Source organism: Quercus suber, unplaced genomic scaffold (assembly GCF_002906115.3).
Source record: "Quercus suber isolate HL8 unplaced genomic scaffold, Cork oak 2.0 scaffold_22, whole genome shotgun sequence".
NCBI classification, from domain to species: domain Eukaryota; kingdom Viridiplantae; phylum Streptophyta; class Magnoliopsida; order Fagales; family Fagaceae; genus Quercus; species Quercus suber.
Genome location: NW_027069487.1, coordinates 1,000,582 through 1,052,761, shown reverse-complemented (window position 1 = coordinate 1,052,761; position 52,180 = coordinate 1,000,582). Strand labels below are relative to the sequence as shown.

The following is a 52,180-nucleotide window of genomic DNA, read 5'->3' as shown; positions in this document are numbered from 1 at the left end:
TAGATCCGTGTTTGTTACTTCTGTTGTGTGTTTTGTATGAGATACAAAACTAGATTTTCCAACACATGCATCGTATGTTGATATTGTTCATGCATCATATAGAATTGTTATTTTCTATATTTTTGTGCTAACTTGTAGTCTGCCCTTGGTTTTTCTTTTTTCTTCCTTTATCTCTTCTATTTGTCCTTGTGATCCTTAGCATCATGGTTAGGAAGACCAGAGCTCATAGGAACCCCTCCTCTTCCTCTGCTCCTTCCTTGGAGAGTGATAGATTTATGAGTGAGAAACATCAGGAGACCTATAAGAAGTCGAACCTTATTAGGAATATTTGTGCTATGAGAAAGGTAGTTCTAGATGAGCTTGATCCTAGAATTAAAAGAAACTTTGAGTGTAGAGGTTGGTTACCATTGATGGATATATCTCATCCACCTCTAACCCTGATTAGAGAGTTCTACTTAAACCTCTCTATCCACTTCTATGATTCCAACACTCAGGTGAAGAGTTGGATACGGGGTGATGAGTACACCATTACTCCTTCAGTAGTGGCTGATGTTCTTGGGATGCCGCTGGTCCAACATCATGTCTATCCTTACAATGAGTCTCCACCCCTTGATGATATCATGTCATACATCACTGTTACTTTTATCTAGTAGGGTTCTGATCTTCGAATCACTTCTGTTGAGTTGACTGAGATTCATTATCTTTTCTTTCGGATTGCTTGTTATTCTTTGTGGCCTATCTCTTATTTGCACACCATCCCTATCGAGCGTTGTGCGTTTTTGTATGCCCTTGTCTCAGACGCTCCTATGAGTTTTCCTCATCTTTTCATTCGTTCTTTGATTGAGGTTCATAGGAGTAGTTCTACTACTCATGCTCTTTTCTTTCTGATTTTTATTCATCGAATTCTTTTGCATTTAGTATTAGAGCAGTTTCTTGTGTCTGAGCTCGATCATATTATAACTCCCATAGGTGCCACCTTTCTTAGGCAGAGAGAGGGCTGCTCAAATGAGAGCAAGCTCTAAACGTTCTAGGGTTGAGCCTTCTGGTGTCACACCTCCCCCTCCCTCTTTTATAGGTGATACTTTAGCTGAGTCGTCTATAGATCCGACTGCTGCTGCTGCTGTTCCTCCACCCTCTACTTCAGATGATTCAGACATTCGTTGTATGTTAGAGACTGTCATGACCGTTCAGGCCGCTCATGGTCAAATTTTGGTGGACATGCTTGATGAGTTTTGTGCTTTGCGAGCGAATTTGGAGCATTTTAGATGGTCGCCTTCACCACCTCCTTTTGATGATGAGTGAGTGCCCTTTAGCAATTCGTCACAAAAGGGGGGAGTACATATATAGAGGAGATTTTGTTGTTAGGGGGAGTTTTTTTTTGTGTTTTGGAGCTGTGGAGCTTTAAATTGTATCTAGGTGCTTCATCCTGTATTTATCTTTTTGGCTCATGATATATTTTGTTATGATAGGGGAGATACATTGATTGTATATGTTTCTTGTTTCACATTGCTTATTGATTTATATTTATGAGGTTATTCCTGATATATGTCTTTATTTTGTGTTATGTGAAATCAAGAAGTTATTTTGTTTTACTTGTATTTTCCACACATGCGTTTATTTGTTAAGTGTTTCAGGAAATATACAGGTTGATTTAGTCGTGCTGCTGTCTACACTTGCAACTAATAGATAGTACTTAAGTTGAATTTGATATGTTCGGCTATGTTTTTGTAATAGGCTGTTTTTATGTAAACTTTGAGCATTTTGTTAAGTTTGTGTTTTGTCACGGATTACCAAAAGGGAGTTTGTTAGGTTCCAAGGAATTAGAAACTAATGTATTAGAACTTCATTTTGTAATGTTGTCAAACCATGATCAAAACGTTTTAGTCTTGTTTAGACTTTCTCAAAGTATGTTTAAGTGTAAAGTTGGAATCGAGTGTTCTGCAGGATTTACTGTGTAAATCTGTCTGGCTCGATTGATGGAAAATTAGGCTCAATCGATCGAAAGTAGTGCAGATTGTTTTTTTGCAGAATTTTCCAACTCAGCCCAAGCCTGTTTGACGTGGAGGGTTTTATGTTTTGTCTTAAGTATAAAAGGGAAAACCCTAACCACGTTTTGAGGGTGCTCTTTATGCTGTGTGTGTGAATCTCTTGTGAGATCTAGAGGTGTTTGCCTTCACATATACTTAGGGTTTCCAATCTCAAGATTGATGTCAAGAGTTTGGCGATCAATTCAGTTTCAGATTCAAGAGCTTAAAGATATGCAAGAAGGAGTGCTTTTGCTTGCTGTGAATCCAAGAAAGAAGTAGTCTATGGACTCGGAGCTGTCACATGGTCGTGGTAGTAAATTTCCTACTTGAGATAGCAATAGGATGTTAGTGGTCTAAGTCGTTATTGTGTAAACTTCAACTCTTTCATAGTGGATTTGTTTTACCTTGAGGATAGCTAGGTTAAATCCTCCTCAGGTTTTTTACTAGTTTGGTTTTCCTGGGTTATCATATCGTTGTGTTCTTTATTTTCCGCACTTTACAATGATATGATTTATCTGTGTCAACCTAGATTTGTTTAATTTGACTAAGTAATCACTTGGCTAATTAACTAGGTTAACCTGGTTGTGTTTTAAGGGGTCTAAAAACAATCAACCACTTTTTATTTCAGTCCTCTAAATTTGCTTTTTGTCATTTCAATCCTCTAAATTTCAAATTTCCTTAATTCAATTATTCATTAATTCATCGTCCATATATCCTATTAGTTTTGGCCAAAATTTAATATTTAATATTTACTATTTATTTATTTATTAATTTAAAACAACATTTTCTTATTATTATAAAAAAAAAAAACCCAGAAATTAAAATAACCCCAATTTCCCCCAACCCATCTCATCTGAAGAACACGAAATCCCCAGCCTAATCCAATATGTGAGAGTTTGAGAAGGAGAAAGAGAGAAATATTTATAGCCCAGCAGCCTAAGATAATGTGGTTTTTAAAATAAAAATTTTAAAAGAGCAAGAAAGAAGAAAAAAAAAAGTCAAAGAAATGAGAATAAAAAAGGACCTAGAAACCCGTAGCAGTTGTGAGGAACAACAAAGCTTGGAGACACCAACCAATCCATGAGAATACAAACTTCTCCAAACTAAACACAATCCGATCCCAAGACTTCCTAGATACAACAACACAAAGCCTCACTTTTCATCCAAATTTTTGGTAAATACATATAATACAATTAAACAACAACAACAACAACAATACTAGTAGTTAAGATAAAATAAAGAAGACCCAAAAAAGAAAAAACTGTTCTTTGTGGAAAATATAAAAAGAAAGATGATAATTCAAAAAGCTATGATTTTTTTTTTTTTATCACTTTAAGCTCTCTTCTTTTTTTTCTTTTCTTTTTTCTTCCTTTTTTTTTTTTTTTTTTTTTAAATCGACGCTGTTTTGGGTAAGTTAACGACAAATACAGATGTGACTTAACAAAGGACTTAATTGAGGAGATTTGAAACTTAGAGGCCTGAAATGACAAAATGCAAACTTAAAAACTGAAATGAAAAGTTGTGAAACTTATAGGGTAAGTTTTGTATTTTGGCCTAAAATGTTATTGCTTCAAACAAGACTGTTCTTTTATCATTTCGATGCATGACGCATGTCCAATTGGACGACCGAATGGTATTTTGGGAAAATGGAGTGGGCGCGGGAACCCAAGAGTCGTTCTTGTTGTTTCCCGCTCCCTCCTTTCATATATAAAGGGAACCCAGACCAATTTCTGGGCTCCCATTTCTTCTGCTTCTTAACTCTTTCTCTCACATTTCTCCATTTCTTCAAGAGAGCCCGTTCAATCTTGAAAGGTTTGAGCTTCCTAGGGTGACCCACTCCTTTCCTTGTCCATCCTAGTAAGTTTTCCTGATCTTTCTCCCCTTCTCCATTTTGGTTTCATCATTTCATTCTCCTTGGATAGGCAAAAGTGAGTAGATTTAAGTCTATGGTAGATACTTCCAAGAGATTAGATGTTTTTTGGGCCACTTACAGCATACTAGATGACATTGGGGTTAGGCATATCCCAGATGCTGACATTGAGGTGTATTTACTTATTTTCGCAATTTTATTCTAGTAGCTCATTTTGCTTATAGGTTCATTTTTGTTTGTGTTGCTTTCAAAGGACTTTCCATTTCGGCCCAACATGGAACTGATAAACTCTACTATGGATACAACGGAGGAGTCGCCACCTAGTTTTTACAATAATTTAAACTTTTGGTTCTAGAATATCTGTACCCCCCCCCCCCCCCTCTCTCTTTCAAGAAATTGACAAATTGACCTTTGAAACTCCAAAAAAAAAAAAAAAAATTATTATAAGACCATTTGTTTTATTGTCTCTCATCTCATAGATCTCTTTCTCTTCACTCTACGATGTGTTGTGGTGTGTGAGAAAACGGGTAGCTCTTTAACTCCACTCAGGCTATGGTTCTTGCTTTCTATATAGATAAATAAATAATAAAAAAAAATGATAGAATTTATTGATTTGCAATGTTTGTACAACCTCTGAAAGTATAACGCGGAGAACCCAAGTCAAATGTTATCTATTCTCACCTCTTTTTTTCTATCTCACAATAAATTATAATTACTAGCCGTTGCACGCTTCTTTGATATAAACCCAAAATGAAATGCTGATTTTCAAAAAACAAATATTGATTTTTCTTTCTACTTCTTTTCAAATATTTTTTAGTGAATAAAAAATTAGTGTTCTTTTTTTCACCCCTTTCTTCTTTGTGCTTTCAAAATACCAATTGATGGAAGAACCATTTAAAATTTCTTTTGGAAAGTAATGAAAATAATTCATTAAAAAATCTTTGCTTTTATGTTTTAAAAAAATTAAAAGGATTGGTTTATTTGTTTGTGTGGTTTTCCTCTCAATGATATTATCATCTAGCCTACAGAAAGAAAAAAAAAATCGTTTTATTTTTGTGTCTCAATATCTCATATATTTGTATTGGTATTTTAATTTATTAGGTTTTTTTTTTTTTTTTTTTTAGGATGTATTGTGTGGGGACACACTTACCCAATAGGCCAAAAAAAAAATTGTTTTTTTTTGTTTCTAAATTCCATATATTATATATNCCTTCTTTTTTTTTTTTTTTTTTTTTCCTTCTAATCATATATTCTCCCATCTATTGCTTCTTCCTCTTCTTGATTGGCGCTACCAAGTAGACCTTCTGGAGTGGAGCTAAGCCACCAAGAAACCCTGGAGCAGAGCCATCGAAAACACCTCTTTCTTCCTCTCAATCTCTCTTTCGCTATTTCACCCTCTTTTAATCTCTCACATTTAGGTTAGGCTGGGGATTTTTTTGTTCCCGTGGGGTAAATGGGTTATTTTAATTTCATGTTTCTTTTAATTAACATTTTTTAAAATCAAGAATTAAATAATTAAATATTAAATTATAGCCAAATCGACGCTGTTTTGGGTAAGTTAACGACAAATACAGATGTGACTTAACAAAGGACTTAATTGAGGAGATTTGAAACTTAGAGGCCTGAAATGACAAAATGCAAACTTAAAAACTGAAATGAAAAGTTGTGAAACTTATAGGGTAAGTTTTGTATTTTGGCCTAAAATGTTATTGCTTCAAACAAGACTGTTCTTTTATCATTTCGATGCATGACGCATGTCCAATTGGACGACCGAATGGTATTTTGGGAAAATGGAGTGGGCGCGGGAACCCAAGAGTCGTTCTTGTTGTTTCCCGCTCCCTCCTTTCATATATAAAGGGAACCCAGACCAATTTCTGGGCTCCCATTTCTTCTGCTTCTTAACTCTTTCTCTCACATTTCTCCATTTCTTCAAGAGAGCCCGTTCAATCTTGAAAGGTTTGAGCTTCCTAGGGTGACCCACTCCTTTCCTTGTCCATCCTAGTAAGTTTTCCTGATCTTTCTCCCCTTCTCCATTTTGGTTTCATCATTTCATTCTCCTTGGATAGGCAAAAGTGAGTAGATTTAAGTCTATGGTAGATACTTCCAAGAGATTAGATGTTTTTTGGGCCACTTACAGCATACTAGATGACATTGGGGTTAGGCATATCCCAGATGCTGACATTGAGGTGTATTTACTTATTTTCGCAATTTTATTCTAGTAGCTCATTTTTTGTATTGGTATTTTAATTTATTAGGTTTTTTTTTTTTTTTTTTTTCAGGATTGTATGTGTGGAGACACACTTAACCCAATAGGCCAAAAAAAAAATTGTTTTATTTTTGTGTCTCAATATCTCATATATTTGTATTGGTATTTTAATTTATTAGGTCTTTTTTCAGGATTGTATGTGTGGAGACACACTTAACCCAATAAGCCTAGGTCCAATGGATATGAGCTAGATTATGTTATATTAACCACACATCTATACCTAGCACATCCTAATACTTCTATCTAAATGAATATCATACCAATTTAGAACTTTGTGCGTATGCACGGATACAATTAAAAAAATCACAGTTAACACACATACATAGATATATATATATATATATATGTATGTTTATACCTAATAAGTAACGGACCACACATATTCATAGTATTACATAAATGACTTGCAAATTTAAATTATTTTTAGTTACACAAAAAAAAAAAAAAGGCTCATAAAAGTAAAATAATTCAAAATTTCTTATTTTAATTTTATACCTAGAGTTAGATATATTAATAGGTTTTTTATGATTTATTTATATTGGACTTCTTGTTTTCTATACTAAATTAACTAATTTGACACAAAATTTAAAAACTTTATGAGTTGAAATATGACGGGGAATGTTAATGAGACTGTTATGTACGAAGAAGAGTGTGAAATCACAAAGAGCCATGTGTTGAACATAAGAAGAATGGAGAGTATAGGAAGATGTTGGCGTAGCAATTTATTCTTCCACGATAAAATATCCCAAGGTGGTGGGCACGGCGGTGCATATATTGATAGATTTCTTGGGTGACAGAATACCAATGTGGGCTTTGACTATTGATGTGGTCGTTTTCATGCACACGATTATTGAGATGATACGGATTTTGATCATAATGAAATTTGCATATACTTTTTACTAGATTCATGTTGCAATGATTTAGTTCTTTGAATTCTTCTAATCAATTCAAATTTAGCTGCTCTAATCAGCAATTTAAATTGATTTAGGAGACTTTATATGCGTCTTAGTCTGGGAATGCATCTGTTTGTGTTAATGACAACTTTTTTGCATTCAGCGGAATTGTTTTATAGTTCTGACAACTTGTAAAAAATATATCATATATCAGAATATGAGAAAAGATACTACTTACAAGACAGTTATGCACACAAAATCTTAATATCTAAGGTAGTTTTTTTTCAAATCTCTCTGTTTCTTTTTCATGATCGGGAGTTTAATTGCATTTCAATTCGTACAGGCAAGGAGGACTCAAGCTCAAGGTGCTCTGGAGTGTCAAAAGTGCTACTGAATTCCCATCTCGAAGAGCAGTCATTTACATCCGTGGTGTCTTGAGTTGTATCTGATGTGTCTGCCAGAGTTGCGACTCTTCTTGGATTTCTAATATAAAAGTCTCTAACCAGTTTAATTGCCTCCTTCCAAGCAATCTCTTCATCGGGAGTTGCATTTCCTTCGGTAGCATCTTGATGTCGCTGACGATTTATGTTTAAGCGAATTAGGGATAGAAATAGACAAATGGTAGAAGTGGCAAAAGATATTAGATAGAGAACCCCAAAGCTCTGGAGGCCCAAGCTTTCTGGTTCACTGGAAGTTATGTTAGTTGAGCACTCATGTGAGGGAGTCAACCATTCATCCTCAAGTAACTTTGTCTCTCCATTCTCTGATAGCTTTAAAACTGCTTCAGAAAAATCCCTTGCAATTGGTGAGCCTTTTGGGAAGACCTGGATAGGAAGCAGGATAAGATATCTATTAGACTCTTTAGTAGTAGAAACAGGTTAATTTCAAAGAACATTCCTAAAAACCGGAAAAAGTAGAAAGGGTTTAGTTTTAAACCTTAAGGGCTATTTTATTGGCTATACTGGAAACTCAAATAATCGTATATGTATGAATTATGAAACACACTGAACAACATATAAAAAGTTATTAGGGGTGTAAATTTAAGCGTATATATCTATACATGTGTCTGTGCTTTGTAGAAAACTTACGGTACATTTGTTTTAAGATGGTCAAAGCAAAAGTATATTTAAAGACATGAGGTTTGGCATAATGTTGGAGTTAGTACTCACAAAGCCCAATCCTCCAAATCTGTTGGTGCGTATGGTAGCAGTGTAACCCTTGCAATGCTTATTAAGGAAAACTTTCTCGTAGGGAAGTTCAAGAAAGGCAGCAGCTATGTTGTTGCTTTTGAATTCACCAGTGTATCGGTCTTCACTGCTGACGTTCACAATATTTTCTGGCTTGAACTGAAGCACATTCTCTAAATAATTCCTTACAAATGAGTCACCATCGCAACCAATTTTCAAGTTGTTCATCTTTAACCACTCGATATCTGTGACATTTGGTTGTAGTTTTTGCACTGTGAGCAAAGAAGACAAACTAGCAGTATAGCTTGAGGTTAGGATCAATACGATAAACAGCCACACTACAATCACCAAACGTGTTAAGCTGTTACTGATTTTTTCCCCTGCAACACAAAACAATGTGATATGAGTTCATTTTGCTAGTAAGCATAATTTCATTTAGAAGCACTCTAATTAAATTTGACCATATCTCTGTGGTGATAATTAACATGTTGAATCTATTGATGATAAATAAAGCGCAGCCAAGAGAATATTATACATTCAGCCAATTTAAATGCACTTTCCAATACAAATTTTTCAATGGTGGACTCACTACTGCACATATTTAGGCTTCTACAAACGTAATTGCATGTCATGGGCTCTATAGATCAAATTGATACTTACTATGTGCAAAGAACAAAGAGGAGAAGGTAAACCAAAGTGCAGTGCTAAGCTGATTCTTCAATGGGCCACTAAATTCTGGATTGGATTGGCGCTCCAGGAACCAAACAATGAGCATTGTGTATATCATGATGGCAGCAGTCACCAACCACATGTCCCTGGTGAAAGGCTTCGTAAACATCAATCGTGACCCCTCAAGTTTTGTTGGAACTATCATGGCCAAACCTGACTCAGCATATGGAAGGGTAAAATCCACGTATTGCAACCGGTCGGCTAGTATGGTCATGTCACCAATGACAGCATCATATGTCTTTTGTTGTATTTGGACCAACATGATAACAAGGATAAAATCTTAATCAGAAACTTATAATTGTAACCAAATAATAGATATATATATATATAATAAAAAATTAAAAAATAAATTTAAAAAAAAAAAGTCTATAATACTAGTCAGTTTAGCTATAGTCAATTTTAGTTTAAGATTTCTTGCTCTTCCAAGGGGCGTCTCTCTTATAGAATGACCAAGTCAATTTCTATAAGTAATCAGAATGGTATTGCAAAATGAATGCTTTTGAATTACAAGTGACAATGAGAAGTTTCAGGATTCGTGGAAACCAACAACAAAACAATTCCAAATGAATTTCATTTACTTGATTCATCTACTTGCTACAGTTTATGAGACTAATTTGATCTATAGAATCTCTTGGAGCATGATTGATTAGGGGATAGAAAAGTAAGAACATAGAAAATCGAAATAAATAAAAAAGTGGAAAGATAAAAGAGATTTCAATTTTTCCTCATAATGTTTGATTGAGAATAAAAAAATAAAGAGATGAAATATTATTTTGTTTGATTAAGGAAAAAAAAAATGAGAAGGTCGAAAATATAATTATATAAATTTACTATTAAGCTAATATTTGATAAGAAAAAGTGATAATAATAATAATAATAATAATTATTATTATTATTATTATTATTATTATTACGAAGTGAACGCTGGTCGGGGGAAGAGACAAGAAAACAAAGAAGAAAAAAGACAAAAAGCATAAGAACGTTGCATGCTGCATAAGGACATTTTATTATTATTATTATTATTATTACTACGAAGTGAACGCTGGTTGGGGGAAGAGACAAGAAAACAAAGGAGAAAAAGACAAAAAGGATAAGAACGTTGCATGTTGGATAAGGACATTTTTGTCCAAATAATGTGGTCCCATTTTCTCTTTAGTTTTTCCCCTGATTTGGAAAGATTGCATCGTGTCCCACCAATTTTCCTTCCTATTTACTCTCCTAAGTTCTAACCAATCATCCAAAAATACCACTTACTCTCCACTTTTCTTTTCCCTTTTTCATCCTTCTAAAATCACCCAACCAAATGGGGCTTATGTATGGTTAATCTTCTACTTGCTGACTTGGTGTATCAAAAGCACATATGGATGATGGTTTTAGAATATGGGGTTGCTTGTTTACGTTAAAAAAAATAGAAATTGTGCACATGGAAAATTCAACGGCCAGAATTGTTATGTTTGTAGTGTGTACACATGGAGTTTATAAATAATGACTTATCAATAAATGAAAGGCAGAGAAGAATTTAGGATTGCTTGTTTGTGTTAATAACAATACATAAACAGAAGTGTTGTCTGTTAATGTTAATAACAATACATAAAATGTGCATCTACAATACTTAATGGGCAGAATAATTTAAGTGGTATGTTTGTAGTGTATGAACCAGATGTTTATTAACTCTAAATTATCAATGAATGAAAGGAGAGAAGAAGTCTAACCTTATTAAAAACATGATAAACCAGATCATTGTAGGTGCCATTATAGGCCTCAAATTCGTAAGGCAAATCATACCCTAAGAGGTCTAACGCCTTGTGAAACATTCGAATGCAGAAACCATCATAATAATTCCTATTGGTATCGACCTTCACAAACTTATCAAATGTTGTTCTGCCTGGAACACCAATTTTCAATGGCTTTGCAGTAGTTGGCATTTCCCAACCTTTTGGAGTTTCTTTTAGGTTCCCTGGCCAAATTACTGGACCAACCAAAGTATTTGTGGTATCATTAAAATCTCCACTTCCATATTTTTCTTCAATTTTTTCTTTAGAAGAAATCATGGAGAACCCTAAGTCTGGTATCCAGAAGTCTATTTCTTTGTATTTCTTCCCAACCACATTTACAATCCTCAAAACAGGAGTATCAGAAAGCTTGTTTTCTTCAAAATGTATTTTGCCACTTAAACCAGCGAAATTGGTTGACAGCATATTGTGTAACAACATCTCTGGACTACTAGAGTTACTAGTCATTCTTTCTATTGCTTGTATAATAATTCGAATGCTATCGTATGCTCTCAGTGCAAAAATCCCAGGTTCGGAATTATCTTCCTCAGGATATTCAGTTCTGAAAATTCTCCGGAATTGGGCATGAAAATCTTGGTACTTTGAACTGCCTTCAGAATAATAGGTTTTGATTCCTAAAGCGCCTTCCATGGATGAAATAACAGAGTTGTTAACAGAGTCCAACAAACTTGTAATGCTCTCTGGAATTACCCAAGCTGATTCTCCTCCTACAAGTCCCATCTTCTTAGCTTGTCTAAACAAGTGAATCACCATTGTTAATGATGAATCAAGAACAATAAAAACTCGAGATTGTGTTTTCAGAAGCTTAACCAGCTCTTCATGAACAAACCCTTCTGGATCAGACAAAGAAGAAAATGGCGGAAGGATCAAACGGTACTCAATCTCTGAACCAACAGTTTGAAGAGCCTCAGATAAGAGTGATAACTTCCCAGAATCACCACCATATACTTCATCTTCATAAATTGCTACGACCCTTTGCCAATTGTATGCATGAACAATATCTGCAATGCATTTTATTTGTTCGGAACCATTTGTAGACATTTGTATCAAGAAAGGCCAGCGAAGTGGCATTAGTGGTGGAGTGATGGCTGGAGCAGCAAAGGAAATAACCGGAACATTAGCTTGACCTCCTAGATTGGCTACTAGAGCTGCTTCATGCCATGTGTGCATTCCAATAATAACTTTCACCTTTTTGTCTTTAATCATCTCTTCCGCTGCAACCAAAATATAAATATTCTATCAACTACTTTGTTAAAAATCTATCTTGTAAATTGTGATATGGAATGGAGTGGGCTTGTGTTTTAAAGCTTGTCCCACAATAAAATTTTACTGTTAAATTAAAGGGTTAAGGGAGAGAGAGAGACAAGATATTATTGTTTGGCCTACATCTACTAAGGAAGTCTTTAGTTATATTTTTATTATACTCAAGTGTTTACAATGAATTCCCAAAGTAGGGTCTTTCTAGGGAGTTGTGGTCCGTTTAATTGGAAAGATGAAAAAGTAGAAAATGAAAGGGAGTGGAAAATAATGAGGATAGAAAAGATTTTAATTTTCTTCTTCTATATTTGGTTGGAAGTGTGAAAAAATAGAATGATGAAAAAAAAAATTTGATTGATTGAGAAGAAAAAAAATGAGGTCGGTATAAATGTATTCTTATATCCTCACATAAAACATTATAATTTTTTTTATACTATATTACTCATTAACATATATATATATATTTTTTTACTTATTAAAATCCCACGTAGCAACGGCACCTTTATAAGGAAAAAAAAAAAAAAATATACTTAATTCTTTATCCTATTAAAAACATTAACCCACATGTCTTCAAAAAGTTGTAAGACCATGTATAGGGATGATGCCTTCCTAGTGCATAGATGCCTGCCTAGTGTTGGAAGGTCAAGGAAGTTGTTGAAGGTTATGGAAGTTGGTGACTTGATAATGGGGGAGACAACGACTGAAGCCTCAATGAACAGTGGCTTTAACTATTATGGTCCTTTTTCTTTTCAAAATTTTCAATCAACCCAACCACTGAAAGTTCAAATATACCCTTATGTTTAATTAACTATTGGAAGGGTCATCAAAATATTTGAAGTGATTTGAAGTGACTTAAGGATTTAGAACTTTAGGAAACCATTAATCTTAAAATAGAGGAGGCCAACTTCTAAAAATAAATAAGTCTAAAATCCCCATTGTTTTCTTCAATTTCTACACCCAACCAGAAATTACACACACACATATATATTCCAAAAGCCCTCATAAATTATTTAGAGAACCTTGTCAAAATAAAATGTCATACAACTTTCTTTTAATAATATATTATAGATTAATCAAAATAATGGCTTAGTAAATAATCCCCATAAATTAATCATGTAATTAGGGTTGGGATAATATTACACTATAAGCGTGAGTGAAAGTCCTATATTAAATAATAATGATAGGAGTAAGTGATTAATATAAAATAATTGGAGCTAAAATTATAGGCTCATACCTTTTGGATTAAATGTTGTTCATATATGTTATATTAATTTCTTAATTAGAGTCTCTTCCAATGTATTGTTTTCCTCTCAGTGAGGACCTCAATAATGCACGAAACAAAAACATAACATGCAGCACATAAATGGTTTTGACAAAATTCAAAAACAAAACAAAATGAAGTTATAAGGAAGTTCCTTTATCATTAATGAAGCTCACACAATGACGAGAAATATCTAATTTCTTGTTGTTTTATTATATATATATTGATCAAGCCAATACAATTATATGGAAATAATGGAATATGATAATAGACCATCTTTGACATTTTTAGTTCATGATGGGAACTAAATAAACCCCATTACATAATGAAAATCCAAAAGTAAATCACATTAAATCTCAACAAGTCTTGCTTTTAGAGGTCCTCAAATACCGAGGAATGAGTTTCCGTGGATTTACCACCTTCACTATTTTCTTGTATAGAGTCAGCAAGGTTTTGATGAATGCAGAATACAACGGGAATTGTGTAAGCGCAAACACAGACACAGGAAAGAATGCAGCGGTATAAATCAGAGTATTAGTCCAAACTTTCTTTTCAAAATGAAGGATGAGAAAAATAGTTGCTCCGAAAGAAATCATGGTCGTTATCACGGATATGAAGAGCAACGAGAAACCTACTGCCAGCTTCCGCGGGAGAGCTGTGCGGAAATCGTCATACTCAAAAGGAGATGAGAGGATCGAGAGGAACGTGACAACAGATGTCAAGGAGCACGCAAGGGCGGTAACATCCATGACTGTGAAGACCTTGAAGGCCACAGTGTTACGTTCACTTTCAAGATCTCCTGGGGGTTGGTATGCAGCTGCATAAACGAGAGAGGCGACAAGTACAGAGACGGCAGAGCACGATTGAGAAGTCTCCTTAATCCACTTTTGCGCCCTCTCGAGAAGTTCAGCATGTTGCTTTTCGAAAAACTCGTCTGCAGTATTACCAGCATTGTCACGGTGCATGACATAATGAGTGGGAATTATCTTCCGCACCCTTTGTGTGGAGAAGATGTATAAGAATAGACATTATTAGTTCATCGTCATTCGACAGTACTAAACATAGAAAAAGCTACAAGAATAGCAAACCACACGTGCAAATTTTTTTTTTTCCGGGTATTCATGAAAAATGCTAAAGGTACTAAGGTTTACCATATAAAATTTTAAAAAAATTAACGTGTTAATTAAAGAGATTAGTGGCTTCAACACATTGGTTTGTAAAACTTGTTGTACCTACAGCACTACTCATTTTGTAATGATGTGAATGGTAACTGTTAAGTGTTGGGTTAATCTTATTACACAAACTATTTTTCACAGTGCAAAAATTTTTATGTATGATAAACACTACTGGTGTTGATTGTTTGTACAGATAGCCATAAATCGGAAAGTAATTACTAACCAATTTGGGTGTACGAAAACCGATAAAGCTAAATACGAGGGGTGTCAATAGAGTTAGCAAGGTTGCTAGCTTACCTCGAGCCATTCCAACTCCTCTTGCAATTGTAAACAAGGACCAGCTTTGTCTCCTTGATAATATTTAATGTCTGCAACTTGATGCAATAAGGTGTAGCCATTTATATTAATCCTTGAAACTAATCTACAGTTCCTTATCGTCATCATCTGCTCTAAGCGGCCAAAGATTTCTTTCTGTCGGTGAGCAACGGCCACATGCAGTATGTTTTCCTCATCTTTATCAAGGTGCTCAATTGCCTGAGGGTGCTCTTCAATTATCTTGTCAAATATTTCTACTATGCCTTTGCTAGCTGCAGTAAGCAATGGGGTACGTATCTCATTTGGAGTGTAACGATATTTTATCTCCCTGCCATCTCCTGCTACTTCAATTGTGAGTGATACTTTTTCTTTCCCTTTGTTAAGTTTTACTCCTGCATCAATGTCACCTAAGGAAATTGTCTTGTCTTCTACTTTGTCTTTATGGGTTTCAGCCCACGTAGAATCCGCCTTTACCAGCAACTCGGTGAGTCTTGGAGTTAATGCATGCTCTATCTTCATTGTCCAAAGTTCCTTGATAACCTCCGATGCTATATAATATATAAATTGTTCATGAGTGAGAGAGAGAGAGAGAGAGAGAGAGAGCTACGTAATTAGACTAAAACAATATGGATTAGGACCCTAGTTTTTACGAAACGCACATTATGGAGATCAAGTTTGTATATTTATGTATTAATTTAAATATATATGAAAAATGATAATAATTTTATTTAAATAAATGGTGTTTACAATTAATCTAATAAAATGAATGAATAAGATTATAGGAATTCTAACTTAATTGTTTCATTTTTAGTTTCTACAAATAGAGTCATGACAGGTGAAAATTGTGTGTAAAACAGAGTCACACACACACACACACACACACACACACACACACACACACACACACATGTACGTGTGTGTGAGAAAGCGTTTATTGATTTCTTCTAAAATTATCATATAAGTTTTTGAAAGTTCACATTTTTCTATAGAGTTAAAAATTGTAACTATATTTTTTGGAATGGATTAAGATCCTAGTTTTTACGAAAATCACATTATGGACTTCAAGTTATATATTCATTTTTGGAATAAATGGCCGCAATTTTGCCATGTAGTAATTCAAAAAGATATTAAAATAAGTTAATAAAAGAAATTCAAAAATTTGATGGTGTTCACAATCTAATCCACCCATTTAAAATAAATGAATAAGATTTTATGAATTTTATAATGGAGTTATCTTAAAAATTCTAAAAATCAAATTGTATTGTAAAATGTTTATAGATTGATGTGGCAATTAATGCAATTGGTGAAATTAAAAAGAAGAAGAAGAATGTTTTAATTACTTTTTTTAAAAAGATTGGGAACAAATTAATTTGAAAACTTTATATTGTAAAATTTGTCATATTCTTAGTATCACTTATAAATCTAAAGAATCTTAATCCAAAAACAATTTCAACTTCATTGCTTCATTTTATCTTCTACAAACAAAGTCATGACAAGTGAAAGTTTCGTGTAAAACATGTGTCCAATTTTTCTATATTAGAATTATTTTTACTTAAAAAAAGAAGATTATTCGATTCAGTTACAAATTTTGCAGAAACCAAGTTAGTTTAAACAAATTAGGACTCGCATTTTTTTTTTAATAATTAAAACAACCTAACGTTAAATATATATATATATATATATTATCAAATTAGGTTTGATACTTTCTAAAGACAATTAATTAATTAGACAAGTTCTTTTCTATTCTCTAACTTGATGTTATTTATTTATTAATACTTACCGATTAAACATATATCATATATAAATAAATTCTATCAAAACTCTCTATGCATTACATGGTTAGTTGCTTGATACAATTACTTAAGGGCTATTTATTAGATTTCCTAATTAAATTCATAGACATGATTGCATTGACCAATAAAAAAAAAAAAAAAATTATCTTCTCCAAAATTCATTGTGCACAATTTATTGGAGAATATAATGTGCTGCACTTAAAGAATTGTACCTAATTATTTATATAAGTAAAAAGTAAAGTACACCTTCAGCTATGTACCTCCACAAGGCACGATATGTGTTGGATGTCCCTGCAATTTTACATAAAATACTTGGTCAAAAGCATATTTCAAATGAATAATGTTAGGGAAATTAAAATTTTTTTTTATATAGTATTTTTCAAAACTTGTTAAAATGGAAACTCAAGTTACTTTAAATTTACGTGGCTCCATGATTAACATAATTTTTCTTATGCATATTCCCAATCATGTCAATAATTATTTAAAAAATGGTGAAAATTCTGTTTCACTAGATATTGATTTTTTTTTTTTTATAATATTTTACTTATATTTTGATAGGTATAATGGGGAGGGCGGATTTGAATCTTAAATTGTCTTCATTGAAAATAATAAGAGGTTTGATTTAGCTGCAAATCTGGGCACTAACATTGATTTTTAAAAGTATATAAATCAGGAATATGAGCAAGTTTTTGAAGGAAAACTATAACTAGTAAATCACTATATACTAAGAAAGGATAAAGCCTAGAGAATTGGAAATCCATCTTTTAAGCATTCTGGTTGTGAATCAATCTACATTGCACCCGTTAATGTTTCCATTTTTTATTTTTAATAGAAACAGGACAAAACTTTCATTGATGTTGCACCCGTGGGTGTAAAACAGAGAATTTTGGAATTCAACAAGTGATAATGTTTCTTTTTTGAATATCTTAGACAAAGTTTCGTTACTCTAAAATAGGGTGCATTCTATTTTCATTTCTTATTTTCTGTGGGACTCAGCAGTGAAAAACTTGGTTTGGATTTGTTTTTATTTTTATTTTCAATTTCAATACCCAAAAATGTGAGGATAAAAAAATAATATGAAAAAAAAACTTTTGAATTGGTGGAGTATGGAGTACGAAAGAGGATTTTGTATTTATATATATTAGTATGTACTATATATATGCTCGTGCTATGATTAAAAAAAAATTATATGTAAATTAAAAAATACTATAATATAGGAGTAATTAATATTGAATATATAAAAAACAAAAAGCATTAAAAAAAAACTTAAAGTTATATTTAAAACCAAGATTCTTATTAAAAATATAATAATATTGATTAAAATAATAATGAAACCCTTTTTATTTTGAAAATTTTTGTATTAGTTTTAGTTAAAGTACTATTCTAAATTTCTTAAAAATTTTTAATTGAGTTTTCCTAGAGTAAATTATGTTTGTAATTTTATGCATTTCTTTATAAAATTATTTGGAGCAAGACGAGTGTAGATTTGGTTTAAAAAAATAACAAGTAGTTAATACAAGTTATAACTACGACTTAACTTTTATTACATAATAATATATGATAAGTATAACTATGGTTTTAAAAATCGACTGGACCAATTAGTTCAAGTGGGGACCGAATACCAGTCCGGTTCGGTAAAACCAATAAAAATTGGTAAAAATCAAGAACGAAGGCAAATCCAGTTTTGCCTCCGGTCCGTTTTAAAACCATGGTATGACTACACTAACATGAGTTATGACTATACTAGTGATATCCTGATTGAGTTACACGTGTGATTAGTAAATATTTGGAGTGAAAATTCCTTCTGTACATACTTGGGGAAATTTANAAATAGAAAATGATTATTTAATGAGAGAGGAGAGAGAAGCCTAATAAAAAACTACTTTTTTTTTTTAGATGTGAGCTACAGTGCACATCTATATTTAGATGTGCACTGTAGCTGTGGAGCTAAAATTTTTAGTTTTAGGTCCACTGCTGCGGCAAGAATTTTGTGATTGTGGAGCTAAATTTTAGCAATATAGCAATATACCTCCACTACTGTGAATGCTCTAAAACCAATAAAAATTGGTAAAAATCAAGAACCGAAGGCAAATCCAGTTTTGCCTCCGGTCCGGTTTTTAAAACCATGGTATGACTACACTAACATGAGATGTATGACTATACTAGTGATATCCTGATTGAGTTACACGTGTGATTAGTAAATATTTGGAGTGAAAATTCCTTCTGTACATACTTGGGGAAAATTTTTTATGATCACGACCATTATCCGCATCATCATCATCATCGCTGTCTTTATCCTCTCTCTGGCTCGGAAGCCCTGCAATAATAACATGCTTACATTAATTATTATTTTTTTTATTATGTTTGTTCTAATGTTCTAAAGCATACTAAGAATATATGCTTAAATGGAGTCGCACATAAAAATATTTCTGCAGTCAAAGAACATGTAATGAAAATATTGGACGACGACATACAATAACAGAGGATTTTCTTCAGAATGCCAATGTGGGATGAACTCCCGAAAGCAGATGGCATTTTCGCTAGCAGGTGAAGACACGTCAGGTTATTTGTTTCCAAACCTTTTGCAAGTCCCTTGTCTTTTCCTAGTAACCATATAGCGGTTTCTGCATATTTCAAGATAGAGACAAGTTATTTGATGATTTTTTCTTGAAAAAAACGATATAGCATCCTATCAATGCAGCAATAAATTTTGTATATGAGAAAGTGAGAGAGAAAGAGAGAGAGACCAAAGTGTTGGCCAATGACAGCAATATGGAGAATAGACACTTCGTCATTTCTGCGAAAGTGATTACGTAAATTTGAATCCCCAATTTTTTTAGCCAAAAATTTGGCCATTTTTGTCTGACCGAAGGCAGCGGCCCTATATAGAGGGGTTTCACCAAGTTGGGTTCGTTCCTCGAGTAGCTCTTTTAGTCTGCTGTTTCCACAGACTTCGTCTGCACCAGAAGCCGCTTGGAGTTTCTTAACCAAGAATTCTGCTGTTTCAACTCCGTCAGTCGCGGCTACCTCGTGAAAAGTATTATTACCATGTTTGTTCTTCTTGTTTATGGCTTCGAACAAACGTGAGGGTGGTAGTAGCTGAACCAAATGTTGAAGCAGTTCCTTTTTTCCACTGTATGCTGCAATATGAAACGCAGTGTCCTTATCAATTGTCAGAGGAGAAAGGAGGCGCCCGGGATCATTGTCGAAAAAACGTTTCATGTCGTCCCAGTCTTCCCTCAAGGCAGCCAAATAGGGCTTCTTTGGCCATTCTCTTTCCTCTTTCCCATTCTCTAAATCTCTTGCCATCTCTATCTATCTCTCTCAATTCGCTGCGTGGACTAGTTGGGTCTCATACCATCATTGTGAGTATGCTCTGTTTTATAGCCTGCTATCAATTATCATTCTTCTAAGAGACTGGAAGAGTATCTACTTGTTTTTTTTTTTTTTTTCTTTTACTGAAAGAAATGTACTATGAACCTATATCTAGGATCGCTTTGCCAGTTGTTCATGTTGTTAATAAAATTAATATTCGACTGAGTTTTGCATGAAGTTGCACCATATTTTTATCTTGCAAATTCATCGACGAACAATAGTGAAATTTTAGTGCAAGCTGGACTGATGAGCATCATAGTAAAGAATTGTGGTATGGTATTGGATTTTTGTTTTGTCAAAGCACTCTTATGTAATAGATCTCCATGATCGTGGGATGTGGGTGCATCCGTTGTAAATCGTTATCAAACTATAATGTCAATAAAACCCATTGTTGGAAGTTATAAAATAGGGAAGATGTCTTTTTTTTTTTTTGGAGAAATAGGGANTGTAATAGATCTCCATGATCGTGGGATGTGGGTGCATCCGTTGTAAATCGTTATCAAACTATGATTCAATAAAACCCATTGTTGGAAGTTATAAAATAGGGAAGATGTCTGTTTTTTTTTTTTGGAGAAATAGGGAAGAGGCCATGTGTTAATTACTCAGCCAAAAAAAAAAAAAAAAAAAAGATCATCTGTCAAAACTAACATTATTCTAAGTATGCACTTGACATTTGATTATAAAGTAAATCTTATAAAATATATTAGTGTTTTTTTATGGGACCCACCTCATATTTACAAGACTTGTCAAACATGTTCCATTCAGGTCGGGTTAATTGGGTTCGAGTAAAAAATGGGTTTTTCTATTTGGGTTGTGAATGAATCAGGTCAATTGGGTTACTAGTTAACCTGTATTTTTAAACATGCAATAAAAAAAAAAGGATAGAAGAAAAAATAAAAAAAATAAAAAAATAATAATTAAGATAATGATCAAATTATTTGTGTCCTACTTTCAATACAATTAAGAATTAAAAAAAAAAATACATAAATTCTAAATTTTACACAATTCATAATTCACTAATAATATCATCGCCATAAATTAACATAAAAGAAAAATACTAAATGTCATGGATCATATCTTTTTAGTATAATATATTGTCACCATAAATTATAAATGTTGTGGACCAATGCTAAAAGTTGAATTAGAAGCGATTGTACATAGATGATTGAATTGATTTTTTGTCAAAGTTAGAGAATGAAATTTGCATTTTTTATTTTTAATTTTTTTTTATATAAGTTTTCTCTCTTTCTTGCGAACATTTTCTCTCTTTTTTTTTTTCCCTCTTCCTCCTCTGCCTCCATCTCTGTTCCTCACTCTCAAACCCTAAGCCTAGCTCCCACTCCTCTAGTGGCATTGATCGTTGCTCCAACCACCATGCAGTGTGTTTAAGGTTCCAAAGAATCTTTTCCTCAACAGTCATCAACCCTAAACCTAGCTCCCACCATCGCTGTATGTTTGATCTGAAACTCTGTCCTCGCATATGTAAGAGGTAGTTAGTTGTTAAGGCAATCATTACTATGAAACTAAAAACTTGTTAATAAGGAGGTTGATTTTTTTTTTTTCATTTGCGTGGGAATCTCTAGGTAAATGATAGGGTGTTGATCTTTTATAATGTGGATTGGATCTGAATTGTGCAATTTATAGACCTAAATTTTCTAGACTCGTATGTAGAATGGATCTCTATTGTGCAATTTGTAGATCTAATTTTTCTAAAATTTTGTATGATTACTAGTTACTACTTTAGTTTGTGTAATTTTGAGTCTCAATGAATACAGTTTTGGCCAATGAGCTCTGAAGTCAAATGGCATTTCCTTTGCTTGTTTGAAATTTTAAGGCATGCCTTTTGCGCATTGAAAATGGAATGTAATATTTGGATGGTACAGTAATATAGGTACTTGGTGTTAAAGGATAAAATTCGGGGTAGCTACTTTGGAAGGGTTTCTACTATGCTTAGAGTGCGTTTGGGAAGCACATTTTGCGCTTCCCCAACGCGTTTGCATCTTTTTTTTTTTTTTTTTACTACTTTTCAGCTTTTCCAGCTGATTTTTTTACTGTTTATTACTGTTGCGGTTATTGAACAATAACCGCAACATTTGATTTTTCTACACAAATTTTATTGTTTATAGACCCACAAATTTTAATTTTTTAATAACTTTTTCATTAAAAATAGGTTTTACGGTAGGCAGCTGCATAAACGAGAGAGGCGACAAGTCTCCTTAATCCACTTTTGCGCCCTCTTCAGAAGTTCAGCATGTTGCTTTCCGAAAAACTCGTCTGCAGTATTACCAGCTTTGTCACGGTGCATGACATAATGAGTGGGAATTATCTTCCGCACCCGCTGTGTGGAGAAGATGTATAAGAACAGACATTATTAATTCATCGTCATTCGACAGTACTAAACATAGAAAAAGCTACAAGAATAGCAAACCACACGTGCAAATTTTTTTTTTTTTTTCCGGGTATTCATGAAAAATGCTAAAGGTACTAAGGTTTACCATATAAAATTTTAAAAAAATTAACGTGTTAATTAAAGAGATTAGTGGCTTCAACACATTGGTTTGTAAAACTTGTTGTACCTACAGCACTACTCATTTTGTAATGATGTGAATGGTAACTATTAAGTGTTGGGTTAAGCTTATTACACAAACTATTTTTCACAGTGCAAAAATTTTTATGTATGATAAACACTACTGGTGTTGATTGTTTGTACAGATAGCCATAAATCGGAAAGTAATTGAAAGTATTACTAACCAATTTGGGTGTACGAAAACCGAAAAGCTAAATACGAGGGGTGTCAATAGAGTTAGCAAGGTTGCTAGCTTACCTCGAGCCATTCCAACTCCTCTTGCAATTGTAAACAAGGACCAGCTTTGTCTCCTTGATAATATTTAATGTCTGCAACTTGATGCAATAAGGTGTAGCCATTTATATTAATCTTGAAACTAATCTACAGTTCCTTATCGTCATCATCTGCTCTAAGCGGTCAAAGATTTCTTTCTGTCGGTGAGCAACGGCACATGCAGTATGTTTTCCTCATCTTTATCAAGGTGCTCAATTGCCTGAGGGTGCCTTCAATTATCTTGTCAAATATTTCTACTATGCCTTCGCTAGCTGCAGTAAGCAATGGGGTACGTATCTCATTTGGAGTGTAACGATATTTTATCTCCCTGCCATCTCCTGCTACTTCAATTGTGAGTGATACTTTTTCTTTCCCTTTGTTAAGTTTTACTCCTCCATCAATGTCACCTAAGGAAATTGTCTTGTCTTCTACTTTGTCTTTATGGGTTTCAGCCCACGTAGAATCCGCCTTTACCAGCAACTNAGCAATGGGGTACGTATCTCATTTGGAGTGTAACGATATTTTATCTCCCTGCCATCTCCTGCTACTTCAATTGTGAGTGATACTTTTTCTTTCCCTTTGTTAAGTTTTACTCCTCCATCAATGTCACCTAAGGAAATTGTCTTGTCTTCTACTTTGTCTTTATGGGTTTCAGCCCACGTAGAATCCGCCTTTACCAGCAACTCGGCGAGTCTTGGAGTTAATGCATGCTCTATCTTCATTGTCCAAAGTTCCTTGATAACCTCCGATGCTATATAATATATAAATTGTTCATGAGAGAGAGAGAGAGAGAGCTACGTAATTAGACTAAAACAATATGGATTAGGACCCTAGTTTTTACGAAACGCACATTATGGAGTTCAAGTTTGTATATTTATGTATTAATTTAAATATATATGAAAAATGATAATAATTTTATTTAAATAAATGGTGTTTACAGTTAATCTAATAAAATGAATGAATAAGATTATAGGAATTCTAACTTAATTGTTTCATTTTTAGTTTCTACAAATAGAGTCATGACAGGTGAAAATTGTGTGTAAAACAGAGTCATATATACATATATATATATATATATATATATATAGACACACACACACACACACACATATATACATATACATACATGTGTGTGTGAGAAAGCGTTTATTGATTTCTTTTAAAATTATCATATAAGTTTTTGAAAGTTCACATTTTTCTATAGAGTTAAAAATTGTAACTATATTTTTTGGAATGGATTAGGATCCTAGTTTTTACGAAAATCACATTATGGACTTCAAGTTATATATTCATTTTTGGAATAAATGGCCGCAATTTTGCCATGTAGTAATTCAAAAAGATATTAAAATAAGTTAATAAAAAAAATTCAAAAATTTGATGGTGTTCACAGTCTAATCCACCCATTTAAAATAAATGAATAAGATTTTATGAATTTTATAATGGAATTATCTTAAAAATTCTAAAAAATCAAATTGTATTGTAAAATGTTTATAGATTGATGTGGCAATTAATGCAATTGGTGAAATTAAAAAAAAAAAAGAAGAATGTTTTAATTACTTTTTTAAAAAGATTGGGAACAAATTAATTTGAAAACTTTATATTGTAAAATTTGTCATATTCTTAGTATCACTTATAAATCTAAAGAATCTTAATCCAAAAACAATTTCAACTTCATTGCTTCATTTTATCTTCTACAAACAAAGTCATGACAAGTGAAAGTTTCGTGTAAAACATGTGTCCAATTTTTCTATATTATAATTATTTTTACTTAAAAAAAAAGATTATTCGAGTTACAAATTTTGCAGAAACCAAGTTAGTTTAAAGAAATTAGGACTCCCATTTTTTTTTTAATAATTAAAACAACCTAACGTTAAATATATATATATATATATTTATCAAATTAGGTTTGATACTTTCTAAAGACAATTAATTAATTAGACAAGTTCTTTTCTATTCTCTAACTTGATGTTATTTATTTATTAATACTTACCGATTAAACATATATCATATATAAATATTTCTGTCAAAACTCTCTATGCATTACATGGGTTAGTTGCTTGATACAATTACTTAAGGGCTATTTATTAGATTTCCTAATTAAATTCATAGACATGATTGCATTGACCAATAAAAAAAAAAAAAAAATTATCTTCTCCAAAATTCAATGTGCGCAATTTATTGGAGAATATAATGTGCTGCACTTAAAGAATTGTACCTAATTATTTATATAAGTAAAATAAGGTCACACCTTCAGCTATGTACCTCCACAAGGCACGATATGTGTTGGATGTCTTTGCAATTTTACATAAAATACTTGGTCAAAAGCATATTTCAAATGAATAATGTTAGGGAAATTAAATTTTTTTTTTATATAGTATTTTTCAAAACTTGTTAAAATGGAAACTCAAGTTACTTTAAATTTACGTGGCTCCATGATTAACATAATTTTTCTTATGCATATTCCCAATCATGTCAATAATTATTTAAAAAATGGTGAAAATTCTGTTTCACTAGATATTGATTTTTTTTTTTTTAAATTTTACTTATATTTTGATAGATATAATGGGGAGGGCGGATTTGAATCTTAAATTGTCTTCATTGAAAATAATAAGAGGTGTTGATTTAGCAGCAAGATCTGGGCACTAACATTGATTTTTAAAAGTATATAAATCAGGAATATGAGCAAGTTTTTGAAGGAAAACTATAACTAGTAAATCATTATATACTAAGAAAGGATAAAGCCTAGAGAATGGAAATCCATCTTTTAAGCATTCTGGTTGTGAATCAATCTACATTGCACCCGTTAATGTTTCCATTTTTTATTTTTAATAGAAACAGGACAAAACTTTCATTGATGTTGCACCCGTGGGTGTAAAACAGAGAATTTTGGAATTCAACAAGTGATAATGTTTCTTTTTTGAATATCTTAGACAAAGTTTCGTTACTCTAAAAATAGGGTGCATTCTATTTTCATTTCTTATTTTCTGTGGGACTCAGCAGTGAAAAACTTGGTTTGGATTTGTTTTTATTTTTATTTTCAATTTCAATACCCAAAAAATGTGAGGATAAAAAAATAATATGAAAAAAAAACTTTTTGAATTGGTGGAGTATGGAGTACGAAAGAGGATTTGTATTTATATATATTAGTATGTACTATATATATGCTCGAGCTATGATTAAAAAAAAAATTATATGTAAATTAAAAAAATACTATAATATAGGAGTAATTAATATTGAATAATAAAATAAACAAAAAGCATTAAAAAAAAACTTAAAGTTATATTTAAAACCAAGATTCTTATTTAAAAATATAATAATATTGATTAAAATAATAATGAAACCCTTTTTTATTTTTTATTTTTGAAAATTTTTGTATTTAGTTTTAGTTAAAGTACTATTCTAAATTTCTTAAAAATTTTTAATTGAGTTTTCCTAGAGTAAATTATGTTTGTAATTTTATGCATTTCTTTATAAAGAATTATTTGGAGCAAGACGAGTGTAGATTTGTGTTTAGAAAAATAACAAGTAGTTAATACAAGTTATAACTACGACTTAACTTTTATTACATAATAATACATGATAAGTATGACTCATGGTTTTAAAAATCGGACTGGACCAATTAGTTCAACTGGGGACCGAATACCAGTCCGGTTCGGTAAAACCAATAAAAATGGATAAAAATTAAGAACTGAAGGCAAATTCAGTTTTGCCTCTGATCCGGTTTTTAAAACCATGGTGTGACTACACTAACATGAGATGTATGACTATACTAGTGATATCCTGATTGAGTTACACGTGTGATTAGTAAATATTTGGAGCGAAAATTCCTTCTGTACATACTTCGTGAAAAATTTTTATGATCACAACCATTATCCGCATCATCATCATCATCGCTGTCTTTATCCTCTCTCTGGCTCGGAAGCCCTGCAATAATAACATGCTTACATTAATTATTATTTTTTTATTATGTTTGTTCTAATGTTCTAAAGCATACTAAGAATATATGCTTAAATGGAGTCGCACATAAAAATATTTCTGCAGTCAAAGAACATGTAATGAAAATATTGGACGACGACATACAATAACGGAGGATTTTCTTCAGAATGACAATGTGGGATGAACTCCCGAAAGCAGATGGCATTTTCGCTAGCAGGTGAAGACGCGTCAGGTTATTTGTTTCCAAACCTTTTGCAAGTCCCTTGTCTTTTCCTAGTAACCATATAGCGGTTTCTGCATATTTCAAGATAGAGACAAGTTATTTGATGATTTTTTCTTGAAAAAACGATATAGCATCCTATCAATGCAGCAATAAATTTTGTATATGAGAAAGTGAGAGAGAAAGAGAGAGAGACCAAAGTGTTTGCCAATGACAGCAATATGGAGAATAGACATTTCGTCATTTCTGCGAAAGTGATTACGTAAATTTGAATCCCCAATTTTTTTAGCCAAAAATTTGGCCATTTTTGTCTGACCGAAGGCAGCGGCCCTATATAGAGGGGTTTCACCAAGTTGGGTTCGTTCCTCGAGTAGCTCTTTTAGTCTGCTGTTTCCACAGACTAATAGGGCTTCTTTGGCCATTCTCTTTCCTCTTTCCCATTCTCTAAATCTCTCCCCATCTCTCTCTCTCTCTCTCTCTCTCTCTCTCTCAATTAGCTGCGTGGATTAGTTGGGTCTCATACCATCATTGTGACTATGCCCTGTTTTATAGCCTGCTATCAATTATCATTCTTCTAAGAGACTGTGGAAGAGTATCTACTTTGCTTAGTTTATTAATAAAAGTCCGCAAGCGCTACAAGAATAATATAAAGCCTAGATTGATACACTTTTTCACAAAAAAATGTACAATTGCAGCCTTTGTTCGGGGAATCAATTATCATCCTTCCAAGAGACTGTGGAAGAGTATCTATTTTTAATTTTTTTTTCTTGACTGGAATGGTATCTACTTTGCGTAGTTTATTAATAATAGTCCGCAAACGCTGCAAGAATAATATAAAGCCTAGAATGATACACTATTTCACAACAACAAAAAAGTATTTCGGGGATTTTTGTAACGAAAGACTGTTACGATTCTTTCTTGTACTGAAAGAAATGTACCGTGAACCTAAATCTAGGATCGCTTTGCCAGTTGGTTCATGTTGTCAATAAAACTTTAATATTCGTACTTGAGTTTTTGCATGAAGTTTGCACCATATTTCTATCTTGCAAATGTCATCGACGAACAATAATGTGAAATTTTAGTGCAAGTCTGGACTGATGAGCATCATAGTAAAGAATTGTGGTATGGTATTGGATTTTTGTTTTGTCAAAGCACTCTTATGTAATAGATCTCCATGATCGTGGGATGTGGGTGCATCTTTCGTAAATCGTTATCAAACTAAGATTCAATAAAACCCATTGTTGGGAAGTCATAAAATAGGGAAGATATCTTCTTCTTCTTCTTCTTCTTCTTCTTTTTTTGAGAAATAGGAAAGAGGTCGTGTTAATTACTCAGCCAAAAAAAAAAAAAAAAGGTTCATCTGTCAAAACTTATATTATTCTAAGTATGCACTTGACTTGACATTTAATTATAAAGTAAATCTTAGAAAATATATTAGTGAATATGACCCACCTCATATTTACAAGGCTTGTCAAACACGTTCCATTTGGGTCAGGTTAATTGGGTTCGAGTAAAAAATGGAATTTCTTAAATGGGTTGTGAATGGATTAGGTCAATTGGGTTACTGGTTAGCTTGTATTTTTAAACATGCAATAAAAAATGATAGAAGATAAAATGATAAAAATAAAATAATAACAATTAAGATGATGATCAAATTATTTGTGTCCTACTTTCAATACAATTAAGAATAAAAAAAAAATTAAATAATACATAAATTCTAAATTTTACACAATTCATAATTCACTAGTGATATCATCGCTATAACATTAAAAAAAAAAAAAACTAAATGTCATGGATCATATTTTTTTTTTTAGTATAATATATTGTGACCATAAATTCTAAATGTTGTGGATAAATGCTAAAAGTTGAATTAGAAGTGATTGTACGTAGATGATTAAATTGATTTTTGGTCAAAGTTAGAAAGTGCAATTTGTATTATTTATTTATTTATTTTTTAAAAGTTTTCTCTCTTTTTTGTGAACCTCCATCTCCGTTCCTCACTCTCAAACCCTAAGCCTAGCTCCCACTCCTCTAGTGGCGTTGATCGTTGCTCCAACCACCATGCAGTGTGTTTAAGGTTCCAAAAAATCTTTTTCCTCGACGGTCACCAACCCTAAACCTAGCTCCCACAATCACTGTATGTTTGATCTGAACCTCTGTCCTCGCACGTGTAAGAAGTAGTTAGTTGTTAAGGCAATCATTACTATGAAACTGAAAACTTGTTAATAAGAAGGTTGATTTTTTCTTTTGCGTTGGAATCTCTAGGTAAATGATAGGGTGTTGATCTTTTATAATGTGGATTGGATCTGAATTGTGCAATTTATAGACCTAATTTTTCTAGACTCGTATGTAGAATGGATCTCAATTGTGCAATTAGTAGATCTAATTTTTCTAAAATTTTGTATGATTACTAGTTACTACTTTAGTCTGTGTAATTTTGAGTCTCAATGAATACAGTTTTGGCCAATGAGCTCTGAAGTCAAATGGCATTTCCTTTGCTTGTTTGAAATTTTAAGACATACTTTTTGCGCAATGTTGAAAATAGAACGTAATATTTGGATGATACAGTAATATAGGTACTTGCTGTCTGTCAAAGGACAAAATTCGGGGTAGCTACTTTGGAAGGGTATCTACTTTGCTTAGTTTATTAATAGAAGTCCGCAAACACTACAAGCATAAAATAAAGGTTGAATTAGATACTCTTTTCACACAAAATGTAGAAATGAAAACTTTGTCCCAAGATTTTGTAATGGAAGATTATTATAGTTCTTTTCTTTGGATTTGGATCGGGTGGAATTGCTAGGATATTGCACCCAATGCAATTACTCCATCTTAATTTTTTTTTTTTTTTTTTTCACAACTTTCACTTTTTTACTTTTTTTTTTTCACTATATTTATTCAATGGTTGAGATTAAAAGTTAGTTTATTTTATTTTATTTTATTTTTTAACTCTTGGTCTTAGCTATTGAGAGCTATTGCATTAGGTTGCACCCAAGGTATTGTATGTGATCTCGCTCCCTTTTCTTTTATGAATGAAATCTTTTGTTTCATGTTGTCTACAACACTTTAATATTCTCACTTGAGGTTTGCACCATATTTTTATCTTTTAAATGCCATTAAAGAACAATAATGTGAAAATTTTCGTGTTAGTCTGGATTGGCGAGCATCATATGAAGAATTGTGGTATGTTTTTGGATTTTTGTTTTGTAGAAGCAGTCAAAGCACTCTCATGTGATAGATCTCTATGATCATTGGATGTGGGTGCATTCATAGTAAATCATTATCAAACTATCATTCAAGTTGGGTAATTTCCCTTTGGATTGGGTTAGGTTAACGAGTTTGGGTCCAATTTTTGCAGACTTACTTGCTTATCTAGCAGTATAATATATTTTAAAGTAAAATAGAAACTCAATAAATAATGTGGTTGGAGTATTCAATTAGTTGATTAAGTAGTGAAATCACATTTTGAATTATAATTGTGGGGCCCGTGGGCCTAGTAGCCTCGACCCATCTTACATTCGGCCCATGGCCCATGCCAAGGAGGAATGATCGTCCGAGGATGGCGTATGAAGACCTAAGCTTTTTTGGATCCACGCCAAGGACATCCCTGTCCTCGGTGTCCTGAGGCTAATTCCAGGCGGGGGAGCGGGCCAAGAACAGGTTGTCACCTCCGCACTAAATGCACTCGCCTAACCCCCTGGCCGCATTAATGGGGATGTAAGCCCTAGACAGGTTAACATTGGTCCTTGTGAACCACTCGAGTACTGATAAGGCCTCTGATGGGATGGACGGTCAGAGGGAAGGCAAGTGAATGGTCGACAGATGGAAGAAAGAGATAGGAGGAAGAGGATTATATAAAAAGGGCAAGCAAAGCAGTTGAGGGAGGGGGAACCTCCTGGGACAAGGGCCGAGGAGCTACCCTTAGCACTAAGTTGGCTTCATCCTCCTTCAAGGAGAAAAGGTTCTGGGTGTAAGGTTGTTAGTCGGTTAGGGCCTAATTCTTCATCTCACTCTTTAGAAATGTATTGTTGGGGCCTATCTAAATTGAGTCCCTACAATTGGCGTAGTCTGTGGGAAGAATTAGTGCATTAGCGGGCGCAACGGCCGATCGCTCCTAGGTATCTAGTTTACGGAAGGTTGACAACGATGCGTCGCAAAAAAAAAAAAAAAAAAAAAAGAAGAAAACATTGCAGAAAAACAGAGATTCAACAGAAAATAGAGGAAACATAATAGTATTTTATTAAATGAAAGAAAATACAGAGTACAAACAGAGGCTCGGCAGACGTGTTTTAAAGCCAATTCTACAAACATAGGCCCAGGCGGACCTGTTCTAAAACTAGCTAGAGGGAATGGGGCTGAGGCAGGCATGTTTAATGCTACCAACAACTCCTTGGCCGGTGTGGTGGAGCTGGAACAAAGAGAGAAGCCGATGCAAGGGCATCGAGAGGCCCTTCCCCATGACGTTCCCTTGATTCTCTCCAGGCCTCGCGAAGGTTGGCCGTCGGAGACGGCAACACTCGGGCACTAGACATGACGTGATCTTGCGCGCCTCCTCCGGCAGGGGTGCGCCCCGAGGAAGAGCGTTAGGTACTTCAAGGACTTCCTCTTGGCCACCATGCACGACACTATCAAGGTGACACCAAGGCTCTGCTGCGCCGGAAGTCTGGCGGGACAACGGCCACAACGGCTCTCGGCCGGGAAGGTAGGGCCTTTGCCCTGTGTGTCCTCACACCCACCTAGGGCCGCCCCATGTCTCCCAACTCTGGTCACAATCCTGGCAGGGTTGTTGAAGGGGCTCGGGGAGCTGAAGGACGTGTTTCTAGTTGTGATTGGAGAGTTCATGGAGTGTGGAGAGGCGTTTCCCTCTAGAGAGCCTTATTAGAGGATGGAGACTGGTGGGAATTGATCCACGCAGAAGTTCGAAAAGGGATTATCAGCGGTATTAATCCTGACCAATCCCAAGGGACCGTAGGCCCTGGATTTGTATCAATTCACGAGGACATCAATGAGAGCGCGTCTCGCGCATCAAACGCCAAGCGCGGAGCGCGAACAGTCGGGGACGCCTCGTATTGAGGTGGACGGGAGCTTGAGATGAAGGCGAGGTCATGCCACATATAAGATCATAGTCCGAACCACCCCTGTCCCGAGCACGTAGAGTTAATGGCCGACCCGAGAAGGAACCATTTCCAATGAAGCGTGTCCAGGAGTCACATACCAAAAGTAAGATTCTAGAGCCGAGGACAACTCCTTCATTCCACATGGAAGTGTTAGACAGAACCAAGGCATTGCATGTGTTCTCGGACTCAAGCCTGTGGGAAAACTAACCACTAACTATACCTGGGTACTAGACAGAACAAGGTATTGCATGGTCTAAAGACTCAAACCTATGTGGAAACAGATACTTACAGAAGAATGGAAGTGTTAGACAGAACCAAGGCATTGCATGGTCCTCGGACTCAAGCCTGTAGGAAAACTAACCACTAACTATACCTGGGTACTAGACAGAACCAAGGTATTGCATGGTCCAAAGACTCAAACCTATGGGGAAACTAGATACCTATAGAAGAATGGAAGTGTTAGACAGAACAAGGCATTGCATGGTCCTCGGACTCAAGCCTGTGGGAAAACTAACCACTCAACTATACCTGGTACTAGACAGAACCAAGGTATTGCATGGTCCAAAGACTCAAACCTTGGGAAACTAGATACTTACAGAAGAATGGAAGTGTTAGACAGAACCAAGGCATTGCATGGTCCTCGGACTCAAGCCTGTGGGAAAACTAACCACTACTATACCTGGGTACTAGACAGAACCAAGGTATTGCATGGTCCAAAGACTTAAACCTATGGGGAAACTAGATACTTACAGAAGAATGGAAGTGTTAGACAGAACCAAGGCATTGCATGGTCCTCGGACTCAAGCCTGTGGGAAAACTAACCACTAACTATACCTGGGTACTAGACAGAACCAAGGTATTGCATGGTCCAAAGACTCAAACTATGGGGAAACTAGATACTTACAGAAGAATGGAAGTGTTAGACAGAACCAAGGCATTGCATGGTCCTCGGACTCAAGCCTGTGGGAAAACTAACACTAACTATACCTGGGTACTAGACAGAACCAAGGTATTGCATGGTCCAAAGACTCAAACCTATGGGGAAACTAGATACTTACAGAAGAATGGAAGTGTTAGACAGAACCAAGGCATTGCATGGTCCTCGGACTCAAGCCTGTGGGAAAACTAACCACTAATATACTTGGGTACTAGACAGAACCAAGGTATTGCATGGTCCAAAGACTCAAACCTATAGGGAAACTAGATACTTAAGAAGAATGGAAGTGTTAGACAGAACCAAGGCATTGCATGTCCTCGGACTCAAGCCTGTGGAAAACTAACCACTCAACTATACTGGGTACTAAACAGAACTGAGGTATTGCATGGCCCAAGGACTCAAACCTACGGGAAACTAGATACATGCGGAAGAACCGGGGGGTTAAACTAACTATTTGCGGAAGAACCAAAGCATTAGCCAGAGCCGAATTGTGACCCAGTCCTCGGATTCATGCCTGAAGGATAGCTGATGGTCTCATGAGACTAAGTCCAGAACAGAACCAGGGTATTGGGCAAGATATTAAAGTGCGGCAAGTAAAAGGAAGCATCAATAACTAGAAGCAAAGTATTGAATATTCATTTCAAATAGAAAATGCATAGTTTCATTACAATGCCCCCGAGGCAAGAAGCAAAACGAAATGAAAAAGAAAGCAAATAAAAGTGTCCTATGCGTATGCTATTTCTAACTCAGTAGGCCAATTGTCTTGAGGGGCTTGTCAAAAGGCTTCAACCAACACCTAGGGACCATGGCTCGGAGGGGCTGCTTCAGAAGACCCTTCAACGGTAGGGGAAATCAGAGGGACTGTGGGATTGGCTGGGGAGTCAGCAGGAAGCCTCGCCATATCTTGGGACACTTCTTGGTCCTCGATTCCGGCCCCCTCCAACGCTCCATAGGGCTCAGCCTCCTCAAAAGGTCTGTCAGCTGAAGAGGTGTCCCCAGCAGTTCTGTCATGACTTTCACTTGCCGCTGGTAATGCAGACCCCTCCTCTGAGGCGACAGGGACAACCTCGCAAATTGCAGAGGGGTAATGTACTCTCTCTGCCCTCCTGAGGTCGGACGAGACATCAACCCCCGCTTGGTTAAGGGCTTCATGCCAGGTCTCATAATAGAAGCACCTGCACACTACAGGAACTTGAGCTTTAAGGGTGGCTTCAGTCTTAGCCACCCCCTCAGCAAAAGCCTCCTCTTCCGCCTGTTCTACGGAGCGCTTAGCGTCTATTCTCGCAAAAACCGCCTCGTCTTTGGCCCTCACGGCCTCGTCCTTGGCATGCTCTGCAATGCCCCTCACGCTGACTGCCTCGGCTAACTTTCTCTTTAGGTCGGCATTGTCCTCCTTGGCAGCTCGTAGGTGGCCCTCAACATCCTACAAGCGCTTTGTCTGATCCTCGGCGTGCTTCGTAGCCGTGGCTAGGTCAAAGGCCGTCTTATCTCTAGCCTTTGTCATCTCCTCCAGATTTTCGATCGCCTTTTTTAGATCTGCCTCAGATCTCTTAAGGGTACTTGCAGCCTTCAAGAACTTGTCACGCTTCTGCGCTAAAGCATTACTCTGGCCGCCGACCTCCTTATCCAGCCTGAAAATGGCCTGGACAGCCTGCCAACAAAAGCAAGTGCGCCGTAAAGAGAAGGGAAGGTACTGAGCAATAAAATTCGAATAAGAGTAAACTAGTACCAGGGTACCCACCATGCCTAGATATCTCTTAAGGCTAAGGGTAACCTCTGGCCCGCTCATGCTCCCAAGCTCGGCCATGTCGGCGGGAAAGAGAAGAGACTTCTCCAAGGCGTCGGCTACGAGATCCCCCTCGCCTCCTCGGGATTCCCGGATCGTTGCGTCATCCATCAAGAGTTGACCATGGAGCATGGCAGCAGGCAGCCAGGCGTGGGCCTCGGACTGCTGGGCGATCTCTTTTCCTTTATGTTGACCACCGAGCCTCAATTGTTTGGAAGGCCGGGGGATTCCACCTTCCTCTGGCAGAGAATGGGATTTGCCCCCATCCACTGGGTCCTTGCCCTTAAAAGATCTCTTCCTTTTTAGGTCGGGAGACTCGAACTGAGGAACTAAGATTGGAGGGATTGAGGACGACCTGGTGTGCATAGGCAAAGGCTGGGGCAGAAGTGATGGGGGCTTGGGCTGTGACTCTCTTGGCACGCCCCTCTCGGAGTTGCCCTCAAGCAAGTCAAGAAGGCTGGTTTGGGGCTGTCTCTTTAAACCCATCTCGACTTGAATACCAACCCTTAAGGGCTGAAGATGGGCTTCAGACAAATGGGGGTCTCCCAAGTCACTGGAGGGATCTTCGAGCTAATCAGCTAGGTTAAACACACTAAATTCGTCCTCGGACGAACTCAGTTCGACCACCTCCCCTGCCTCCTCAGGTTTTCCTTCCTCGGTCTCTGTTGCTTGATGAGATGAGGAAGAACCTGCCAACAGAATGCCTTCCGGAGTATAAGATCCTTCGAAAAATGCAAAACCGTCCTCCACCACAGTAATCTGCCTAAGCCGAGGATCACGAGCCCTAATAATGTGCTTTGGGACCGGGAACGACTTCTGGGCTGGGTCACATCCGAGGATGTGGTGAGCGGCTCTAACCTGGTTATCAGCCTCGTTCAGAAAGAGTTCCGCCCTAAGAACGGCTTCCAAATCCTCCTTGTTGACCAGGTGAAAATGACACATGAAGGCGTGCGGATCTGCAGAAACAAAAACAAAGCTCCTGTGATTAATCAATCAAAACAGATACGCAACAAAAAATAATACAAGAATCTGGACCGCCCCCTACTTTGAGTACCCTACCTGGCTCCCCTTCTACTGTCGGGCAGTGGAGATCGTCGTGCCATTCCCCCGACACAATGAGGAATCTTGAGTCAGCCCCTTATTAGAATCGGGAAGGCACTGGATAAGTCAGACCCTATCATCCCTCGTCTTCATATAATACGTTTTACCCCTCAAGTGCTGAAGGTTGTAGCACCAGTTTGTGTCATGGTAAGTTAATCTCAACCCCATTTTCTCATTCAAGGTGTCTACGCACCCTAGTATCATAAATACATTAACAGCACACTAGGTAGGAGCCAGCCGAAAATGCCTAAGGTATCCGCTCGTCACTGGCCTCATAGGGATTCTTATCCCTCCCTCTACAAAGGCGACTATGGAGATCACAACCTCACCCTCATTTCTCTTAATACGCCATTCTCCTTCCTCACAATACCTCAAACCCACATTACTGGATATCCCATAATCGACAATGAATTTCTTCATCATCTCGTCGGACTCAACCAGCTTCTTAAACTTACCCATTCCTAGCAACGACCAAAGGATCCGAAAGAAGGAAAGAAAGAGTAGGATCTAAGAAAATTTTGTGCTACTGAGAGGGGAAGACTTATAGAGATGTAGAAATCCTCCTCAGGCAGTGTGGAAGTTGAATCAGATTCAAGGTATGCGCACCAAAGTTCGCGAGCGCATAAATAAGGAAGCCCAGCGGTTCAAACAAGTATTTATATCCCCAATTTAAGTTCACAATTGCGTAGCCTCCCGCTTATAAAGGCAGGAAGTCCCCACCGAACGATTACCATCACACCGTTGGAAGTGGGGAACGTGGAGCCGCCAAAATTTAATGCGAGTGCACACTGAGTCTCGAAACGCCAAAACGTACATTGGGCAAATGAAAAGTCACCAGCCCCGACGTGGGCCAAGGTGGGGTGAATCGTCTAGAGGGCCCGTGGATATCAAAACCCTCCCCCTGTCCGAGTGAACGGGCAACAGGATTTTGAGGGACTATTGTGGGGCTCGTGGGCCTGGCAGCCTCAGCCCATCTTGCATTCGGCCCATGGCCCATGCCAAGGAGGAATGATCGTCCGAGGATGGCGTATGAAGACCTAAGCTTTGTTGGATCCATGTAAAGGACATCCCTGTCCTCGGCGTGCCGAGGCTAATTCCAGGCGGGGAGCGGGCCAAGAACAGGTTGTCACTTCCGCATTGAATGCACTCACCTAACCCCCTGGCCGCATTAATGGGGATGTAAGTCCTAGACAGGGTAACATTGGTCCTTGTGAACCACTCGAGTACTGATAAGGACTTTGATGGGACGAACGGTTAGAGGGAAGGCAAGTGAATGGTCGACAGATGGAGGAAAGAGATAGGAGGAAGAGGATTATATAAGAAGGGCAAGCAAAGCAGTTTAGTGGGGAGGAACCTCCTCGGACAAGGGCCGAGGAGCTACCCTTAGCACTAAGTTGGCTTCATCCTCCTTGAAGGAGAAAAGGCTCTGGGTGTAAGGCTGTTAGTCGGTTAGGGCCTAATTCTTCATCCCACTCTCTAGAAATGTATTGTTGGGGCTATCTAAATTGAGTCCCTACAAAATGTTTTATGTATGCCTTGATTTTAAAAAATGTTATATGACATTTTTATTTTGAATTAACTTCAAAGTATCAATGTATGTATTTTCCATCTTAGAATTCATTTTTAGCTATCAAAGGATTAGTTGATTGTAAATGAACTTAAAAAAGTACAGAGCATTGTAAAAAATTTATATATATATATATATATATATATATATATATATTTTATGAAAAAACAATATATTAAATCCAACACATTGATTAGGAGATATTACTATATTACATCATGTTAAGATTTTATTTTTTCTTGACTAAATTAGGAAAGTTAAAATTTATTTTTAATAAAAAAATTTTGAATTTGAAATTGTGAAATTCAGAATTTGAAATATTAATAAAATATGACACATTTAGTTGTAACTCCCTGCCCCCCCCCCCCCCTTCTCTTAATTATTACGTCATTTGCTTCCTCTTTAACTATTAGGTCATTTGCATATTTATGCTCAAGGGTATTTTAGTAATCTCATTGTGGAATATTCCAGGAATAACTTGATTGACCCTAGAGGTACTATAGCATTCTTTTTTCTTTTTTCTTTTTTCTTTTTTTGAGAACCCAAACCAAAATGGCCAGGGGAGAAATAATCATAACTTTAAGGAATATCAAACAAAAGAAGAGGGGTAGTGTCCTTTGGCACCTCTTCGAGCCAAACAGCTAAACTTAAAGAATCTTTAGCTTTCTTAGTGAGGGCATCTGCAACAACATTACAATTGCATTTAACATGACTAAACTGAATAAAATCAAAATCTAAAGCTAATATCTTGATGTCTTCAACGATGTGTCCATACTCCGCCAGTTCAGAGTTGCCATGGGTAATGGCTTGAATGACCATGGCATAATCTCCTTCGAAGATCACCTGACTCAGACTGATTTCTTTGGCAAAGAGGAGAGCTCTACGGCATGCTAAAGCTTCCAAGACAGCGACTGAATTGGACAATGGGATCGGCATAGATAATGCACCAATAGCTTCGCCCCTGTTGTTGCGAATGATCACTCCAATCCCTGCTGAGGAGCTTTGTCTGAAAACCGCCGCATCAAAATTGGCTTTGTAATACGGGAACTCCAGAGGATGCCACTAGTGAAGAACAACATCTGGGGTACCTCAGTCGGTCTGTCTTGAGCAGCCAAGAACTTCTGAAGTAGTGCTCTTGCTCTTAGGACGATGTAATCCACTGAAATCGTCGGGTGACCAAACGTCATAACATTTCGGCGATTCCAAATAGTCCAGGCCACCATTATGAAAATTTCCCTTCTAAAATCCTCCTGTACCTGTAAGAAACAACCCAATAAATTGTTAAAGCTTAGAGGACGAGTGTGAGTGGCAGATTAAGTCCAGGATAGCATATTCTAGACTTCTTCCAGCTTACTACACACCCACAGAGCATGAAGAGTGTCCTCAGGGGCTGTATTACACAGCTCGCAAACATTAGATGGGCTAATGTTCCTGTGAGCAAGATTAGCCATGGTGGGGAGGGCATTGTTGCATGCATGCCAAGCAAAATGTTTCGCCTTGTTTGGCACCCTCAAGCTCCATAATTTATTCCAAAAATTGCATTGAGAATTAGGAGTAGAGCTTCCTGCAACACCATTGTTATCCAGGGTAACGATCATTTTGTATGCACTTTTGGTTGAAAAAGCACCATTTGGAGTTAGGCCCTAACTAATACTATCAAGTGGTAGCTTATTACTCAAAGGGATCCCTAAGATCACGGTTGCTTCATGAGGGAGGAAAAGCCTATCCACTAGCTCTTTTTTCCACACTCCAAGATCATGGTTAATCAAAGAACTCACCTTAGTCTCGGGTTGGACAGATGTGAGGGGGGAAATCACCTTTCTATTAGCTTTAACTGGAAGCCAATTGTCTTCTTCAATTCTCACTGATTAACCATTCCCTATCCTCCATACCATACCCTTACGGATCACATCCCTAGCACTTAGGATACTCTTCCAAGCATAGGAGCCAATAGTTGAATCTTTAGCCTCTAAAATAGAGCAATCTGGGAAAAAACGAGTTTTGAACACATAGTGGCATAGAGAATTGGGATTATTTATCATACGCCACACCTGTTTAGCTAGAAAGGAATCATTGAACTTCTCTATTTTTTTGAACCCCAATCCCCCAACTTCCTTGGCCTCACATAATCGGTCCCACTTAACCCAATGGACTTTCCTGTTATCACCATTGTACCCCTACTAAAAGTTCCTGATTAAAACCTCTAAATCCTTAACAAGACTCTTAGGGAGTTTGAAACAACACATAGTGTATGTGGGTATAGCCTAAATGACTGATTTTATTAAAACCTCCCTACTTGCATGGGAAAGAATTTTTTCCTTCCACCATTGGAGCTTCCACCAAACCCTTTCTTTAAGATAGATGAAACTTTGTTTCTTAGCTTTCCCCACCAATGCCGGCAACTCCAAGTATTTTTCATATTACCGAATGGTAGGCACTCCTAGGAGCTGCTGAATATTAGATTGTACATATGGATGAGTATTAGAGCTAAAGAAAATATTAATTTTCTCTCTATTAATCTTTTGGCCCGACCCACGTTCATAGGTGGCTAACAAATCAAGAATAGTTTGGCACTCCTCTTCCTTAGCCCCTATTGACACCTCATTTTGCAACCCGTATTTAACCCCACATGGAGGGTAAAATGGTACTTTCACTTTGAAAATATGCATCTTGATTCTAGCCATTAGATCCTTAATCTTGTTTCACCAAAATGATCTTAATGTTATAACGATCAAATCGACTGGTCATAAGCCCTAATCGGACCATCAGATTGAAAGTTATCATCAAATCAAGTTTTAATGGTTGAGATGCACTATCACAAATTGAGTCCGACTATATGTGATTATGAATAACTGATTTCAATTGGTTACAAGTGTAATCAATTGGAGATCAATGATATGTCATAATTTGATTGGTTAGGACTATATTTTATGGTGAGGTTGTATACACATAATTAATTAGATAGTTAAATATTAATTATTTAATAAATAATTTGTGTAATTATCTTTTAATTAGAGTAAATTTGGAACCAATTAAGTCTAAAATGGGAGTGATTGGAGCCATTTAATGTTAATTAGGAGCTAATTTGGGATCTATTAATGTTAATTGTGCTGAAACAATTTTCTAACAAATGACCTCTTCTCATCATTTCATCGATATCTCTCATAATATTTTGAATCTATGAATGAGGTTAATTTTTTCAAAAACTAGACATCGAGAGCTTCAATTTGAGCATAAGAACGAGATAATTCCGATTAGAATCGAGTCAGATATGATTTTTTTTAAGTTGGCTCTACAGACTGTTACAGCAGCTACGGGAAAACTGAATTTTGGCTTGCTCCTCACTTCCATCAATCTTTCCATTTAATGTATCAGATTTTTCCCAAGGCTAAAATGAGGTCTAGGTTCATGATCCTTGTCAACTCTCATTAAATGGCATTCCATTCATATTTCCTCTACCACTACTACATAAACCCCCCCTCTCCTTCATTCCAAAGCACACCAAAACCCCTTCTCTTCTCCTCTCTTGAGTTCTAGTGCAGTAGAGTAGTCTTATCATATCTTGGTCTTCCTGAGACTTAAAGTATTGAGTGAGACTCACTCTCCCTCTCCTAGTTCTTACTTTTTCTTCACCCTTAGGATCTCCACCAAGAGTCTCCTCCTCTACCATATGGATCTTGCATGAAGGTATAATCAATTTTCCTAACTTGTTTATTGTGTTGCCATGATGAGAATTTAGGATTAAAGCACGATAGTAACTATTTAAATTCATTTGAATATGTTTGAATGTTCTTATGTTTTCTTCACATGTTCTTGATTGTTTATCACATGTTCTTGCATAACACTAGTTTTAATCTTAAATCCACATGAAAAAAGTGAAAAACATGTTTGTTTCATACTTCTTTCAAATCTTTGAATTTAGGATATCACCATCCACACACATTCACTAGAATTTATTTTTCAATCCAAATGAAATGCTTAATAAATTGAATTAGAGTTTATCACATGCACACACTTTAAATTTAACATGTAAATTAATTGATAATATATTGGATGATGTGGTATGAATGTTGGCTACCATAGTCTAGAAAACCGGTTTCACCGGGTAAGGTGGGTGCCTAACACCTTCCCACCTTGTAACATAGCCTCCGAACTTAGATCAAGGGTTAGTAGATCAAATGCTTATCCTTGTAATTTTCAATTTCTAGATTGTAACTAGGAAACAAAGCCATGTACTTTATCTTAGATTGTATCTAGGACCAAAGCCATGTAATTTCCTATGTTCAATGTAAATTCAATTTCAAATTAATAAAATGATGAATTTTTCAATTATGGTTTTTGTATTTATTCCAACAATTAAATAAGTTGCGACCCCATTGTGAAAGCCTTAATCTAAAGGGGAAAATATAACTAGTCGAACCTTCATTTTGAGAGGTAATAACACAACTCCATCCATTCACGTGGGTTTGGCCCAACATTCATTAAAACGGGCCAGGGGCGTGGTCTCTCACAGCCCAACAAAATAAAACACTATTATCAGCAAAAAATAAGTGGGAAACTTTAGGACCATTACGACATATAGACACCCCATTGATCTCACCATCTACTTTAGCTTTTTTTCAACAACCCCTGCAGCCCAAGAGCACAAGGTAAAAAGAGGTAAGGAGATAGAGGGTTACCTTGTCTCAAACCTCTAGAGGGTTTAATGTTACCCACTGGTTGATCATTCAAAAGGACAGCATAAGAGACCGCAAACATACAGGACATAATTATTTTAATCAATCTATCAGCAAACCCCAAATGCTTCATAACTTTCTCCAAAAAAATCCATTCCACCCGGTCATAATCTTTACTCATATCAAGTTTAAGAGCCATAAAACCAAGTTTCCCTTGGGTCTTTCTTTTAAGGTAATGGAGGGTCTCAAAAGCAACTAGCACATTATCCGTAATTAACCTCCCTGATAAGAAAGCACTTTGAGAATTAGAGATAATATTGGGAAGCACAAGTTTCAAGCAGTTGACCAAAACTTTTGAAATAAGTTTGTAAATCACATTGCAGAGACTAATAGGTCTAAAATCAGAGACCCTTTTTGGATTTTTAACCTTAGGAATGAGGGAGATAAAAGTGGAATTAAGAGATTCATGAACAACCCCAGAATTAAGTGCATTAAGGACAATACTGGTAACATCATCACCCACAATATGCCAAAAGGATTTATAGAATATAGGTGACATACCATCAAGCCCAGGAATAGTGGTGGGGGCCATCTGTTTCAATGCATGATGTACTTCCTCTACAGTAAACTCCCAGATAAGGTCCTCGTTCATGTCATCAGTGACCGAGGGTTGAATTCCACATAGGATTTCATCAAAGCCTGAAGGATCTGATGAAGTGAACAATGCATCAAAATACTATCAGTTTTGCCATTCGGCCTTCCTCCTCAAACCATGCACCTGTATCATCCTCCAAACCTGCAATAAAATTTCTTTTATAACGTTGGTTAGCTCTACAATGGAAATACTTCGTGTTTTGGTCCCCCTCTTTCAACCAATCTAATCTGGATCTTTGCTACCACATGCATTCTTCCTTCTTTTTAAGTTTCTCAATCCGAGATCGGAGTTCAGGAATATGCCCAAGATTAGTACGATACCCATCAGACTCTTTAACATGTTTCAACTCTTTGAGACTGTGCTGCAAAGTGTTCCGAACATGTCCAAAATGTTACGGTTCCACACCTTAAGCCCCTCCTGACACGAAACAATGTAAGTTCCCTGCCAAGGCCGGCCCCTCAATCTTTTTCCATGAAGTTTGAATAATAACCTCACAGGAACTATCCTTAAGCCATATGGCTTCGACTCAAAATGGACGTCCTTTCCTATAGAAACGATTCAAATCAGAATCCATACCTAGAAAGACCGGTTTATGATCTGAATGAAAACAATCCAAATGATGGGCTCTGATAGTGGGAAAGAGAAGAATCCAATCAACAGTAGCAACCCCCCCTGTCAAGCCGAATCCAAACATTATGATTACCCGATCTCCTATTACACCATGTGAAGGGAAAGCCATGAAAACCCATGTCCTTCAGTCTACAAAAATCCAAAGCATCTCTGAAATTTTGCATTTGTTGTTCAGGCTGATCTAGTCCTCCTTGTTTCTCCTTTGCCAACAATATTTCATTAAAGTCCCCCAGAACCACCCATGGGTAATTACTTCTCTGACTCAAAACTCTAAGCAAAGATTAGGAGTCTTCTCGGCTGGCGATGTCAGGGTCTTCGTAGAAACCCGTAAACCACCAGGTGTCATCCACTCCATGGTTTATGAAAGAATCAATGTGCCGATTAGAATATGTTTGGACATCCAAAGAGATATCATCTTTGCACAACAAAGCTAAACCACCCCCTCTGTTAACCTGTGGAACCACAAAAATATTATGAAACTGCATCCTACGACCAATTCTCTCCATTGAATTTTTCTCAAGTTTTGTTTCCATTAAGAAAACAATTTTGGGATCTTGTTTGCTCACCAGAGCAATTAGTTCATCTTCTATTTAAGGGTTCCTAAACCCCTGACAATTTCAGTTTAAGCAACTCATTATTAGTGGTAGTGTTGGAAACCAGTCACCACCTGAAAATTTTCCTTGTCCTTGGATTCACAAATGTCCATACACTGCCTTTTACCACCCTATTCATCTTTTGACTCAAGCCCAGGCCTACGGTCTGACACCATTTGAACTAGGGCAGTCAAATTCTCTGGAATAATATCATGGGTCAGCTTACTCCACTTTCTAGTCAACTTAAAGGGGGTCAATGGTACAGGCTTATTTGTCCAATCACCCAATGGCATGGGAGTGACCGTAGTTGCATGGGAAGCTACGTTAGTCCCACATGGGAGATGCTAGGAACTATTATTTTTGTTGGCCACAATTTCAGCCACACTACCCTCATTATTCAACTTGAAACCCGCAATGTCTCTCCTTATATTCTCAGTACTTACCACCTTGATGAAGCAGTCACTTACCATACTTCCATCTGATGAACTCTCGGATTGCTTGGAGGATGGAGGAGCTTGACTTCCAAGTTTTCTCCACCACGGTGCTTGAGCACGAGTAGAGCCAAGAGTCACAGTAACTGATTTTCTACTCCCTCGAACCGAGTCAGCCTGTAACCATTCCCCAAACTATTGATCCTCCTTCCTTAAACTTCCCTTGCCTCAAAGCCATAACTCACACTCCCTTTCACCATGCGTTACCCAGCCACACCAATAGCAAAAATTGGGCAGGCGCTCAAATTTTAATACAACCCAACCAACCTGCTTACTTTCTGCTCAAAGTTTGCGACAATGAGGGAGGGACTTTGTTATGTCCAAGGAAACCCTTACTCGAAGGAATTCATTGCCAACACCGTTATCCTCTGGATCAGCCACCTCAACCACCTTCCCTATCGTTTTTCCTATTGCTTTACCTGTAGCTTGGGTGAGAGACCTCTCAAGGACGTTGTGAATCTGCACCCAGATTGTGGCCTTACTAAACTCCAACGATGGCACACTTTCAATCTCCCTCACACGCTCAAAAACTACCATATGTTTGTCATACGTCCATGGTTCTAGTTCGAGCACCCTCTCAAGATCAAGCCCCTCTTCGAAATCAAAAACCAAAATACTATCGCCAAGGCCAGGGATTTTCAACTCACCTTTCAGTTTCCATAGAGGTTTAAACGTGCGCCCCACAGCCTCCACATTCAAAACTCGCTTGGTGAAAAAATGACCAGCCAATCTGTGTATTTCCTTCTCATCATCCTTCAAAACTTCAGCCCCAAACTCTTCCTCTTTAGTCAGCGAAAACCGAGACCACATATTCTCCAGACCTTCCATATTGCAAACACTAAAACCAACGGCAACCAAAACCCATAGAAAAAACTCCTAGCGAACCTACCACCGACTAAGTAGTGACACACCGACCTACCAAGAGAAAGAGGGTCTTGGAGGGGACAAGAAACCTAAACGATGAAAGGGACAGGGATTCTACAGGCAGCCAGAGGGTCCACATTCAAAACTCGCTTGGTGAAAAAATGACCAGCCAATCTGTGTATTTCCTTCTCATCATCCTTCAAAACTTCAGCCCCAAACTCTTCCTCTTTAGTCAGCGAAAACCGAGACCACATATTCTCCAGACCTTCCATATTGCAAACACTAAAACCAACGGCAACCAAAACCCATAGAAAAAACTCCTAGCGAACCTACCACCGACTAAGTAGTGACACACCGACCTACCAAGAGAAAGAGGGTCTTGGAGGGGACAAGAAACCTAAACGATGAAAGGGACAGGGATTCTACAGGCAGCCAGAGGGTGAAAACCAAACCCTAGCCGCCAGAGAAACTGCACTTGTTTGGGCATAGTACTATAGCATTCAACTAACTATACTATGACTACTATGTGTTGGAAAATCCTCACAAGGTTTTATCGTTATAGTTCCGAAAGAACCTCGTGTGGACTCACCTTCTTAGACACGTGATTGTTGATTTTTTTTTTTTCTCGGGATTACATTCTTAGTCAAATAGACTAAAGGTAAAAGGTTTAGGAGTTGCCACCTAGTTTAACTCTAAAAACCAATTTTAACCCTTAAAAAAAGATTTACACACCAAATACTAAATTTGGGGGCTTAAACCAAAAAAAAAAAAAAAAACAACTGAATAATATTTCTAAATTTTATTAATTTGAAGAGAAAAAATTACACAACACTATTTGGACTGAGGTGCGGTACTTACTCTCTCTAAGGAGATTCAAGCCCTTAGTTGGCAAAACTTTGTAACCAATGCAGACATTTTCTGACTTATTTCTCCGAGGATATAACAGTCCAACAAATGTCGTATAGCTAAAACAACCTCTACACAAAGTGTTTAAACCCAAAACTCTACCAGAAAGAACAAATGTTACAAGATCAATTGCTGGATATTAATCTGATGGATTAGACCTCCTCCTTTCACCTTCCCTTTGCGCACGTGTTTAGCTCAATATTTAAGTCAATTTATATCAGTCCATTAATCACCATAATTGAAAATAATAAAATAATCTATCTCTCATTTTCAAGGTGGGATTAAACATTTTTACTAACTCCTTATCTTCCATATTAACTCCCACATTTTTACATTTATATTGTAATATAAATCAATTTTAATTAATTAATATTAAAATATTCCAACACTAGGGTTATTGACATGTGGTTCATAAGACTAAATTTATTAGAGGCAATACTACTCAAGTCGACAACAAATTTCTTAGCGTATGACTAGACTTCTTGAGATGTGGTGCGTAGGATGTTGGGCTTTCTTAAGCTTCACATCAACTGAAAATAAAGAGTAGTAAGTTTCAGATGACTTGTTCCAACTTGAAAATGACATATAGCAATCTCAGATAACTTAGTTCCAACTTGAAAATGACTCCGCTAATTTACCTTTCTCTAGAATAAAAATAAAAAAGGAGGAGGAATTAAAGAAAGACTTTGCTAAAGATGAATTTTGTCAATTAAAATCCCCAAGCCCGAGTTTCTATTGTACAGTAGAAAGAAAAGGAATAACACAGTTTTGAAGGTGAAAGGAATTTTATACACTTGTTTAAGGAATTATTTTAAAATATTTCATTCACTTTTTTTTTTTTAAGAGTTTTAATGAAAAGAATGGTAGGATCATTCTTTTATTTGAAAGTTTAATAAGTGAGAGGAAATGAAACTGGTAAGAGGAAAAACATATTTTTTTTTATTTCCTTAAAATTTCAAATTTTTATTATTCTCCCAAAAGAGAGAGTTTAAAGGTTTTTAAGATTGAATCAATGTTCAATCGAGGTTGAATCGTGATGATGTCAAAATTAATTTAATAGTAATAAAATACAAATGAAGGTATTAAAATGGTAAACATTAACAAAATTTTACTAAAATATGTCTAAAATAAAATCATTTTTAACATAAATTTATAAATGGTCTTGTTAATAGGTACCTTTAGGGTATTTATTATTTCTAATACAATTTTTATAAGAAATATAAAAATCTGCCCAAAAAGTTTTTTTTTTTTTTTTTCCCATAAAAAGTTTCTAAAATAGTAACTGCTCATCTTACCCAAAAAAATCCAAGAGCTTCTTAGAAAATCATGATATGAATAATTTAATACTAGTATTATGCGAATCTCTGCAAAGGAAAAGATTTACAACCGAACAAAAACCCCAATGGGCGGTATTCCTATTTCTATACATGCATGCAATAGTTTGTTGCAAGTCATTCAATAACTTGTTAAATAAAATGTCATGTTTTCACGAACAAAAAAAAAAATAAATACTAAATTTGGGGGTTTAAACCAAAAAAAAAAAAAAAAAAAACAACTGAATAATACTTCTAAATTTTATTAATTTGAAGAGAAAAAATTACACAACACTATTTGGACTGAGGTGCGGCACTTACTCTCTCTAAGGAGATTCAAGCCCTTAGTTGGCAAAACTTTGTAACCAATGCAGACATTTTCTGACTTATCTCTCCGAGGATATAACAGCCCAAAAAATGTCGTATAGCTAAAACAACCTCTACACAAAGTGTTTAAACCCAAAACTCCACCAGAAAGAACAAATGTTACAAGATCAATTGCTAGATATTAATCTGATGGATTAGACCTCCTCCCTTCACCTTCCCTTTGCGCACGTATCTAGCTCAATATTTAAGTCAATTTATATCAGTCCATTAATCACCATAATTGAAAAGAATAAAATAATCTATCTCTCATTTTCAAGGTGGGATTAAACATTTTTACTAACTCCTTATCTTCCATATTAACTCCCACATTTTTACATTTATATTGTAATATAAATCAATTTTAATTAATTAATATTAAAATATTCCAACACTAGGGTTATTGACATGTGGTTCATAAGACTAAATTTATTAGAGACAAGACTACTCAAGTCAACAACAAATTTCTTAGCGTATGACTAGACTTCTTGAGATGTGGTGCGTAAGATGTTGGGCTTTCTTAAGCTTCACATCAACTGAAAATAAAGAGTAGTAAGTTTCAGATGACTTGTTCCAACTTGAAAATGACATATAGCAATCTCAGATAACTTAGTTCCAACTTGAAAATGACTCCGCTAATTTAACTTTCTCTAGAATAAAAATAAAAAAGGAGGAGGAATTAAAGAAAGACTTTGCTAAAGATGAATTTTGTCAATTAAAACCCCCAAGCCCGAGTTTCTATTGTACAGTAGAAAGAAAAGGAATAACACAGTTTTGAAGGTGAAAGGAATTTTATACACTTGTTTAAGGAATTATTTTAAAATATTTCATTCACTTTTTTTTTTTTAAGAGTTTTAATGAAAAGAATGGTAGGATCATTCTTTTATTGGAAAGTTTAATAAGTGAGAGGAAATGAAACTGGTAAGAGGAAAAACATATTTTTTCTATTTCCTTAAAATTTCAAATTTTTATTATTCTCCCAAAAGAGAGAGTTTAAAGGTTTTTAAGATTGAATCAAGGTTCAATCGAGGTTGAATCGTGATGATGCCAAAATTAATTTAATAGTAATAAAATACAAATGAAGGTATTAAAATGGTAAACATTAACAAAATTTTACTAAAATATGTCTAAAATAAAATCATTTTTAACATAAATTTATAAATGGTCTTGTTAATAGGTACCTTTAGGGTATTTATTATTTCTAATACAATTTTTATAAGAAATATAAAAATCTGCCCAAAAAGTTTTTTTTTTTTTCCCCATAAAAAGTTTCTAAAATAGTAACTGCTCATCTTACCCAAAAAAATCCAAGAGCTACTTAGAAAATCATGATATAAATAATTTAATACTAGTATTATGCGAATCTCTGCAAAGGAAAAGATTTACAACCGAACAAAAACCCCAATGGGCGGTATTCCTATTTCTATACATGCATGCAATAGTTTGTTGCAAGTCATTCAATAACTTGTTAAATAAAATGTCATGTTTTCACGAACAAAAAAAAAAATGTCATGTTTTCGCTACAAACCAAAGACAATATAATTAGAAAGCAAAGATTATGGATAAAATTCATATCACACCCTGCATATAGTTGGACTCTTGCTTCAGCATACTTGAATCAAGAAGAGAAAAAACTAAAAAAAGCACGCCAATCAGACCTCAGTTGATCCAACTCACAATTATACAGGTTCTACACTAAGAATGTCTTCGACAACTCTATAGGGCAAGTTACATCAGACGTAACAAAACATCACATACTAGTATAACATGATTACCAACTGTTGCTCCTAGCTGGAATAGCAAAAAATAAAAGTTTATTACCAAACATCAATATGATAGGAATGACGAAGGAAAATTTGAAACAAAACTATGTTTAAATACTTGAAAATAGAAGATAAGGTCATTAAAAAAAAAAACCCTGCAACCAATAAGAACAGAAAATAAGATCTGACGCAATTATTAAGTCTTAAACTTTTTCTCTTTAAGTTGAAAATGACAAGGCAAGGCAAGGAATTTTGAGGAGCACCTAAGTTGGTTCAAGTGTGAAGCAAAGGAACTATAAAATTTTGTTAAATGAGGCATGCAGTCAGAATAAAAGGAATTGATATGATATGTTCCAGATCACATTTAGCAAGTGAAATATGACATTTAGCCCCAAAAAAAACCAAAACTCGTTAGTGTGGATAAAATGATCAAAACAGTTAGAAGAAACACTTCAATAAATTTTATAAATTCAAATGATATTTATGTCAATATAGACAACTGTAAGGACTCAGTTTGGATTGACCCTGAGTTTTGCTGGGTTTTCAGCCCAACAAGCCCAAACAATAAATTTATAGAGAGTGGGTTAAAGGTTTAGGTGCTGGCCATCGATCACCATGCATGGACTTTCTTTATAAAAAAAATGTCAAGAGTTTCTTTACAAATGGGGGGATGCTCCTCGGCCCATGGCCGAGGAGACCCTTTTCTTCTCTCTTTTTCCCCCCCTCCCTTTCTTTCTTTACTTGCTTTTCTTATATAGTTTCCATCTGCCTATCTCATTATTCCATCTGTTGATCATCCATTTGCCTTTCTGCTGGTCGTCCGTCCCATCAGAGGCCTTATCAGTACTCAAGTGGTTCACTCTGATCAACGTTGCCCTGCCAAGAGGTTATATCCCCATCAATGCGGCCAGAGGGGTTAGGTGAATGCATTAAGTGCGAGTGTGACAGCTTGCTCTGAGCTTGTCCCCTCCCGAAAGTTATCCTTAGAATGCCGAGGACGAACAGGTCCTCGGCGTGGGTCACAACAGAGGTTTTGCCTGACTTAGCCTTGGCTGGTCAGTCCTCCTCGGCGCTGTCCTTAGGCCTACTATCTGATGGGCCGAGGCTATCAGGCCCACGGGCCCCACAATAGCCCCTCAAAACCCTGCTGCACGCTCCCTCGGGCGGGAAGGAGGGTTTTGACACCCGTGGGCTCTCTAGACGAGTCGCCTCACTTTGGTTCGTGTTGATGCTAGCGGCTTTTTGACTGCCCAATGCACGTTTGTAACGTTTCAAGACTTAATGGGTGCCCACATTAAATTCTGGCGGCACCACGTTTCCCACTTTCAACGGCATGATCTTTTGCCTTTATGGACAAGCGGTTACATTTGGGGAACTTAAGGGGGAGTATAAATACTTGTTTGAATCGCCTGGTTTCATCATTTTCGCGCTTACAATTATTGACGCATATGATTTGAATCTGGTTGGACTTGCACACTATCTGAAGAGTATCGTCATACTTCTGTAAGTCTTCTTTTTCTAGCGGCCCCGAATTTTCTTGATTTTACTCATTCTTTTCTTCTTTTAGAACTTTTAGTTGTCTTTGGGGAATGGGTAAGTTTAAGAAGTTGGTCGAGTCCGACGAGATGATGAACAAATTCATTGTCGACTATGGAATACCCAATAATGTGAGTTTGAAGTACTGTGAAGAAGGAGAGTGGTACCTTAAGAGGAGAGAAGGTGAAGTTGTGATCCCAATATTCGCTTTTGTAGAGGGAGGGATGAGAATCCCTATGAGGCCGATGACCCTCAATTATCTTAGGCATTTCCGCCTGTCTCCTACCTAGTGTGCCGCGAATGTGTTTAGGATATTAGGGTGCGTAGATATCTTGAATGAGAAAATGGGGCTGAGACTAACTCACCATGATATGAACTGGTGCTATAACCTTCATCACCTGAGGGGTAAGACGTATTATATGAAGACAAGGGACGATAGGATTCGTCTCATCCAGTGTCTTCCTGATTCCAACAGGGGGTTGACTCAAGATTTTCTCATAGTGTCAGGAGAGTGGCACAACGGCTTTCATTGCCCAACAGTAGAGGGGGAGCCAGGTAGGACATCCAAAGTAGGAGATAATTTAGGTTTCAGTATTCTCAAGTTTTATAACTGCATATTCGATTTGGTTGACTAACCATAAGAGTTTCACTTTTCTTGCCACAGATCCGCACGCCTTTGCACGTCATTTCCATCTGGTTAACAAAGCAGATTTGGAGACCGTTCTTAGGTCGGACCTTTTCCTAAACGAAACCGATAACCAGGTCCGAGCTGCTCATCACATCCTCGGATGCGACCCAGCTCAGAAATCATTCCCAGTCCCGAAGCACGTAATTAGAGCTCGTGACCCTCGGCTTACGCAGATCACCGTGGTGGAGGACGGTTTTGCATTTACTGAGGGGTCTTATATACCTGAAGGCATTCCGCTAGCAGGTCCCTCCTCATCCC

The 52,180-nt window shown here is 36.2% G+C and overlaps 3 protein-coding genes and 1 long non-coding RNA gene across 6 annotated transcripts; all 4 read right to left on the bottom strand.

Annotated features, from left to right (window-relative positions):
* Positions 1 to 7,245: 7,245 nt before the first annotated feature.
* On the bottom strand, positions 7,246 to 12,000 carry LOC111997398 (glutamate receptor 2.7). Of its 3 annotated transcripts, XR_010625358.1 has the most exons (5): positions 10,685 to 12,000; positions 8,904 to 9,210; positions 8,145 to 8,623; positions 7,993 to 8,060; positions 7,792 to 7,880 (listed from the first exon to the last, which is right to left on the bottom strand). XR_010625358.1 is itself a non-coding variant. In XM_065764542.1 (4 exons), the coding sequence occupies exons 1-4, from the start codon at positions 11,969 to 11,971 to the stop codon at positions 7,362 to 7,364; spliced, it is 2,511 nt and encodes an 836-aa protein (XP_065620614.1). In that variant the 5' UTR covers positions 11,972 to 11,999; the 3' UTR covers positions 7,246 to 7,361. The 3 variants fall into 3 exon arrangements, 2 of the variants coding, with proteins under 2 accessions (XP_065620614.1, XP_065620619.1); XM_065764542.1 differs by lacking the exon at positions 7,993 to 8,060 and having other exon boundaries at positions 7,246 to 7,880; positions 8,226 to 8,623; positions 10,685 to 11,999; XM_065764547.1 differs by lacking the exon at positions 7,993 to 8,060 and having other exon boundaries at positions 7,791 to 7,880.
* A 2,713-nt stretch (positions 12,001 to 14,713) lies between these two features.
* On the bottom strand, positions 14,714 to 19,890 carry LOC136063952 (uncharacterized). Its single transcript, XM_065765012.1, has 5 exons — positions 19,314 to 19,890; positions 19,041 to 19,190; positions 18,800 to 18,883; positions 16,813 to 16,857; positions 14,714 to 15,321 (listed from the first exon to the last, which is right to left on the bottom strand). The coding sequence occupies exons 1-5, from the start codon at positions 19,873 to 19,875 to the stop codon at positions 14,747 to 14,749; spliced, it is 1,416 nt and encodes a 471-aa protein (XP_065621084.1). The 5' UTR covers positions 19,876 to 19,890; the 3' UTR covers positions 14,714 to 14,746.
* A 6,392-nt stretch (positions 19,891 to 26,282) lies between these two features.
* On the bottom strand, positions 26,283 to 27,428 carry LOC136063951 (uncharacterized). Its single transcript, XR_010625601.1, has 3 exons — positions 27,133 to 27,428; positions 26,861 to 27,010; positions 26,283 to 26,704 (listed from the first exon to the last, which is right to left on the bottom strand). It is a non-coding gene; the product is annotated as an uncharacterized LOC136063951 (long non-coding RNA).
* A 10,595-nt stretch (positions 27,429 to 38,023) lies between these two features.
* Positions 38,024 to 38,380, bottom strand: LOC111997399 (uncharacterized). Its single transcript, XM_024029481.1, has one exon. The coding sequence runs from the start codon at positions 38,378 to 38,380 to the stop codon at positions 38,024 to 38,026; it is 357 nt and encodes a 118-aa protein (XP_023885249.1).
* Between the last annotated feature and the right edge of the window lie 13,800 nt (positions 38,381 to 52,180).

Excerpts from the sequence above, each read along its gene's own strand:
- LOC111997399 (XM_024029481.1), bottom strand. The coding sequence starts at position 38,380 with ATGCCGATCCCATTGTCCAATTCAGTCGCTGTCTTGGAAGCTTTAGCA.
- LOC136063952 (XM_065765012.1), bottom strand. The coding sequence starts at position 19,875 with ATGGCAAGAGATTTAGAGAATGGGAAAGAGGAAAGAGAATGGCCAAAG. Across the intron at positions 18,884-19,040 it reads GAAGAAAATCCTCTGTTATT|GGCTTCCGAGCCAGAGAGAG; the intron begins GTATGTCGTCGT and ends TTATTATTGCAG. Across the intron at positions 15,322-16,812 it reads GTGGAGGTACATAGCTGAAG|CATCGGAGGTTATCAAGGAA; the intron begins GTGTACTTTACT and ends TATATTATATAG.
- LOC111997398 (XM_065764542.1), bottom strand. The coding sequence starts at position 11,971 with ATGATTAAAGACAAAAAGGTGAAAGTTATTATTGGAATGCACACATGG. Across the intron at positions 9,211-10,684 it reads TTTATCATGTTTTTAATAAG|ACATATGATGCTGTCATTGG; the intron begins GTTAGACTTCTT and ends ATACAACAAAAG. Across the intron at positions 8,624-8,903 it reads CTCTTTGTTCTTTGCACATA|GGGAAAAAATCAGTAACAGC; the intron begins GTAAGTATCAAT and ends TTTGTGTTGCAG.